The 60,948-nt window shown below is 40.1% G+C and overlaps 6 protein-coding genes and 1 long non-coding RNA gene across 11 annotated transcripts; 5 read left to right on the top strand and 2 right to left on the bottom strand.

The window, feature by feature from the left end:
- The first annotated feature begins 939 nt into the window (after nucleotides 1–939).
- LOC137934438 (adenine phosphoribosyltransferase 4-like) lies at nucleotides 940–5,372 on the top strand. Its single transcript, XM_068778764.1, has 6 exons — nucleotides 940–1,281; nucleotides 1,710–1,820; nucleotides 3,025–3,117; nucleotides 3,391–3,540; nucleotides 4,351–4,409; nucleotides 5,107–5,372. Exons 1-6 carry the CDS (start codon nucleotides 1,200–1,202, stop codon nucleotides 5,158–5,160), a joined length of 549 nt encoding a protein of 182 aa, XP_068634865.1. The 5' UTR covers nucleotides 940–1,199; the 3' UTR covers nucleotides 5,161–5,372.
- Nucleotides 5,373–11,005: 5,633 nt separating this feature from the next.
- Nucleotides 11,006–13,442, top strand: LOC137934776 (uncharacterized). Its single transcript, XR_011109208.1, has 2 exons — nucleotides 11,006–11,152; nucleotides 12,440–13,442. It is a non-coding gene; the product is annotated as an uncharacterized lncRNA (long non-coding RNA).
- Nucleotides 13,443–21,401: 7,959 nt separating this feature from the next.
- On the top strand, nucleotides 21,402–22,169 carry LOC137935049 (probable lipid phosphate phosphatase beta). Its single transcript, XM_068779688.1, has one exon. The coding sequence runs from the start codon at nucleotides 21,463–21,465 to the stop codon at nucleotides 22,120–22,122; it is 660 nt and encodes a 219-aa protein (XP_068635789.1). The 5' UTR covers nucleotides 21,402–21,462; the 3' UTR covers nucleotides 22,123–22,169.
- Nucleotides 22,170–29,684: 7,515 nt separating this feature from the next.
- On the top strand, nucleotides 29,685–38,345 carry LOC137933879 (oxysterol-binding protein-related protein 2A). Of its 4 annotated transcripts, none has more exons than XM_068777960.1 (11): nucleotides 29,689–30,544; nucleotides 32,274–32,633; nucleotides 32,850–32,946; nucleotides 34,309–34,745; nucleotides 35,739–35,894; nucleotides 36,528–36,695; nucleotides 36,797–36,937; nucleotides 37,243–37,473; nucleotides 37,605–37,699; nucleotides 37,809–37,999; nucleotides 38,108–38,345. In XM_068777960.1, the coding sequence occupies exons 1-11, from the start codon at nucleotides 30,155–30,157 to the stop codon at nucleotides 38,128–38,130; spliced, it is 2,289 nt and encodes a 762-aa protein (XP_068634061.1). In that variant the 5' UTR covers nucleotides 29,689–30,154; the 3' UTR covers nucleotides 38,131–38,345. The 4 variants fall into 4 exon arrangements, with proteins under 4 accessions (XP_068634064.1, XP_068634061.1, XP_068634063.1 ...); XM_068777962.1 differs by having other exon boundaries at nucleotides 29,692–30,544; nucleotides 37,586–37,699; XM_068777961.1 differs by lacking the exon at nucleotides 38,108–38,345 and having other exon boundaries at nucleotides 29,693–30,544; nucleotides 37,586–37,699; nucleotides 37,809–38,077.
- Nucleotides 38,346–39,642: 1,297 nt separating this feature from the next.
- On the top strand, nucleotides 39,643–46,699 carry LOC137935060 (vesicle-associated protein 1-3-like). Its single transcript, XM_068779701.1, has 8 exons — nucleotides 39,643–40,048; nucleotides 40,365–40,435; nucleotides 40,525–40,606; nucleotides 40,757–40,872; nucleotides 40,957–41,118; nucleotides 41,217–41,258; nucleotides 45,017–45,094; nucleotides 46,207–46,699. The coding sequence occupies exons 1-8, from the start codon at nucleotides 39,997–39,999 to the stop codon at nucleotides 46,318–46,320; spliced, it is 717 nt and encodes a 238-aa protein (XP_068635802.1). The 5' UTR covers nucleotides 39,643–39,996; the 3' UTR covers nucleotides 46,321–46,699.
- Nucleotides 46,700–49,169: 2,470 nt separating this feature from the next.
- On the bottom strand, nucleotides 49,170–52,472 carry LOC137933962 (protein NRT1/ PTR FAMILY 6.3-like). The gene is made up of 6 exons (XM_068778108.1): nucleotides 52,396–52,472; nucleotides 52,113–52,321; nucleotides 51,800–51,977; nucleotides 51,644–51,683; nucleotides 50,990–51,555; nucleotides 49,170–50,162 (listed from the first exon to the last, which is right to left on the bottom strand). The coding sequence occupies exons 2-6, from the start codon at nucleotides 52,225–52,227 to the stop codon at nucleotides 49,274–49,276; spliced, it is 1,788 nt and encodes a 595-aa protein (XP_068634209.1). The 5' UTR covers nucleotides 52,228–52,321; nucleotides 52,396–52,472; the 3' UTR covers nucleotides 49,170–49,273.
- Nucleotides 52,473–56,562: 4,090 nt separating this feature from the next.
- LOC137967210 (flavin-containing monooxygenase FMO GS-OX-like 7) lies at nucleotides 56,563–60,378 on the bottom strand. 2 transcript variants are annotated; one of them, XM_068813698.1, is made up of 7 exons: nucleotides 59,644–60,378; nucleotides 59,027–59,097; nucleotides 58,155–58,304; nucleotides 57,942–58,024; nucleotides 57,715–57,850; nucleotides 57,223–57,396; nucleotides 56,563–57,142 (listed from the first exon to the last, which is right to left on the bottom strand). In XM_068813698.1, the coding sequence occupies exons 1-7, from the start codon at nucleotides 60,191–60,193 to the stop codon at nucleotides 56,975–56,977; spliced, it is 1,332 nt and encodes a 443-aa protein (XP_068669799.1). In that variant the 5' UTR covers nucleotides 60,194–60,378; the 3' UTR covers nucleotides 56,563–56,974. The 2 variants fall into 2 exon arrangements, with proteins under 2 accessions (XP_068669799.1, XP_068669801.1); XM_068813700.1 differs by lacking the exon at nucleotides 56,563–57,142 and having other exon boundaries at nucleotides 57,255–57,374.
- Nucleotides 60,379–60,948: the final 570 nt, after the last annotated feature.

Consider the following 60,948-nt stretch of genomic DNA (forward strand, 5'->3'; position numbering starts at 1 on the left):
TTAAAAAACCAGAGTCAGCATTACCAGTATTATTAAGAAATCGGGTTAGATGACGTGTTTGATATGTGGACCCCCAGGGATTGGACACGTGCTGACATCGGCCCGGTTTCGTTTTATGTGGTGGGTTTTGACGTTAATTCAGAAATATAAGCTGATGTTAACGACTAACGAATTATAGCGACGGGGATAATGATGGACGCATCGGTGAAAGCTTAGCGTACACATCACTCTAGGCCCATAGTTGTTGGGGCGTTGGGCCCACCTCGCTCTTTCTGTTTTTCGTTGACTCATCCGGGCCGATTTAAAAGACGGGCCCGCATTTTGAGATGATAGGCGGAAAAACAGATCCTGACCGTGGATCTGGCAGAAATCATCCTGATGCCTGGTACCACGTTCGGATAAAAACTCGAAAGTACTGCCACGTGTCGATCTTCATTGTACGGTGTCGCGATCACGTCAAATGTCAAGTGGAAGAGTCAACAGCTCGAAATGTTGGTCTTCCTTCTTCGTCCGTGACTCGTGTTACATGTAATGGTAAAACCGTTAATTCGCTTAAATCGACACTGTGGAATTGACGAAATTACCCTTATGTCAGCTTTTCCCCTCCGGCTAGCGCCAGCCGGCTAACCGTAGCCAGTCGTAGGATATGACATTAATTCCATCTAATAAGAGAGAGAAGCGATGTCCTCTCTAAATACGGCAAAATCTCCCGTGCGGTTTCCGAAAGATTTCATTTTCACGTATCAAAATACGACACGCTCCCGCGAGGTTCTCGGCGACAAATTCTTCGAACCGGGTTATACTTATAGTGGCAATTTCGTAGATAGCAGCTACGTTGCCGCGGGTAATCGGGTCTGGTGATCCGATTAAGTTTTTACTAATTTTTTCAACTTAAAAGCTGCTCGCGTGCAGGACGATCTTGTTACGGAATCGAGGAGATCTCCTCGCGAAATCGTCCGCGCTCGAGGCCTCGCGCAGAGAGCTCACCGAATACGCACTATAAATATCGACTCTCTGCTGCTGCTGCTCTGCTTCCCTTCTTAATTGCGCTTCTTCTTTATTTGCCCGATTCTCTGTTGCACTGAGAGCAGAGGTTTTGGAACAGAGGGCGAGGTAGCGAGGTGCGGGAAACTCGGTGATTGTTAACTAAGAAGAAGAGAGAGAGTGAGTGAGGGAGAGAGTTATCTGTTGCTCCCACAATGTCGGCTTGGAAGGACAAGGATCCTCGTATCAACGGCATCGCGTCTTCTATTCGCGTGGTTCCTAATTTTCCCAAGCCAGGTTGGTTTATTCGGTCGAACGGTTTGTGGAAATGACCTTGTGCGGACAACTGCTTCCTTCCTTTGGGTCATCATCGCTATCCTAGTGATTACCTTGGCATTTTTCTTGTGAACTTATATTTGCTTCTTTACTTTCTGGATGGACTAAGATTTGGTGTCTCGAGTGTTCTTTTTCTCTTTTGTTACTTTTTGATGGCTTCATGTGCAAATTTCTTTTCAGTTATTTCATCCTGTAGGATGTGTCGGTTGGCATTTGGAGCTGTCTTCGATTTGTTTTGCATTTTGTTGTTGGAGGATTGCGGCAATGCTCTTACTTTGATGGTCTTTTATTTTTGGATTGGCGATGATGATTTAGTGGATACTTATTTTCACTTAGAAAAGAGCTTTTGTGTGAATAATCATTTGACTATTTCGTGTGGTCGGTGGCAGGGATTATGTTTCAAGACATCACGACGCTGCTTCGTGAACCGAAAGCCTTCAAAAACACGATCGATTTGTTTGTCGAGAGATACAAGGGAAAGAACATATCCGTCGTTGCCGGTAATCGCACTTAACGATTTTGTTTAATGTTCTCAAATTCCATGCTTTCAGTGGTGTTAATATCTTCACGTAAAAGGCAAAAGGCGGCTGCTTTGTACGATGTGTTGTTTGTTGGAAATAGTACTTTAATAATCTTGTTATTTTCTTCTGGAACTGTTTGTAACCGGTGAAATCTTTTGGTGCTAGTTAATCAAGCATGCGTTTGTTAAAATTGGTATTGTAGTCATGATCGGTAGCTGTAAGCGTCAAGTATATACAGTGACTGGTAACATCTTCTCCCTGTTTTGTTCTGGTGCTGGCGTCTTCGGAAGAAGAATGCAGAAGTGCAAAACAGAGGTATATTGGCTGGGCAAAGAATGCCCGCATTTCTACCCCTCTCAGGCGTGAGATTAAGTCGTGGCAAAACAAGTCTTATTCAATATACATTCTTTTTTTTTTTTCCCGTCTTTATAACTTGTTCCTGGAATTTTTAGTCTACCTTTTTACCTTGATTATAAATTATTATCTCGGGATATTTTTAGAAGTCATGCACTGTGGTGCTCTTCACGGGGACTGCACAAAGAATTGTTGTATACCCGTAGCTTTCATCTGCAGTCATTGATTTATCAATTATAGCTTGAGTTTGAAGGTTTAATTCCCAACATTAGAAATCTATCCACAAGCCTGTATTTGGATTTTTTTTCTTGTTGGAAAGGCATAGCTGGGTGTGAATAGAAATTCTTCTTTATTAAACGTTCCATCATCTGGAATCAACAATGCATCCAAGGATTGTCTTCTTCTCATGAACTGCTGTGCGAGAATCTGTTACTTAATTTCATAATCTCACTTTGTCACACATAGTGTTATGAGTAATAAATAGATAGAGTCTGGCTTTTCTTTAAGACAATCTGCCATTTAAGCATGTTTATGATTTATCAGATATATATATGAAAGTTTTTTACTATTTTCTTCTATAGTTCTGTTTTAGTTATGTTATGTAGCGATGGTTGTCTTTGCTTTATCTGTTTTGGTATTTTAATGGCTAGTTGTATTTATTGAATTATTGTTGAGAAATCTTATCCCCTGATTTTTGTCATTTGATTGAATCAAATTGTAATATTTTTGGTTGCATTCTTAATAAATTGGGCATTATTGTTTAATGATTTTCAACAACATGCATTTGGTCCTTCCCATGTGACATATTTTCGTTTTTCTTCAATGACAGGAATTGAGGCAAGGGGGTTTTGGTTTGGTCCAACAATTGCTTGGGCAATTGGAGCTAAATTTGTTCCTTTGAGAAAGCCAAGAAAGTTGCCAGGTATTTTGTTCCTCAGATATAGTGAACTAAATTTATTTATTTATCTTCCTATATGAGAATCCAATGCTGCATTTCCCGGTAGCTAAAGCTACAATACAATGAGAATTACTTCTAAATATGGTAAGGAAGAAAATAATATATGAAACAAAAAGAAAAAAATGGTTTTGGTCGTTTCCCATGAATTTACCCTCTCTGCTTATTCATTAATCTAGTTCTTAAATCAAATAAATTTCTAGTCTACTTCCTAATTGGTTGGCTTTCTCCGTGTGCCAGGAGAGGTTATTTCGGAACAGTATGACTTGGAATATGGTAGTGATTGTCTTGAGATGCATGTTGGAGCAGTTGATCCTGATGATCGGGCTTTGGTTGTTGATGATTTGATAGCTACTGGAGGTACACTTCGTGCAGCAATAAACTTACTTGGTAAGATGAAGTTTCTCATTTGGAGACACTTCTTTTTTTTTTTTTCTTCCAAGTAATCTTATGTGGATAAACATGAGAAACACTTATTTGGGAGCGAAAAATATGATTCATGGCTTAATGATTCAAGCTAGTTTGATTGTTAGTTTACAAATGAAATTCAATGAATCAATGCTCATTAAATTGGCTACATTCAACAGTTCTATTTTGGCAAAGAATTTTTACATGGCCACTATCAATAGGCTGTGGTGTGAAACAGTTTGCTAAGCTTAAAAAACTGATTGGAAAAGTTAAGTTATTGGTTATGTACTTTCAGGAAAACTTTCTTATTGAGTGCAAGTGGTGGTATGTATGCCACATGAAGTTTGTATAATAGTGTAATAGGTTCAACCGTCAAGAGTTGTGTGTTTTTCTTGATTTAGCTTCATATGCAAACTAAAAATTACAGCATTAATGGGAAAACGATTACAGGCAAAAATAAATCAATAATCAAATGGCATATTCAAATGGGGAGATTCATAGATTCTTCACAGAGTCAAGCTTATGATTTTTTTGTAGCTATACTTTAACCTGCACATGAAGTTTCAATCATCTGCTTAAATGCTGGTATAATTTCTCATAGGTTACTAGGGATTTATGTGTGCTTGAAACTTGTATGCTTATGGAAGATTATGATCATTGGTACAGTTTGCCACCATAGTTTGTTTTTTATTTTTATGTTGCTCATCTCCATTTTTTTGATATCTGTTGAGTTCTGCCATGAGTTATGTCAATTGCAAACAACACTAATCTGGCTTGATATTTTCCATTCAGAACGTGTAGGAGCTGAAGTGGTTGAATGTGCCTGTGTAATTGAACTACCTGAACTCAAGGTACTTTTCTTTGTCCTCTTTTATAGATTGGGGTTAATTTTTTTTAGTAGAAGTTTTCATAGGTGTTGTTTCATTGTCTCTGTTACCCTCGGCAAAGTTTGTAGTTGTACTTACTATTTTATATTACCAGCAAAGTGATAGGAATTAAGTTCATCATGGTTCTATGATCTCTTAATTTAAATCAACTTAATAGTTTTATATTGCTAAACCAATCTTTGGTATTGAAATGGTAAACCAATCAGTGTGGTTTAACACCAAAACACTGGCTGGTAGTTGTGTATGAAATAGTAGCTGATGATACTCACTGAGCTTTCATCTATTTTGATTTCACGGAAGCTAAACTTAAAATAAGGAGGGAGTTCATTTATGTCATCGGTGCATAAATTTAGGCAAGTCAGTACCGTTACTAGCCTCAACTCCAGATGGTTACAAGAGTTGTATTTGTTGTTTGTTCTTGTCATTGTGAAAGTTATTTGTAGAAAATGTTGTGGTAAAGGATACAATTGTTTTTATAGATTCTCAATGCGGATTTAGGTTAGTAGGTACTAGCAAGACAATGAAACACAAAGATCATGGCATGCTACGTGATATTTTTTTCATTTTTAATATTCTGATACTTTGCCTAAATGTTTTTACCCTAGAATACGAGTTTATGCTATGTAGGGTTGATGGCGTATCTGTTGTCATCCTTTGGCAGGGTCGTGAGAGGTTGAAGGGCAAACCTTTATACATACTCGTTGAATCTCACTAGGTGGATGGCGGATTGGTCTGTATACAAGAGGTTTTTGAATATCTGTTTCTATCTGGGTTTGTGGTGATGGGAGTGAATTTTCTCTTTGTTAGTTGACGAATTGTCAATTTTTAAGTATCAAAGCATCCTGAGGCTGTGATGTTTCCCATGCCAGAGGAAGTCTCATATGTGACCTACAGTTTTATCGTGTCAAGTTGCAATAACTCACCTGATACTAAGCTTGTCAACAGGAATGCTGATCATATAGCAGGTGTTTAACCTGGTACTCCAACCCGGAGAACTAGTAAGAAACATCAGGTGATTGTTAGCATTTAAATATCACTTGACAGTAAGTATTTGGGAAACTTAAAATCCATAGAATTGATTGGTAGGGAGGGCAGGTTGCATTTTCGTCTAGTAAAGAAAATTCTTGGATGCAAAGAAACCCAGAGGTTATTTTTCATGTTTAGTTCGAGAGAAGGCAAAGATTTTGTCAAGCCGTTTTGGCTTCTCACTGAGAAAATTTATTAGCATCTCTATTTTACGTGGTGAAAAACTATTATGTCCCACTCTAGGAAGCTTGAATGAGGCTGAACGATGAAGCTAGAAAAGGGTAGAATTTGAATGAGGTTTGCCAAATGAAGCTAGAAAAAAGGTGGAAGCTCGACCCACGTTTGCCAAATGAAGCTAGGAGGAAGCTTTACGAGGTATGACGAATGGTTTATTTGATGAAGCTAGGAGGAAGCTTAACGAGGTTTGACAAATAGTTCATTTAAGTTAAATTTGATGAAGTTTCACTAACTTAAATTTAAATGAATTGTTTCAACTTTAACTCATATTTGGGTGTTAGTGTAGATAAGTTAAGTGTACTAGAAAACAGATTCTAGTGTTAGTGTCTCCAAATGATATAAAGAAGAGAATGAGTAATATTTTATAATATATTTAAATAAAACATATACCTAAATATATAATTAGCCAAAATAAACACGGTTACTACACTTATAAGTAAGTTAATGTGTAATATTAGAATATATTAATATCTTAATTAATGAAAAAATATATTATATTATTTAATGATTATAGTTTATTATAAATTAAAACAATAATTACGTGTGACTAGAATAAATTATTAAAATTTAATAAAAAATTAAAAAATAACATAAGAGAATATAATAAATAAACCTAATGGTTTAATTAATTATAGCAATTGAATAATTAAACCAATTAATGATTACAATTTATTATAAATTAATATACTAATTACGTGTGACTAGAATAAATTATTTAAAATAAATTAAAAATTAAAAATGATATAACTATCACTTCTATCACTATTACTTCATCTTCTCATTTTTTATTTTTTTTCTCTTTTCACAATCATGAATTCGAGAGTCCCACTAAGAGCTACAACAAGCACAACTACTTATTCCTAATTCAAAAGATGGTTGTTATAATAACTGCATGGCAAAAAATGTGTCTTTGCAAGCTAGTAGTTAACAAATGATTATTGTATTTATATATCAAACTATCCATTTTACAGTGGTGCTTCGTACATGTTAGCTGCTCACACTGCATAAGGACTTATATATTGAAGATAACAACATGTTTCATCAAATCCACTCTATTTTAATTTGCATTTGTAAATCACAGCAATACAAGTTCCATGTAACCCCCATAATAATCTAAACAAGACATCAATATCGTCCTTTCACCCGTAGAGTCATCATAGAGCAAACAAAATAATCTCATTCTATTTATGCATTATAGTTACATAAACATAGTTAATTAAACATGATTATTTATTTATTCCAATGAAACTATCTAGACCACTACAACACAAGTGAGGACAACTAGACACTACAGTAGGGCACAAAGAAAGTTACATTATATGAAGAAGAAAGAAAAAATCAACCCAAATATGAATTTTATCATGGATATCAAAACGAATAAAAGAACAAGACGGAGAAGATGAAACAGAATATTCACAAATATGTAGATTTACTTGATTAATAATGGCCTTTGTCATGCGACAAAATTCCTTCTTCATTACAGGTTTGTGGAAAAAGTTTGTAGGCCAGTTTTGCTTCTTTGTCTTGGTAGTTGCATGCACAATAGAAAGGTCCTTTCCATCTGGCCGAATAGAAACGGTCTTCTTGTTTGCCAAGCCTAATTTTTCTTTTTTGGCAAAGAAAAGATATTACCATTACTTTAGAAAAACAAGAACAAAAATTGAAAAAACACAACATTTCCAAGGACATACCAGAATGCTGGTAGGAATTCAAGTTGTAGAGATTGTTCTTCTCCTTGCTAAACTGTACCATCTGCCATTCCCGAATTCCTTCACAAGGAAGGAATTGTTTTTCTTGACAATCTCCCAAATAAGATCACCAAGGACAAAAGCCATTGTACTTTTTGGAAGTAAATGTAGATTCAAAAAAACAAAAAAGTATAACAACGGCTAAGACAAATGCGACCAAAATCTTATGATCCTGATAAAAAACTAAAAAAGAATCACGAGCCATTACAATTCAAAGAGAACTCTACTTAGAGTACTATTACGTATAATTGGGATGCTAATAAGAACCTGAGTTTCTTGTGTTGATCAAATAAATATCAAACTTGAAAAAGTTACAAAGCTGAAGAAACACCAAAAAGCACTAATGACATGGATTTGTCTTTAAGAAAGAAATGACAAGTCGAGTTCACTGGATGAAACTAGAGCATGTAGCAAACCGAACAATAGACAACACTTACCAAAGAGAATTGCTACCTAAACCTTCGAATGTCCTCTTGGCTAGAGTAAAATACCTTTTGGTGAGATGTGAGAGGTTTTTGAATTTCGAGTTATAGAAATTGAGAGAAATTTTGGGTGGGAATGATAGATTTTTTAAGTGTGGATCATTGGTCCCACTTAATCGGTTAACTTGTTGAGCGCGGATGGTTTGGTATTCTGCATTTGGCACGCCATCCTGCGTTCGAATCCCCGTGAGCTCGTTTGCATTTGGCTTAGTTCGGGGACTTTGTATTTGGTGGGGCGGGTGTAAGTGTGGGTCCTTGGTCCCACTTAATCTATTAACCTTTTCGGGTTAAATTGGCTAACTGTCTTACAAAAGAAATGCAAATGAACTCACAGGGATTCAAACGCAGCATGGCGTGCCAAATGCAGAGTACCAAACCATCCGCACCCAACAGGTTAACCGTTTAAGGTGCAGAAGACCAGGTCATAACACAGATCACCAACATATTCCAACACTCCCTCGCAAACCAAACCCCTGGGTTAACCCTAGGACAAATTTCAAATACAAATGCAAATGCAAAGTCCCCGTACCAAACATGTGAATGTGCGGGGATTCGAAGGCGGGACGGGCGAAACCTGTTCTGATACCATATAAGACAGTTAGCCAATGCGATCCAAAAAGGTTAACCGATTAAGTGGGACCAAGGACCCACACTTACAAGATTTAGGATTTAGGTTAGAGAAATTGAGAGAAATTTAGGGTTGAGGGTTCAAAATAGGGAGTGGCTAGGATGAGATGAGACAAATTAGGGTTAGAGAGAGAGGGGCAGTGAGGTTGAGATGATAGAAATTTAGGGTTAATTTTTGAGAGAGGAGTGGCAGGAGAAAGAGATGATGAAAGAAACCGAGAGGGACAATGGTTGGGAAAAGAAGTCGATTGAAGCAGAGAAGAAGAAAGATGATTTCAGAGAGGAAGAGAAGTCAAGGAGGGCTGAGGATGCAGAGGAGAACTAGATCGAGGGTTAGCAAGAAGATGAGAGGGACCGACAACGGGCAGATTGATGGATAAGGAGCGTAGGTAGAGGAGAGCAGAGAGCAAAAGCCAAAAGAGAGAAACTTTTGAGCGTTGATTAAAACAACGAGTGAAAGTGAATTCAGTGGTTTCATGGAGTGAATTCACTTTTACTCTTCACTTACACAACGAAGACGCTTTTGGGGTCACTTTCCCCAGTGAAAGTGAACTCTACACAGTACACTAACAGGCCCAAAATACTTTTCTTTGAACTATTTCTCCAAATGCACCCTGCAAATTGTGCACCACCAAATCGATGGTGTTTGATTTTGGGACTTCAATGAAATCTTCTAATCTTTGTTTATTATAATAATACGGTGGCTCATTTGTCTCACCAAAATCAAGAATTACTGGGGCATTTCATACATGAATTAGAGACAAAGCAACCCAACATTTCTTTTTAAGCTTACATCAAGCTTAGGTGCCTCCACAATATTATAACAGATAAATGCTCTTGAAATCAGAAACCCAGTAAGTTGCAGATCCTAGAACCAGGTATTTGAATCATCTTGAGTTGGTGATAAAAACAGAAAGTAGCCACAAGCTGGGCACCAGGATTTTAGGGTCCCTCATGAGTAAGTTGCCAGTATAAATTGTTATCTACTGTAGCTACTTGAAAAATTTGTCGAAGTTGCCAGTTTGTTGTAGTTACAATCACATTTCTTTCCTTGCTTAAACTTTTGAATATATTCTATCTTCTGCAAGCTTAAAATTGAAGCTATTGGATACTACAAACACATCGTCATTGATGTGATAAGAGAGAGCTCTCTGTTATAAGCTACGAGCAAATGAAATAATAGAAACACAGAAATTTGCAATTTACTCAAGTTTCTGATAGTGGTTTTGTAAACTCAGCAAAGATTGATATCCATCAAGTCTTTCAATCATAGAAACTCTCCACCGCAATCTGCACACCACTGTGTAGGTTTCAGTTGCTGTTCTCAATTCCCAAAGTGCAATAACGCAACCATCTTCCTGACGATTTATCTCAACTTCCAACCATGAATCAAACTTAACGAACAGTTGGAAAAGACAGCCTTCGCATCGGCATGAATGCAGCAACCAGACCCAGAGTCTGAGTTTTTCATCTTCTTCTCTCCTGTCCGTTGAATCTAGAGTCAAGAGGGTAAGTTTGTTTTTCCGATACTTGTTTAAGGGAGAGGAGAAGCTGCTGTCCAGCTCCAATTGCAGATCTTTAACCTACCTATGAATCCCCCAACTACATTCATTAAAGTCTTAACAGTTCAGAAACCTCAAGCGGCAGCCATGGCTGCCACAGTCTAGAGACCACGTGCATGGCCTTTACTGCTTCCATATATCAGCAGTAAAACCCAACCCATTCCTATTGATCTGATCTTTTATCTACTTTTCCAGGTGAGCAACTAACCCATCTCGAACTCGGTTGATCCCTAATGAACCACCCTTCTTGTGCAAGCCTTTTAAGTCGATTTAAAAACAAAAAGGTCACACCTGGGGGAGGACCACCCATGGGCATGAGGCCCTGAACTCATTTTTCAGTCCCCTTGTCTCTCTTTTAACTAGTTATTCTAATTGTCAAACATAAACATGGTAGGAAACATTAAATGCCATGTCTTAAGGTCTAAGAGTCATATTTCATAAATAAAGAAAGACTTAACCCATAAAATACTGGGAAAATGAGGCAGAAAATTAATGGCCCTACTTCTATTTGAGGCGCCTAATGTGGCACAGACCCAACAGTGTTGACTACTTAAGACTGATCATAACAATAGTTTAGTTAAGTCAACAAAGAAAACCCATCTTTTAGACTAAAGCTTTGGCAGTCTTAATCACTTCTCTCCAGTTTTTTCTTCTAATCAGTCTTTTCCTTTGACCTTGTGTGCTCCAAAGTAGAAACCTGGTTCCATCACTTTTGCAAATTAGACCAGAAAAACAGGTGACAAATGCAGGTAACTGGAACAATAAAGATGCAGCTGACTTGAGGAGAGTCTGCATTGAACAACATCTTCAGTGGCATTGAAATGGGGAATATCTTCTGGGAAAGAAATCTGGAAAGGTTCCGATGAAGAAGTCTATAAGGGGTCATAAACAGGAGATTTAAGCAGCGAAGGAGAGAAATAAAATAAGGTTCCATTCACAAGCTTTGAAGGAGAGGGAGAGCACGCTCCGATACGACCCGATTCCCGGGGCTCAAGAGATTCTTCAGGCGTGAGTGCCAAAGACTGGTAAGGGACGACCCCCTTTTCTTTTCAACATTTCGAATTCCTCGAAACGATTCAAATGGTGTAAGCCTGTAGCACTCTTGCACTCTTTTCTGGGTTTTTTTTTTTTTTTTTTTCTTTTCTGCTCCCCAAGTCCTCTTCATTTCTGTTATCTTTTTGGGTTTCGAACGATAATCTTCTTCTACTTTTATAAAACTATGAATCTCGTAGCTTTTGTTTTCTACTGCTGGTCCTTTTTCTGCTCGAAAATAACTTCTCTGGTGCTAGAAACAACGGAAAGACTACAAAAAATACCCTTTGAGTTTAAATTTCAGTGACAGTTTTCATTCCTTTCTATTCTTCTATTCTCTTTGTTGCTTCAAACTCCCAAACCAGTCTCATGCTTCCCAGTTTTGTATGCATACGAGAGAAGCCAGTTTCCCTTTCTTTTTCTAAACAAAACTTTGAAATGACAAACCTACCTACCCAGTAAAGGGTTTTCTCAGTTTTCTGACAGAAATTCAAATAGCTAACCTCTATCTGCTACAGAAGCAATGCTTAGTTTTCAAGGAAGGAGAAATAGAGTTGCAGGGGGGAGAGGTGGGTGGGGAATGTCTTAGTGACCCACCAACCGTGCATGTCTCTCTGATTTAATTTTCTTTCGGAAACTGGATTAGAAGCAATCCTTCTCCATTCCAGATGGGAGTTCTAACACGAAATGATGTGTCCTAAAAGGTACTCCAATCCGAGTAAGTTAAGATGTCTGTTTTCCCTTCACTTCTTTGGTCCCATTCATCTCCATGGACAATATCAAATCTGAACCAGAGTACCAGACGCCAGACACCTCTGCCTGCATCAATAAATATATTCTACCACATTAAATGTTGATAACATATTTGATCATTTCCTCTCTTATTTGAGCCACTTAAGATTTCTGAAATGGTGACAAGATTGGGTTTTTTTTCTAAGATGGTTGCTAATTAGATTATCAGTGTCTTAATGTATTTTTGCATGGATTAGTAGGCGTATACACCCATCATTATCATTTCCATTAACAAGATTTTGAATAAGGGTTGGAGAGATCTCTACAGGTTGATGACTGTAACTGGTCAAATGATGGTTCCCATCAGTTGATGAAGGAGAGTTTTAAATGGGATAATCTTTTTTTTTTTTTTTAATTATGTAGAGAGAGAAAATGAAGGGCAGTTTGGTCAAAGAAGATGAGAGTGAGAGACATGGGAAAGGCCCATGTGAGTTTTTATTATAAGACACATTTTCGTCTCCATTTCCCCTTTTCTTATGATGTTGCAGACGGACGGCAGGAAAAAAGCTGCTTATAACGACGGACAGCGGAGGCAGGGAAGCTCAGGTCGTTGTTAATGGCGACTGGGTGGGTTAAGTCGCTACAGTGTAAATCAAGAGCTTTCGAGGACGTGTTTCAGCCGAACCCAAAAGCCCTAAATCTTCTCGCCAACTCTGGCTGCACCAGGAGCGCCAAATCCCTCAAGGACGTCGTTCAGAATAAGCCCAAAAAGAGGCAGCATCCTCCGCCGTCGGCTTCGCCGTCGCTGTCTAGGCCGAATCCGTCTCTCAAATCCCGACTTCACACTAGCCCCTCAACGCGAAGCTCGGACTCGTACTTCCCGACTCTGACGGAGCTGCCCGAAGGCCATTCGTCGCGCAACGTGGTGGAGATAATCTTCCAGACGAGCTGGTCGGTGAAGGCGTCGCCGGGGAGGATAGAGATGATGTTCAAAGTGCAGAGCCTGCCGGGGACCGTGGCTCGGTTCGAACAGTACCGCGAGATGGTGAAATCCCGGGCGAGCGCCGGGGTTCCCGGAAGCCGGAAGGAGAACTCGCGGTGCGTGGCGGACGGGAACGAAGTAATGAGATTTCACTGTGTGGGTCCCGCTCTGGGGGGCGTCTGCGACGCAAGCGGGTTGTGTATGTTCTCCGGCAAAGGCACCGCGATTCGGACTTTCGCCGGCAGCGGCGGCGCCCACGAGAGCGTGGGCGGGGGCAGGGGGAGGCGCGCGATGCTGGTTTGTCGAGTCATCGCCGGACGCGTATGTAAAGGCGTAGAATCGTTTTTCGAAGGCGCTGCTTGTGGCGGGTTCGACTCAGTGACCAGCGAAGACGAGTCGCTTATCGTCTTCGACTCCCGGGCCCTCCTGCCATGTTTTCTCATCATCTACAAGGTCTAATCGCAAATTCATCAATTCCCCATTTTTTCTCTTCTTCTGTTTGATCTTTCTCTCTTGTATTTCTTTTCTTCTTCTGTTTCGTCTACGGAAAATTGAGAGATGTTTTCGCATTTTTGTACTCTTTTGCCTATACATAAAAAAACGAGTTGAAAAATGCTTGAACATTTGTGCGAACAGAGAACTGTTCGATCTCAAATCCAGTAATGGGGACGACACTGTATTTTGTGGTTTTTTGTATGTATTATTTGTTATCACTTCCTCTTTAACACGACCCTATCAACTGTTGTTTTCCTTGTTGGGCGCCATGGATTTTACTTCTCTGATGGGTATGTCTGTTTGGCTGTCTCTTGCATGGAAGGTGCATGTGAAATTGACATTTACAGTCAGTCCATGGAGAGCAAAGAAAAAATAATAGAAAAATGGTCTGTAGCTTTCAGTTGAAGATATGGAGAGTTGGGTACTCGAAGTTGATGTTTCATCTGTTGTTGAGACCTTGTCTCGCGGAGAAATTCATGGGAGTTCAGTCCCCATTTCCATGACCTTTCCGACCGATCCCTACTGCACTTTTTCTCAGGGTCGATCATTAAGGAAAGAAACCTTAACACTGGCTGCTAATATTCGATCTTCAGAGACGTCTCAACCCACTGAGTCTATCGTCTATCGTAATTGGATGATCCTAATTCGGTTCAAGAGCGTTCTAATGGGATTAAAGCGAGTGTAGAGATTCAAAAAACAAAACAACAAAAAAAATCTGGCAAATCAAAGTGTATGATTATGTTTCAACAGTGGGGTGGCTGGAACAACTTTAGCCGGAAAATCAACCATTGTGTTCCCTATTTAAATCTTTTGAATGTATAAGCAATCATGGGGTTTTATGATGATCATGATTTTGAAGTCAAATATGGCCATAGCTGAAGATCCATCGAAGAACAACAAGTTAATACTAGATGGAGTCTTAAAAACTACTTCATCATTATATTGAGTTATTTCAACTTTAAAAAATACATTGTAATCTCACCATAGCAAACCTGTATAAATCTTTGTCTTCTCGTATTTAATTATTTCTTATTCTATGATTATTTTTGCTCTCGTTAATATTAAATTAAGGCGTCTTATTGATTCATCAGTTTTAATAACACTGGACTGCTGGGCACTAAGTTGATTCATCAGTGTGAGCTACCTCACCTACTCCAGAAATTTAAGACGATGGAAGGAGCAGGGTTGCCCATGAGGCGTCTCGCTGGGAGACGACACTCGACAGGCCGTGCTCTACTCCCCAAGCGTCTTAATGCTGCTAGCTTCTTTTACATTATTCAGAGGCAACTGCCGCAGGGTCCCTTCTGGTCATCTTCGATGCAGATAAAGCTGCTCATGCGTAATTTTCTGGGTGGAGTGTAGAACCCAATAAAGCCTGAAATACCCATCATTTTTCCTTGGTTCATCTGAACTTCAAAAATCAAAAAGAGTCCAACATGAAAACTTCCAGGCTTCCAACTACCCGATAGGTCGCCCTCACTCCATTAATGAAACAGAAAACTAGAAAACCCGAGTCGATCACGAAGAAGAAGAGGAAGAGTAACTTGAGAGTCGTGTTGTCTGCTGGGGAAGGCTGCACCTTGGAGTTTTTAATCAGGAGTTGAGTCCAAAGGGAAGAAGGGCTTGGGGTCTGCTAATCCCATTAATAGTCGAGTAAATGGTGAAGTGGCCGGTCAAAGGTTGAAGAAGAGAGTCGAGGCCTGAATCATAAATGAGACGGAGCCCGTAGCTCAATTATCGACTCGGACTGCTCCAGAAACGATGCTGATGGCTGTCTTTCTGTTCAGGGAAATGTAATTTATGGAGTCGTAAGCCATTAATGGAAGGAACTGATGCGGGTAGCACATTGAGAAACGAAAGAGTGGGTTTCTATTGTCAGCTCGTGGACAGATGCATAATATTTGGATAACAATCGTCTCTTTCATTGAGATTCAAAGCTATGAAAGCTGTTGTTGAATTTAGATTTATCGATAAAATAATCAAATAATATTTAAATTTACTAGTTCATCGGAAAATCGACCCCTGCCTACCCCACTCGCGATTAGATGAAGTTTCAATCTCCAATTTTTATCTCCGCTTTCCTTTCATCTATCAAAGTATACCATGGCTGATGAGCAAAGCGTCGTGCAAGAACAACTTAGAAATTAAAATAGAGGAGCTTGGCCTGTAAACTCAAGCAACCAACGAAGAATGATGTTCAGTAACACAGAAAAGACAACTTGAGACATACTGGTCCGAAATGATTCCACAAAGTAACGGAATGATGAAGAATTCAATTGTAAGCACTGTGAATGTCATCATAGTGATTCAGTCCCACTCGGCGCTGCCACTACGATAAGGAGAAGGATGAATAACTTCATACTAATTTCAATGGCAGTGAGAGGAACAATTCCCTCAACTGAGGTTTCTGAGCGACAGAAACTGTGAGTAAATCAAACAGGACGAAACAATCAGAAGACGTTCGTGGGTTAGGAAAGCAATCTACACAGGGATTGCGACATAGAAGCAATTTTTTGTCGAAAGGAAAACTTTACCTTTGCAGAACATGGCAGCAGGTCGGAGATTAAGCCATGCGGGAGCTTCTATGGATGTCATGAGGCCAGAGACTATGCCGGAGCTGGACTTGATTCTGGTTATGGGTGAAACAGATTCAAATGAACACCACAAAGCCCTGTCGGTGAATTATACTTGTGCTCGGAGTCAGCAAAACCAGGAAAGAGAACTTCTGAACTTCTTAGTGTGTTCCCGCCAGTCATTCGAGGCGTCGTGGCTGAGTCATTGAGTTATTATTTCAATTTACTTTTCAATTTAAGTGTTGTGGGAGCGTATATGTAGTTTTGTTCTCTTGAACCATTGTAATCGTAAACCCTACTTAGGGGTGAAGGGAATGGAAGAGGAGAAGTCTTGATTTCTCTAAACAAGGGTCGGTGTTCCCCTCTAACAAACCATAGGATTGGAGTTCTCCTTGAAAGAAACCTAGGTATAGTTTCCCTTACGAATCCGCTTCAATCTTCCCTCTATTTCTAAATCTTTGGGACAGAGAAGAACTCATCCCTCAACCCTGGATCCCTCCCCTCAGCGTCGTGTTACAAGATCCATAACTCGGGACCATAATAACTTGGTATCAGAGCAGATGAACATGGGTGATTCGTCCAACAGTGGCGAGTTGAGAACTATTGTCAAAGAGATGCATGCAGAAAATGAGGTGTGAATGGCCGTATGGGAGACCAGATTCAGCAATTCGACTAGCAGTTGGAACATATCACGAGTAGGGTTTCAGATATAGTGGTTGGAAGAAATTCGCCCCCAAATCGAAGGGTGGAAGACAACTCGCTCAGCAGACGGGGAGTGCAGTTTGCTAGGCGCACATGCTTCCCTGCACAAGGAGGAGGTATAGTACCCAGGGACACGAAATTAGATTTTCCCATTTTCACTGGGTCTGACGACCCTTAATTTGGTTACATCGATGTGAGAAATTTTTTTCCAATCAAGGAATAGCTGAATTTGATAAAGTGGGATTGGTTGTCTTCCACATGCTCAATGAAGTACAGTTGTGGTTTCATCAAGTAGAATTGGAAAGACTGATATTAGATTGGGAGGAATTTAAAGAGTTATGCACTATAAGATTTGGGCCGCCGGCATACAATAATTCGTTAGGGGATTTGGTCCTGTTGAGACAGACTGGATCCGTGGAAAATTATCAGAAACAATTTCAAGAAAAATTGGCACGAGCAAGCAGGATGGTTAGAGTCGACCAACAAGTAAGTTTGTTTACAACAAGCCTTAATGAATCTTTGAGGTTAGAGGTGGAGCTCAACACACCTACTAATTTGGGCCGACCAATGAATTTAGCTCGAGCACTGGAAGCAAGGCAGAAAGTTCAAACTCGGAGGACTGGTTGGAAGGGGGAAGGAACAATTCGGCTCAGGTGCTATTTCCAACAGTGTAGCAGCCCAAAAATACTCCGATTAATAGTTTGGCAGTAGATTCAGAGTCTAACAACCCAACACCCCAATACATACGAAAATTAACCAGACTAGAGATGACTGATCGAAGGGCAAGGAACCTATGTTATAACTGTGATGACCCCTACACGGTAGGACACCAATGTAAAAAAGTTGTTATGGTTAGAGTTAAATACATTGGAAGAAGATGAATCAAATGAAAAACCTCAAGAGGTGGACGAACCCGCAATTTCTTTGCATGTAATTACTGGACAAAAGTCAGCCAAAACAATGCAAGTGTGGGCAATGGTTCAAGAACATACACTAGTGGGGTTAGTGGACTCCGAAAGTACCCACAATTTTTTAAGCATCACTGCTCAACATCTTCAACTTCAGGTAAAGCCACACCTAGTCGCCTCAGTTTCAGTGGCTAATGGGGAGAAAGTGCCGAGTTATGGGGTCAAAAAATTGGTAATGTTTTTTATTGGACCTACTAACTTTATTGTTGAATTTTTGTCATTCCCTTAGTTGGTTTTGATATGGTGCTTGGAGAGAAGTGGTTGCAAACTTTGGGTCCTATATTATGAGATTTTGCCGCCTTGACAATGAGTTTTGTATCGGAGGGTCGCCAAGTTATATTGTATGGCTTCAAATAATATGACATATCACATTCATTTATTGCAAGACCAATCGTCCCCAGATCGACTTTTAGAAGAGTTATTAAATGAATTTGCGAATTTGTTTTAAGAACCTTCGGTCTTACCAGCATGGAGTTGTGGCCATAAAATATATTTGAAACCAGGTTCAAAAGTGGTGGTTGTTAGACCTTACCGGTATCCATGTCAGAGTGGTTTCGTCCACTCTTATAGGCGGTAGCTTTCTGCACGTAACAAGTCAGTCTATTGAGTTGTATTGGCTAGCCGCTGTCATGGTATCAGAGCTGGGCACTCCACGTCCCAAGTTTGAATCTTGTGAGAGGCGGTCAAGAATGGGCGGGGTGGGTGTCAGAGTGGTTCTGTCCAATCTTGGAGGCGGTAGCTTTTCGCACCTAACAGATCGGTCTTTTGGGTGTATTGGCTAGCCGTTGTCATGGTATCAGAGTTGGGCACGCCATGTCCCACGTTCGAATCCCGTGAGAGGCGGTCAAGAATGGGCGGGGTGGGTATCAGAGTGGTTCTGTCTACTCTTATAGGCGGTAACTTTTTGCACCTAATATATCGGTCTTTTTGGTGTATTGGTTAGCCGTTGTCAATCCGCACCTCCAAAAAGATGAAATTGAGCGGCAGTGTCGAGTGATGATGGAAAAATACCTTATCTGGAGCAATCGTTCCCCATTCTCTTCACCAGTCTTTCTAGTTAAGAAACATGATAGCATATGGAGATTTTGTTTGGACTACAGAGAATTAAATGAAAAAATAGTAAAGGATAAGTTCCCTATACTCGTGGTGGATGAGCTCCTGCATAAATTGCAAGACTCACGGGTTTTCACAAAATTAGACTTGCGATCAGGGTACCACCAAATTAGAATGCATGCTCCTGACATCGATAAAACAACCTTCTACACTCATCACACACATATTGAGTTTGTGATGATGTCCTTTGGGTTGTCCAACGCCCCCTCCACCTTGCAGACCTTAATGAACGAGGTATTCTGAGACTATCTCTGAAAATGTGTGCTAGTATTCTTTGATGATATATTTATGTGTAACAAGTTATGGGACCAATATTTAGAAGATGACGGATTGTATTTCAATTACTTTGGGCACACCAGCTTTATTTAAAATAATCTAAATGCTCTTTTGCCAAGTTCCAAGTGGCCTATCTCGGCCATGTTATTTCAGATGCAGGAGTTACCATGGACTCCGAAAAGATTCAGGCCATCTCCGAGTAGCCACAACCTTTGACTATCTCAACTTTGAGAAGATTTTGGGGGTTAGCAAGATACTACAGAAAATTCATCAAGACTTACGAGCAGTTAGCATCACCATTGACCAGTCTCCTAAAGAAAAATTCTTTCAATTGGAGTGAAGCAGCATCACATTTCTTTCAAGCTCTTAAAAATGTATTTGCGTCCGCCCAAGTTTTGCAACTACCTAATTTCAATGAATTATATGATGTGGAGTGTGACGCATCCGGTGGGGGCATTGGGGCCATCCTTCAGCAAAACAACCACCTAATTGTATTTTTCAACAGACAATTGGCAGCCTATGAAAGGAAATTGATCGGTTTGGCCAACGTGGTTCAACACTGGCGGCCTTACATATGGGGGCGTTCATTTCTCATACATACAGACCATTATAGTCTCAATTTTTTTTTGCTAAAACAATGCCTCACTACTTTTTCTTAACAACATTGGATCAATAAGTTGATGGGATTTGACTTTTCGGTGTAGTATCGAACCAGTAAGTTAAACAAGGTGGCAGATGCTTTGTCCAGGCGAATGGAGGATCAATAGCTTGTCTATGCAGTGAGCTAGCCTCATTTTCTTTTGTTAGATTTGGTTAAGGAGGAAATTCAAATAACTCTGCCCTCCAGGAGCTGTACAAACAAATTACAGAAGGCGCAATGGACTCTCAGTGGTCCATCCAGGACCATTTCATTTTCTAAAAAAATCATATCACCTCACACTTCCTTATTGATTACAACAATTCTATCTGCCTACCATGACAATGCCCACGAACGTGTCCAGAAAATATTGCATCGCATCTGGGATGACTTTTATTGGAAGGCCACAAAGGCAACCATTGCTGAATACGTGACAACATGTCAAGTATGTCAGTGCAACAAGGCAAACCCCTTGAGTCCAACAGGAGTCCTCTAACCTCTCGCCTTCCGTACACAAGTTTGGGTTGATATATTTATGAATTTTGTTGAGGGTCTTCCCAAGACTTCCGAAAAATCAGTGTTATTTGTGGTGGTTGATTGATTTTCCATGTATGCTCACTTTATTCCAATGGCACACCCCTATACGGCCTCAAGAGTGGTGCAAGTCTTCCTCGAGAATATTGTACATTTACACGGGATTTCAGAATCAATTGTTAGTGATCGACCTAAACGATGGGTGGAATGGCTACCATGGGCAGAATATTGATATAACATGTTATTCCACATAGCCTTGCAGGCCACTCCATTCCGAGTTCTGCATTGAAGAGACCCCCCCTCATATACTCCGGGCTCTCCACCAAAGTTGAAGCAATTGATCAGGCCCTCATTGACCGTGACCTAATGTTACAGGATCTTACTGTTCGTCTCAATAGGGTCCAAGCACATATGAAGGAGTTCTATGACAAAGGTCATAGGGACGTCTCATACAATGTAGAGGACTACGTATGGCTACGGTTGCAAGCTCACTGACAACACTCCATTGCTGGCTCGTAATGCTATAAACTCTCCCCCAAGTACTTTGGCCCATTCTCTATTCTCAAGCGAATTAGGCAACTCCGAGCCAATGCCAAGCTGCAATCACCTTACACTATTATAATCAAGTGGTTAGTTGTCATTCCATTTCCTTACTTGCACCATTAAAATCATAAAAACTTATACAACAAGTGTCCTATTATAAGTTTTTTCAACTAATGGTCTAGAAGCATATGTCACACAATTTATTTTTTCTTTTCTCTCTCTTCTATATTATTTTCTATACAACTAATCCGGTTTGATAATCAGAATGAAAGACTTAAAAAAGATTTTATTCGAATAGAATTTGAAGTAGAGATCAAACATTTGTGTAGAAAATATTATACTTAGCTCACTTAACTATATGATTTTATAAGAATTATAGTTAGATCAAAACTGACAATCCTATCGATATAATGATCAGTTTAGTTTTAATAACATGGGTAAATCACCCATAAGAAGGGAACTAAATAGGAGGAATCAATAGGATGGTCGATTTTCTTCCTCTTTTTTCTTTATTTTTAGTAAAATATTTACTCAATATATTTTTAGGAAAAATATTTACTCAATATATTTTTAGGAAAAATATTTACTCAGACGTAACGTACGGCGTCAAAACAAGAAAAGAATATGCGAAGATGGACTCTTCCGGTGGCGCATTCCAAGTAGGGATTCCAAATCCAAAAGATTGGTATATCAGGCTTCGATCTCCGCAGACGGAATTTTGTGTGGCCAGCCCAACACGCCCAGGGCCATGGGGGAAGCGCAGCAGCCAGTCGTCGTTGTGCCTTCTGCATCGAAATCTCCCTCCCTTCTCAACCATCTCGTCTCCCTAGACGCGAAGCTCTCCCTTCACTTCTACAATGCCTTCCAGTTCTGCCCCCGCTACCTCCTCAAAGCCTTAGAAGTATCCGGCGACGGGCGTTTGTGGTTTCCCATCCCGGTGGCCCTTTCCCTCTCCTCCAAATCCCCTTACTTGCGATTCGTTCTCCTCTTCATCTTTCTTGGCTGTCTCTTCGATCTCCTCCTCGTTGGCTCTATCAAAGTCTTGGTCCGCCGGCCTCGCCCAGTCTACAACAAAGGGATGCATCTCGTATTCGCTGCTGATCACTGGTCTTTCCCTAGCGGCCACTCCTCTAGGGTCTTCCTCATCGCCAATTGTTTGTATCTTTCCTCTGACCCGCTGGTTGAAGCTGTGAAAGAATTCAAGTATTCAGGTTGGGACGTTCCTGATGGTGAGGTCGTCTGGTATTCCTTCTTGGTCGTGTTCATTTGGTCGATCTTGACCTCGGCGTCCAGAATTTTGTTGGGTAGACATTACGTGTTTGATGTGGTTGCGGGTTCTTGTCTGGGTGTGGTAGAGGCTCTGCTTGTGTCTTATTTTTTGAATGCATTTCCTATCTATTCTGTGTAAAGACGATTTTTATTCTGTTAATTGGAGAAAACTGTAATCGAGGGCTACTTCCGAATTTCGAGCTATGTTATATGGCTTGCTGAAGAGCATTCTTCATTCTTAGGATCAACTAGCCAATTAGAGAAACTTAATAAGTTGAAATTTCTAACTAGAAAATTACATGGCCATAATCTCCGCTGGCATACAAGTGAATTTGGCTGTCAAGCTGATTTCCTGCTTCGTCCCTGCTCTGTGCCAAGATGATAGCTCAAATATAGATTAGTTTTTTAATTTTTTAGGAGAAATTGGTTTATGTAAGTTTGCTCCGAGATGACAGGTAATGTGTATTATCGATGAAACTAACAGTAATTGCTACTTGAGCTGCTTATTGTTGATTAGGAAATGATGGTAACGTTATGGAAAATATTTGCACATGTAACTGTAATAATCATTTCTATTAGCAGAGGTAACATTCACACTTTCTCTGCAACTCTGCATTGATACTCTATTCATGCTGCATGTAGGCTTTTTATGGCTTTAGAATGATTTGAAGCTCTTATCGAACTCTGATGCATGATGTAGCTGGCAGATGAGGATAAATAGGGAAACTTAAATTGCACCGACATTGCATTTCATGTTTCTCTTATTACTACATTCCTTGCTTCTAATTTGTAAGGAGGAATTCTTTCCATTGCCTTACTGGTGCAAAGATGTGTCATGCTATTCCATTGCAATTCTGAACTTGAGTACATTATTAAGAGGTTGGTTGACTCCAATGATTACAGCTGAGAGTACGTTTTATACACTGAGAACACAATTTTTTTTCCTTATCTTTCAATAAACTCGGGACAATGTTGGAGAGCAATCAATTGCTACACACTTTAGAGCCTCCTGTATGAGTTTCACTCTTTAACATGTCAAAGGAGAGAAAACACCTTAAAATAATTGTGTATGGGCCTAGAAAAGAGGAGGTTTTCCTAAAATTGTGATCATTCTGGAGGATGTAAGGAATTCAGAAACAATGACAGGAGGGAGCCACTGGAAATTGAAGGAGACTCCAACTCAATCACTAGTTGGTGCAAGAAACCCTAGCCCCCTTGGAGGCATTGGAGATCCTATTTTGAATTTTATAATGTAGCTAGGGGTTGTGTTTGTGCCTGGTCTCATGTAAATACATCTTGCCAATAGGCTAGCAGACACCTTTCCCAAAGTGGTAGTCGATCACCAATCGCTTGTTGTTGTGATCGACCCCCTCAAGATCCCTGTTTCTTGCCTTTGTTTTTACCTGATGAAATTGTCTGTAAAAAAAGAAAAAGACGGGAATTGTGAGATCTTCCTCTCAAATCTCATTATTCCCTAGATTACTCTCTGCAAACAAGTGCTGTTCTTGTTAACATGTTGCCAAATGTGCATGCAATTGAACCATGAAAAGATGTCACCTTGTAATGTCTTTAGACTGAATCATGTGAGTGTTGTTTGTTGGTGCATGGGCATTATCCACCAACTTTATTGTTAGCACTTTGTCATATTCTTTTCTACAAGTTCCTTGTACAGTCTTGGTCAAGCCAATGCCTGTCCATCCATCAACTAGTTGATCGAGATCTCCCTTATCCCCAATTCATGATGATGGTTGCAATGCTAGTGGATTTTGGTGGGTTATCCCGTTTTCTGTAGATGCTTGGATTTGCTGTGCTGCTTCCCCAGAAGCTTTGGAGCAAGTTTTGTTTTTCTGATGGTCCTCTTTTTTAAAAAAAAGCTAGAGCTTAAGTAATGAGCTAAAGGCTTTGTTTCAACATAGGCATGGCCAGTATTTTTTTAGTTGGGCCTTACAGGTAACCTCCTTGGAAGAATTGTGGTTTCATGTTTGTCTTGAGAAGTAACTCAGAACTTTACTTGAGGGTATATTTCTTATTCAATGCAGAACCTTCATGGAGATCTCCGAATTCCTTTTTCCAGTCTGCTGGGTGTTACAGATAAATTAGAGGCTCAAGCCTGAGGATTATCAAACTTGGTTTTTCTGAAATCCATAACAGCATCACATTCAAAAGTATTTGACCATATGGTACACCCAGTTGGCAATTTACACCCATTTGGTAGATTTTTTGCCTAATTGTCTTCTTTACCCTTTTTTCCTTGTAATATCCTTTTCTGTATGAACTGCGGTGAGCTGAGTTACTAAATGATCTAAAGGCCTTCAGCTGCTTCTGTTCTGTTTTATGTATTGAAAAAATGAATCTCAATTAACAGTTGTCTGGGAAGTGTTTGTATTGCCTTGTCAGCGTGGATCTGTGCAAGAGTTCTGGGTCCATTTTGTAAGTGGTTTAAGTTGGTACTCCATCCTCCAAGATTTTATCATCCCTTATATTTCATATTTGTTGAAAAAATGAATCTCACTGTTACCAGTTGTCTGGGAAGAGTTTGTATTGCTTTGTCAACATGGATCTGTGCAAGACTTCCGGGTTCATTTCGTAAGCGGTTTAATGTGGTACTACGCCCTCCAAGATTTTATCATCTCTTATATTTCATAATTATCTTATCTTGGCAATCTTTCTTTTATTTTTATGTTTGAATGGTAAGTTTTTTTTATTTCAGGAATTAGTCGATGAACCTAGAAAATAACAGAAAGGCCCTCTCAAAATTTTGACAACTTTGGCTTCTGAATCTGACATAGTATTCATCAATGGTTGCATTGGACCTGCGTACCAGTTATTGCATGCCACAGACATGCATATCAAGTCTGGTCTTCCAGATTTACATTCTCTTGAATTTTGACTGTACTTGTCTTGGAGAAGTTTTTTTTTTTTTTTTTTAAAGATCTCCATGCATGAAATGAATATGAGCAAGATGTAATGATGAACAAAAGTCTAAGTCACTGAGGCTTTCCATGCATGAGATTTTAGCAAAAAAAATAATTTCAATTAGCTCAGATTCGTTTGAACCATGTTGAGTCATAGCATTCCAGTTATTGAAACAGAAATCAAGTTGATGATCTTTCAAGTCATTTGGGCCTTCCATGCCTGAGGCCTTAGCAAAGGACTTCAATTTGCTCAGAATTTCTTGAACCATGTTGTGAGGTATGGAATTCCTATTATTCAACAAAAGTTTACCGTTATAATGAGCTTACATCATTAGGGGTTTCCATGCATGAGATCATAGAAAATAAGAAACTGCAATTTGCTCAAATTTGTTGGAGCTATGATGAGGTATTTCATTCAATTATTGAACTGCAGAATCCTCTATTTTGCAGGAAAAAAAAAAACTCTTTTTACTCCTAATACTTGTCAAAACAAGATATTTGAAACACACATCAGCTTGAAATTTGATGATTTTGCTGCTCTGCTCTCCCCTTCTTATATCTTCAAATCCAAGAGTTTTGGTCGCGTACTTGCATCTCATATTCCTGCACTGGACATCTATTTAACTGTTTCACTGCGGAGCCTGTTTAATGACTGGAGCCTGAAAGTTGAGGCATCTCAGAACTGTGCCAGCTTGATACATCTGTTCTATTTTCTCTTTGAGAGCTGGAAGGGTAACAGGTTCGCCTCCAGGGTAAAAAATCTTTATGTCAAGGAATACTGGAAACTCTTTTGACGAGAAAGTTGACAAGAAAGTAAAGAACCTCGTCTTCTTTATTGAATATGTCATAGCAACCTTTCTGATATGACCTTTCTGTAAACTGAATCCCTGGTTTGATTTGCCTCATTATGGCTTAAACCCCTTATCAGATTTACCTCATTACTCCGATGGGAAAGTTTCCCAAAGTCCCTATTTGTTTCAACGCAACTGCAACTGTGAGATTGAAAAAGCTTTCTAGTACATAATTGCTACTTTGTCAGTACTGTCAACAGTCCCTGTAATCTTCTTTTAACTTATCTTAGTGCAGGTTTTTGCACGCCATCACCCTCCAAAGCTGTCCATCTGTCCATGTTTGCTTCCACTGACCATCCCAAGAAGTTGAAAATCGAAAGAGTTTTGCAATCTCATCATGTCTGGCCATGGCAAGTTGAAGAAAGTGGAAAGATTCCACTCACTAACTGCGCAAAATTCTTCCGAGACCCGTCGCTTTAACTCGACATTACTTGTACCGATTCCATCATCAACATTGTTACTCTGAGTTCACGTTAGGATCTCTTTTCTGAGCGGTGCTAGGTTACAGTTCCGCAGTCCACTCAAATTCGTAAGAACCTGGTCAAGTTTGATGCTCTATTTGACGCCGATTAGACCCTTGAGGCCCCCCTCCCCTGACATTCTGTCTTTGGGGTCACTATGCCCAGCTGGGTCTCGACAAGGATTTTCTTTGGTTGGCTTCCATCCATCTCCCACTAAAAGGCCGAAGCAATTATTTTTTAGCTTCTGGATTGGACACTCCCAACTCAGACTGTTGCGAAGTTCAACACAAACCAACTGTAGCACTAGTGCAGAACAATTTTCCACGGAAGCTTTCACTAGGGATCGAGAAGATAAGCTGAATCAGCCGATGCCAAATAGAAACGTATTTGTTCTTGATTCCGAGTTGTTCCTTCATGGTTCGGAACAGATTTACATTACTTTCAGTGACCTCATCTCTGCTTGCTCAAAGTGCTCAAAGTGAAGAGTCTTTTTCTAGATGCTGTGCGTTGTGGTTGGCAATAATTGCACTCTGTCATGCGATCCTTTAATTAATTGTCTTCAACCTCCGGCAGGCGTTTGTTTATGAACTGAAGAGCCAGACCCACCAACCACAGCACGCTTCCTTCCCCTCTTTTAATCTAATCAACTTCTTTTCAATCTTCCTTAAACATATTTGTGAGTAAACAGTTCCCTCTTCCTCATCATCACAAGAATCCACAATGGATATCATCAAACTGACAAGCTCACCAGCTTAAATTGACTGAGAGTTGGTGAGAATATTTCCTCTCCCGTATCTTCAAAGTCTAAAAGCTCTATCTACCAAAGTTCAACCCACCAATAATTTCTTACCCCAAGATAGATTGATCGATTTGAAATTATTGATAACCATTGTCAATCCTTGGTTAAAACGAAAGAATGAAAATTGGGTTTGCAGTTAAATCTGCTCTTCCTCCATTTCTTCGCTGTTCTCCCAGGTAGGACATTTTCATGAAAAGCTTCTGTTTCCGTCTGGTTAGAAAGCTGCGGAGCTGTGCAGATGAAATGTAAGCAGTTGAGGAAACCTCAAATAAAAAAAAAAAAAAACTCTCCGGCCACTACCAGTCACATGACGACAGGTACCTGGTACCTGCTTTCTAATCTTCTCACCATGGAAGAGAAATCCTTTCGCTGTCTACTCCTTTTTCTATGCATCGTTGGCACCCCTCGGGGGGTTGTGGAGAAGGGTCGAGGGGACATCCGTGCCTGGGGACCCCTCAACAGAGAGGCACTCGTGTCAGTACCACGTGCCACCCTAGCTGCAAAATGTGCTTTTGTTCGGAAAAATGAGAAATAATGGACGTGTCTTCTTCTCTGCCTTTCAAGACGCTTAACCTCATCTTCTTCGACTGAGTAGGTCGAGGTCCCTCTTAAGGACCACTCACCCGTCTCTCCAGTTTCTTTCCTACTACCAGTCTGCCACTCACGTCCTTCAATCAAATCTGCCTGCATCCTTTGTTGATCGTACCCCTTGTACGCTCTGCTCCTGCTTATCTTTGTCTGTTTATATTTCTTCTTCCTCTTCTTTTCCCAACAAAAACTGGTATCAGTCACTTGTCACCCACCCAGAAAAGCTGAATTACTTGATTAACGACCAAGCATCCTTACTTTACAGTTCAAATTATGAAAAGAGAAAAACTATGAAAACAAGTACTCTTAAAAATTAACTTGTTAAACTTTTTCAAATTTCGATGCCCTTGGATACCAAGAAACAGCACAACTGTCACCAAAATTGAAAACTCTTCAGAAATTTATTCCCGGATATGAGTATCTTCTCCTCAGACGACGCTGCTGCTGCTGCCGCCTTTGTCATCTCTGATTTTGTAGCGTTTTTGGCTAAACCTAAGTCACTTCCGAATTTTTTTAAACCCCAAATCTGTTCTTCTCCGACGCACCCCCACTCTTCCCGATTCACCCACCTGGACCTCCGGCTTCCCTGAATGACGACAGCTTCCCAAGTTGCGGATTGAAAAATAAGCCCGATGCATGTGGCTTTCGGTACCCACGTGTGGCACACGACACAAAGTATGCCTCACTTGATGCCCACCAAGGGTAATGCTGCCTCTGCACTCTCCCATCCCATAAATTAAATTGAAATAAAATAATAAAATAATATAAATTAAATTAAAATTAAAATAATACCCCTTAAAGTTTTTTAATGATTTTCTAGTGACTAATCTTTTCGATTAGATACTCACAAAGTTAGGATATGTTACGAATGGGATGTGACATCATGTCATATTGTGTGAAACAACGGTTTCCTCTCTAGACACATGGGGTCATCGTGCATGGTCATTTCAGAAGAACAAACTCGTAGACACAAAGGCCAAACAAAAAATACATTGAGGTTTAGCTTCATTGGGTCCTCTTAATGTCTAAGAAGCGGAGATGGTAGGGTTTGCTATCTTTTGAAGCTCCATAGCATGAAAACAAACCATGGGGGAGAGTGAATGTTGCTTCAATGTCTCAAAAAAGGGTGACACTGTGATCTCCAAACTGTGCCACCACTAGGATTTGATTGCCCAAGATAACATTTTCTGGTGTTATTATCAAATGGAATTTTGGAAGGAATCCAAGTTGCTATTGCTTAATGTTTCGGTTTTTGGAACCTCAGCTCGTCCTCTTCTCTGATGCTTTAATCATTGCACAATCTTAAAGGGGGATGGTTCCCTCTTTCTAGAATTAGAATTCCTAGAATTCAGTTACACGCCAACTAATAGCAAACTTAAAGTGAAAGGGAAAAAGGAAAAATAATCTTACTATAAGAGAAAACTACCAACGGCTGGGATTACTCCTCGAGGCCATCTGAGCCCACTCTTGTGGCCCTTGCCTCTGAAGCGGATCCTTTATTCCTCGGCGCTCTGAAGCCTGAGCGCGTACGAATTCGTGCTGAACGCGTGAATGCTACTTGAAGAGCTCTGCGCTCGCAGTCACGTGCGTCTAGCCCGACGCTTCAAATCACAGCATTTGACGGCTCGTACAAGTGGGACCCAGAAGGCCCACGGGAAGCGGAAATAGAAACCGCTGCAGCTGAACTGAACCAAGTCAGACAACGAGTTAATGCACTCGGTGTCTGAGTTTTGACTGAATTAAACTGCTAACCACCTTACCGTAACGTTTTAATATTTTTCATTATCTCGCGATAAAAAAATAATAAAGAAAAGTGTAGCCTGTCGACTCGTAAGTTATGATGACTACTGTATCCAACAACTCGATGGGCGACCCACAACTGCAAGTCAATTGCCAGTTGCCATCCAATTGGAAATCATAGCTTCAACCCGGCCAACTCAGTAATCATATCATCTCATCTCGTAGGCTTCTCGTTAATATCGATCGATATATGAGAATTTGGAAAGATTGACACGTAACGTCTGGTAAATATATCTGAGATGATAAAAATTTCTTTGATACGCGGAAGAGGAGAGAGTTTTGGGTGTCGCCGGGAAGTGGCCGGTCTTCGTATTTTAGATTTATATTATTTTATCCATCCATGAACCATCTGTCTATCTTTTCATCATCATCACATCAACTCAATATATGCGGCTTATTTAATGGCTGAACGGGGAGAAAAGCGGAAGGGGGAAGGTGCCGGCTTCGAATCTTCTCTTGTATGGTTATGTAAAACGGTTCTGTCAACTGCTTCCCCTCCCGTTCCTGCCCCTTCGACCGCCGGTGTGTATTATTAAGTCGTTTGTGTCTCGGAGCTACCTTTCTTGATGAGGTCACAATCGGGTCTATTCTAGCCTCGTCTCGCTCGAGCTCTGGTGTTAGAGAGATCTTTGTTTGTCTTTCTCTGTCTCGCGAGCTGTGATTCGATCGCGGTGCAGCTGCCAATGCAGGAGGTGCGGTTGGACGCCCGAATGCGGAATAGGGGACGTTTTGGAGGTGTGTCGGATTTGTATTCGTAATGCCCATCCGGGAGATGCATCCACTGTGTTGCATTTCACTGGAGAGTCCGGCAATAGGCGACAGGTCGCCGCTGAATTCTGCGGTGAGGGTGGAGTATGGGATGGATCTGGCGCCGGTGACGTCCGGATCTGACTGCCGGGTTGCCGGAACGGATGGGAGATCTAATGTCAGTGTCGCGGGGGTTCTCTTCAAGTGGACGAACTACGGCAAGGGATGGAGATCGCGGTGGTTTTTGCTGAGGAATGGCATTCTTTCCTACTCCAAGACTCGCCGATCGGACAGCCTCGCCTCGACCGAGGAGGTTCGGATGATCGGGAATGCATCACGCCTCGACCGCTGCGGGAGCAAGTGGAAGCAACAGAAAACGGTCGGTGTCGTCCACCTCAAGGTACGGATATACAGTGCTGTTTCAACCTACGGATACATTTCCTTTTCCTCTTCTCAACCTGGCAATTTGCACCTTCCTCGCGTCCTACCCCCTTCCCCACCCCTTTGACGCTGCCGGGGCGTTCATGATTTTCTTTCTACTGTAACACGGGAATTCTGTGTTTTTACGCTTGATCTCTTTCCAACTTCCCCGGCAGCAGCTGGAAAAAAAAAAGTTTGGTTAAGGCGTGTCGGTCTGAGGCTCCGAGCTCGTTGCGTTCTACTCGTCGTTCTTGACGAAAAGCTGTGTGTTTTGGCCGGTAGAAACAGGCTTCCTCTTTTGGATGCCCTTCTCAGTTCCTCTGATGCAAACGCTTAAAATTCTTAACCTCTGTTATCTTTTTTGCTCTTAATTTGGTTATTTCACCTTTATATCCATGACCCTTTTACAGTTTCACTCGGAGAGACTCTGGAAGTGGGTCACATCAAAAAGCTTTTACTAGGTGACAATAAATTCATAGGCTGTGTGGGTCACATCATATATTCCACGCTTCTAAGATATCCTTTCTTCATTGTTCTCCGTTTCTTGACCTCCTCGTTTCCCTCACTTGCTGGCTGGGTGCTTGTTTTCTGTCTTTCGAACTGGGGGTTTGGAGATTTGGGACCGGTTCTCTCTCTCTCTCACCCTCTATCCGTCCCGCTTGAAACGGTGAGAGACAGTGCGTCTTTTACTTTTTCCATTTACTTGGCTTTTTGTTTCTTGCTCAAAAAGCAAATAGAGTGCGATCCGTTGAAGGAAGGAAGGGTCACTTTCCCGCATCAATGGCCCGTATGCTTTCCCGTCTTCTTCCCGCGTTAATTTGTCCTGTATAGATAGGGTTTCAGACGTTTGTCAAGGTTTTACCTGGTCTGACCGAAATATTCGGTTGGCATGTGGAGGAGAACATTTTTGGCATTTGTTTAAGAAAAATATAAGAAAAACCAATATCTGGACGGTGTTTTCGGGATCTGAACTTCTATTGCATTTTTTCGATTTTTTTTTTGTTTGCAAAATGTTCATGGGGGTAGAGGTTCTCCGAAGAGTCATTGCGATCGTCTTTTCGAGGGACTTCTCCTTCTTCGGGCTTTACAGGTTTGGTGTTTTTGGGCTTAGCTCCAACTCCCATAAACAGTGTGGACATGTAAGTACATACTTCCACCAACAATTGTGGTTGCGTGTCATTGAACTTTGCGCTTGATGCGTCTAGAATCTGGAGCCATCCTCTTTCTCGATAATATTTTTCTTACGTAAAAAGGAATGTTATTTTGCGGCGTTAAACACTTTTCATATATTTAAATTCAGCAGCTAAATTGTCTTTGTGGCTTTGGCATCCTAATTGGTGATATTTCAATCCTTCTGGTTCCTCGTGGTCATTTTTTTTCTTCTATTTGTAGGTAATTTATTCTTCATACATCTGTACCCTTCTGGTCTTAAAACTCATGATTTGGTGTGCGGATGGTATCATTAGTTCTTTCTAAACATATAGCTTCTGAATGGAGTAGATAGAAGCAAGCTTTTAGCAGATGAAAAGTGTAATTAAATTTAAATTTCTATTACATTTTATTATGGTCCATTAAGCTTAGTGACATTATTCATTTTGTTAAATGTGTGACATTCATGTTCAATGGGGTCTGTTTCTCATTTTTGTTTTCTGATTTATACATGGTTCTCTGCACTGATTACTAATTTTCTTGTTCCCGTCTCTCCCTAGGTTTCAACATTTCGTGTGAGCAAGTCTGATGACAAACGATTTTATATTTTTACTGGCACGAAAACTCTTCATCTACGAACTGATTCAAGAAATGATCGCGTGGCTTGGATAGAGGCGTTGGTATTAACAAGAACTTTGTTTCCTAAGAGGCCAGTGAATGACAGTGTGTTGCTTATGCAAAATTGTATATCAATATCAACAGAGAAGCTTAGAGATCGTTTACTTGAAGAGGGACTTGGTGAGGCACTTATCAAAGACTGCGAGCAAATCATGCTATCAGAATTTTCTGAATTAAAAGGACAATTGAAACTTCTCTATGAAGAAAGATTGAGTTTGATCGACACATTGAGGCAGTTGGAGGTATTTTTCTTGGTAACATGTATTGCTCATTAGTTTCTGGTGGTAGACTCACACCTGAACCTACTATGTGAGGTTTAGGGGAGGAATCCTTGATTCCATGCTACATGTGCAGTCTTCTGAAAATTATTGTGCTTAATATGTTTCTCTGACTTTTCCATTTTTTGGACTTTGAGTTACTTTCTCAACATTGAGAAACTATCGATTTTGCTTATGCAGGCAACCAGTGTTGAGGCCGAAGCTACTGAGATTCATGAGGGCCAATTCCAGTTGATGAAGCGTGAAATATCTAGCCCTGGTCATGGGAAATATAGTGGTATATAACAGGCTTTGGTGTTTTGTTAACTTATTTTTCATGCAGGATGACCAACTTCTGCAATTTTATTTTATTTATTTTTAAAAGAGTGCTCTGTGTTATTGATATTTCAAAGTTAGATTTTTTTTCCTTGCAACTGCATTTGTGGATGTTTATCATATCAGCTATTCGAAGCCTAATAAATATGAAAAACAAATGTGCACTTGACAAAACCCATAAGAACATCTAATTCCATTTTCTTGTGAAAGCACAGTTTCCTGCCCTTGCACCAATCAGGAAATTTTCTTACCAGGGCTAAGTATGACACACTTGTTCATAACTCGACTTGAGACCTGTCCAATGAATTGCAGTGGCATTTTACATTGTGCTATTTACTCTTCCTGACATTGGTAATATATCTACCTACATGGTTCATATTGTTATCTATTAGCATGCTTTTTTTAACACACTGTATAGATTTTGCACAGGTTACTCATAGTGTTAGGCTGCTTTTAGTTGTCAGTTTGCCTGCATTCTATCTTGCCCAAACCTAAGAAGCCCAAATTTTTTTGCCCTTACATTAGTGGTAAGACTGTTTCCTAACTGGTTTGAACAACTTTGCTTTCAGTTAAAAATGATAATAAACGTCAGGCATTCCTATTATAGAAATAAAAATGGATGAGTGGAGATAGGAGCCAGGATAGAAGCTCAAAGAAATCAGCCACTTATCTGTTTTATGCTGATAACATCTTGAAGACTTCAGCTAACTGAGAAAATCTCTTTGTTTTAATCAAGAATCATCATTATAAGATTCTGTCGGTGAAAACTTCCAGTATGTTTTTAGGCATGTTAGAATGGGAGTAAAACAGAAGATAGTCTGCTGGAGTATTGACAAAAATGATCACCTCTGTCCAATGGACATTTCTATTGCCAGCGGCATTTAAAATATTGTATCACTATACTTGTCTAGTGAGATAGTTGATGAAAACGCTAATCTATAAGAAGAATGATGTATTTGACGGTCAGGTTAAACTAGTAAACTTTCCTAAATTAAGCTAGTGTATTTTTTGGCTCCTTTTATAATAGCATTAAGTTCTCGTTTGGTGAAATAATTTTTTATAATATTTATTTGACCTCTACAAGCTGAAATTTTTGGTTTCAGTAACAACAGGCATGCATCTTTCTATCTTTCATGGAACTTTTTTAAAGTCTGTATTAATCAATTTGTGTATTTATGTGTTGCTTGTTGTGATCACTTCTACATCTTTTGATAGCTTTCACTAGTTAAACCCATTGCATTGTGACTGACAGTTGGATACCTATCTCATTTTGGAGCATGCTATTATCAAGTGTTCCTAATCCCTTTTTCTCTTACGATTGTAGAATGCAGCACAACTGAGTCATCTGATGATATTGAAAAGCAAGAGCTTGAAGTGTTATCTGATGAAGATGAGACCTCCTTTTTTGATACAAAAGAGTACTTCAGTGAATCTAAAAAAAACAATGGGATAGTCACAAATGGTGGGGATATGAATTTTCAACCTCAGAATCTCTTTGATAAGGTAGAAAAGATGCATGTTAGAACAGAAGTACATGATTGTAAATATTCACACATTGAAAGGCGGAAGAAGCTGCCAGAGCCTATTGAGAAGGAGAAAGGCGTTAGCTTATGGTCAATGATTAAAGATAATGTTGGTAAAGATCTGACTCGAGTATGCCTTCCTGTTTACTTCAATGAACCAATATCATCCCTTCAGAAATGTTTTGAAGATATGGAATATTCTTATCTCCTGGATCGAGCATATGAATATGGAAAAACGGTGAGATTCTCATTTCATGTTGCAAATAGCTTGTTTTGTCTCTATTTGAAATTAGATCCTTGTTGTATGCTTTCTTTGTGCATTTAATGTTATCTGTCTTTTCGAGAGATCTGCTGATTTGGAAAGAGTTCTTTAAGCTTTGGAGTGATATTTCCAGACCCAGACCTGACCTGCTGGTGGACGAATAATGTCCTATTCATATTTACTATAGCATCTTAGTTGAGTAACCAGTTTAACTGGGTTGAACTGAACCAGGCCTCTTTTCTGGGCTGATGGCTGGTCCAGTTCTAGCTACATTGATATGAATTTCTTACTTTACTCCCGTGTTCTTTATTACAGGACTTTTTTGTTTTGGATTAAATAGTGTCTAAAAGGAGTTTCAGTGACTTTAAGGAGCCCTAATCTATTTTTAGTTGAATATTTCAGCAACTCAAAATGCAGTTACGGGTTTGTTTCTAAAAAAACATTCTGTTGGAGGATGCTGTAAAAAGTCCTCTTGTGGCCAGCTCAAGAGATGTTATTTGGCTTAAAGTTGATTAAAGCTTTGAATTTTTTATTTTCTTCGTTGCCAGTTATCTTGTACATGATTTTACAAACCCTTTCTAGAGTCAAGTTATATGTCTGGTGTAAACAAATTTGTAGTTTGTTCGCAATGGTTCCAAGTGCAAACTTAGCTTTGTTCTTCCTATTGCTACATCACTCTTGCTTGTGCTTCTCTTTTTTAATTAAATCAATAGGTTTTTTGCATCAAAGTATTATTGCTTTGATAAAAAAGAATAAACTACTGTAAGTTTATAATTTATTAATAATTTAGTCTCTGACAATAAATAAGACAGAAGTGTAACTTTAACTCAGACAAGCATGTTTGGTCCTTGCTGACCCAATAAATTATTGAATGTCCTTTTTTCTGTTTGTTTGAATAGACAATACAGTCTTCTTTTTGACATCTGAAATACAGTATCTTTAACTTGAATTGTAAATTTATGGATGCAGGGGAACACTCTCATGAGAATTTTGAATGTGGCTGCATTTGCAGTCTCTGGATATGCCTCCTCAGAAGGCCGACATTGCAAACCCTTCAATCCTTTACTTGGTGAAACTTATGAAGCTGAATTTCCTGAAATGGGGATTCGCTTTTTTTCTGAGAAGGTCAGTATGAAAGCATTTATTTTGTGTGGCTATTTTTTTCCTTTTTTTCAATTGGTGTTCCAAGTGGCTTTTAAATGCTTTCTTGCCATCAAAGCATTGTTTTGAATGGCTTTAAATGGTTAAAGGAACTAGATTCTCTCATTCGATTCATTTTAAGGTTAGTGTCAAACAGAGTAAAGAGTAACCAAAGCAAGGATTCAAAAAATGATTTTTTCCTATGATTTATTCTTCTCCTAACTGAGGCTATTTAACATACATTACATCCTAAAGTTAGATCTAATTTTAGATCCTAAAATCAGGAAAAGAATCACGGAAACAAATCGTTTCCTACAATCACGCTACAAATTTACAGACAGCTCATTACAACTTTGCACACAGTTAGCCATGTTTATTTTATTTCTTGCCTGAACTGGCAGGAGAGAGATGAGATGTTGATGATAACATTATTAGCTATGTTATTACTGATAACTTATCCTGTAAATCCTGGTGATCATTCTTGGGCATGTTTGTGAAACCTTGCTTCTTGACTGTTGTAATGGCCAAGCGTCAGATTGGGTTTCTGTTTATGAATATGTGGTAGTCGTTATTTCTTGTATCTTAAAATGAGTTCATCTGTCTTCTCATTTAATATAGGTTAGCCACCATCCAATGCTCATTGCCTGTCATTGTGAAGGCAGAGGATGGAAATTTTGGGGGGAAAGTAATATTAAATCCAAATTCTGGGGGCGTTCCATTCAGCTTGACCCTGTTGGCATTTTAACTCTTGAGTTTGATGATGGAGAAATCTTCCAGTGGAGTAAGGTATGTTGTATCTCCAGGTTTTGGTGGTCTTTAACACAACTATATGACTATCTTCTTGTCATTTTTGCAAAAGATTTGAGCATGTTCACTCGAAATATCAGGTTACAACAACTATATACAATGTCATACTTGGGAAGATATACTGTGAACACCATGGCACTATGCATATACGGGGTAACCATCAGTACTCTTGCAAGCTGAAGTTTAAAGAACAAACCCTCCTTGACCGCAATCCACACCAGGTAACTGATATTAAATATGGCATATTCACCTTCAGGACACCATTCCTGGGAAGTCCTTTTTATTTTTTTCTTTATGCCATGGTTTACAACATTTATGGAACAGTTTTTATTTTGTGCTAGAAGTGAAAAAAGTACCTGATGCTGGGTTATGTCATCCTTTTTCTTTTTTGGTGGATTAATCAAGTGATTTGTGAGAGGCATGTATTAGGTGGTTATTGTTGTGCTTAAAACATGGTGAACTCGATTTGCATACCCATAACTTTAATTATGATCAACCTAGTGAACCAAGTTATGGTGGCAAGCAGGTACAAGGTTTTGTTGAAGACACAATGGGAAATAAAGTTGCAACCTTGATAGGAAAGTGGGATGACAGCATGTATTATATAAATGGTGATGGGAGCGGCAGGCCCAAGTTCTCTGACCCATCATCAGATGCTGAATTGTTGTGGAAAAGGAGTAAACCTCCTGCTAATCTCACACGCTACAACTTAACATCATTTGCTATAACGCTTAATGAGCTAAACTCAAGACTGAAGGTAGAGGCGATGGATTAAATCTGTTCCCCTTGAAGTTTACTTTCTTTTTTTCTTATTTATCTTCAATTTTCTGTTCTAGCCTCTGATCACAAGTGTTTGATCACGGATTAAGGACAAACTTCCACCGACAGATTCAAGACTTAGGCCTGATCAGCGTCATCTGGAGAATGGGGAGTTCGAAAAAGCAGATGCAGAGAAGCAACGATTGGAGAGAAGACAACGGATGGTCTCTCTCTCTCTCTCTCTCTCTCTCTCTCTTGTACATACACATGACTATTCTGGATGTTTGTAAGAAAAAGACATGGTAGTGAAATCCGGAATAATTTTTTTTGCAGTCAAGGAAACTACAGGAGAGTGGGTGGAGGCCAAGATGGTTCCAAAAAGACGGGGAAGATGGACCTTACAGTTATGTGGGTGGATACTGGGAAGCTAGAGAACAGAAGAAATGGGATGGTTGTCCACATATCTTCCACGATTTTCAGGGTGATTCTAGTCATGCTGAGCAATAGATCAGTAAATATTGCAGGTGAAAACACCCCAATTCGTTTGTTATCTTTCATTTCTCTTTCAAGGAAAGGTATTTTGGTATCTCTGTGTGCATATCGTCTAATAAAATGTGTTTTGCCATATGTAGACGATTTGTTGCAATTCTATTGATAGCCAGGTCTTTCCCTGGTTGCTTTAACCAATCATTCTTTAGTTTTGATAGCTTTACATAAACATATTTAATACCTCAGCCAAGCTGTCACAATGTTGTAGGGCTTTGCTTCATGAGAATCTGATAAATCCTTATGTAATTGATTGAATAATTTGTCTTGACATTGCTCCATTGAGTCTTGGGAGACATATGTAGTCTTGATCCCAGCTCTTCAGTGACTGTCTATACATCTTCAGTATTTTCTTTCATTGGCGTTAATGCTAGCAGACCAACATTTTTTCATGGCCTTGTTCTGACTGCTTCCGTGAATTGCAAATTCATGATGAATATAATACTGATTTTCATTATGCTCTTGCTGAAGCAATATGAAAATTTGCTTTCATTTTTTCCTATATTGTTCTGTAACAGTGTCAATTCATGACGTACAAGTAGTTAATCTCCCTTTTTTCTCTTGGTGAAGCAAAGTATGTGTCTATTTTTCATTGTTCTAATCACGCACACTTATATGACTTGTTCGCTACCCAAATGCCTTTCTGTGACTGAATTAACGATGCCTGGTCCTCTTAGTCGAATATTATGCCCATTTGGGAGTTCTTATAAGGAGTGATGAAAATGCTCCCTCATTAATATCTTCTTCTTCTTCTTCATGTAGCCAAATTTCTCTCAAACTAGCCAGTTGCTTAAAACTTGTCTATTTACTAGTTTTATGAGAGATTTTCTAAATTGAGATCTTTGGCTTCAGTCCAGAGAAGCATTTTGAAAACGTTACCTAAATAAGTAAACAGACCCAAAAGCCCTATATCGTGCAAAAAAGCTGAAGTGTGGCCAGCAGAGTTCGGTTAAGAGCGACTGCAATAGCTCGTGCCACACGGTTCACTGCACGGCTTGGAACGGGCGTGCCACATATAACTGTGGGCGCGGTCTACACTCTGTCAAACCAAACTAGCCGTTCACACCACCTTGTTGCCCCCGCTCGGATTACAAATTCGCGCAACTGAACTCGGCGAGAAAGTTAAGTCGGTCCGTATTATTTAAAGCGGTAAATACTTTTAAATTTTGACCATGTGGGACTAAACTCGTGGCCGATACTTGACGATTGTAACTAGTAAGAATAATAAAGGAAATCCTCTCTTATAAACCGTCACGTAACGTGTAACATTAGATACATCTAAATAAGAAGAAAAATCAAATTTTGGGCAATCCCAAAATTGTAATTTTAATATATCTCCGTTTTCCTAAGTTGGATGAGATGCATTTCAACGGCTATATCCTAAACCAACGTGGACGCCATAAAAGCACACTTTTAGGTAGCCGATAAGTTTGGTCGAGGCGAAATTTTATTGGTGGGCCCAGATATCTACCTTCCGAATTTCTACGCGCATTAACCCTCTGCCGACCTTTAAATTACCGACATACCCTCATCTGCTAAATTAATTAATGCACAAATTTTTAGTTAGCCTTAAACACATTTATACCCAAGGCTAATCGAATCAATTCTTTTGTGTAAAAAAAAAAAAAAAAAAAAAAAGTCTCTGCCCTAGAGAGAGAGAGAGAGTGAGAGAGGTTCACCGTCTTCCTCTCGATCGCGGCGATCATCTCGTAGATCTCTGCTACCGTGAAAGCTTCACGACTCTGAAGGGAGATAATATATAATACAGAGAGATAAATAGAGAGAACAACGAGAAAAACAGCAGTGCCGAACAAAACAGAGATTGGGAATCAATTCTCATTTTTTCGCCTTTTCCTGTCGCGTCTTTTCTCCGGATCTTTTCCAAGTAGCGTTGATCCGTCTCTGGTTTTTTCTTCCAGTCAAAACAAGAGAATAAAAGCTGGTGTTTGTTCGCGTGAGGTTCGGGATTTTAGGAATGAGTTGCGGAGATCTGCTTGGTATCCATCCTACGGAACTCAAGTTTCCGTGTGAGTACTCTAGTTTCTCCCTGTTGTTTTCATTTCTTTTTATCTGTTCGGTTGATGCATTTTATTCGGTGCTTTCCTGTGTATGTTGTGAAATCTACGTCATGCATGTGAAATAGTTTGTTATCCTGCGGCGATTTGATTGCCCTAACGTTCTCCCGCAGGATAGATTTTAGCTTGGAAGTTGAGTCTACGTTTTTGGTGTTTGGTTGTTGCAGAGCATTTTTATTTGCTTATTTCTTCAAATATTCTGTTTTGCGATTCATTTTTGTGGTTAAATTGATTTTCTGTTGAAATCTCTGCCTTGTGTTTGGAGAAGTCGAATTGAAGAAACAGAGCTCATGTAGTCTGCATTTGACCAACAAGACCGATCAATATGTGGCCTTTAAGGTAATTCCGTTGTCTCTGTTGCAGGAGGAATTTAATTCCTGGGAGACGAGTGTACTTAATGTTACCTTTTCTTTTTCCTCATCTTGCAGGTTAAAACTACCAATCCAAAGAAATACTGTGTTCGTCCTAACACAGGAATCGTTTTGCCTGGCACGACATGTGATGTTACAGGTGAACATTTTTTTGTTAGTTGGTAGTAATGGCTTGTAATCTTATCCCGCTGTTTTTGAAAATGTCAAGTTATTATTTTTACTTTTGTCTGGTGCGAGTTTATTTGTCGCAAGTTTTGATTTTTTGTCCCCAACGTTTTCTCATTGTTAGTTACAATGCAAGCGCAAAAGGAAGCTCCGTCGGACATGCAATGCAAGGATAAGTTTCTCCTCCAGAGTGTCACAGTAAATATTGGTGCAACTACCAAGGACATAACTCCAGACATGGTGGGAGCAAATTCATCTTGACATTTTTAATAACAGTCTTCTGGTTCCTGATAATTAGGCTGAAATGATGAAATTTATTTCCAGTTCAATAAAGATGGTGGAAAGGTTGTTGAGGAGTTTAAATTGAGGGTGATCTACATCCCTGCTAATCCTCCTTCGCCGGTGCCTGAAGATTCAGAAGAAGGATTATCTCCTAGAGCTTCCATGCAAGATTGTGGTCATAATAATGGATCAATGTTTGATACTGTAAGTGCTTTTCAAGATCAAAATCTCACAACTCATGCTGCTTTATGATAGATTATTTTCTTTATTTTGTATTTGTTATCGAAGAGTATTTATTTCAGGTAACCAAATCGCTTGATGAACCCAAAGACAGATCTTCAGAGGTAACTCTTATTTTATTTTGGGTATTTATTTCATAGGAGAAAGAATAGAAGTGCTTGAGTACAACTCATAGTCCCTGAAGCAGTCCTTGCAAAATCCCCCATGGACATGGAAAAAATATTTTGAGTCAATATCCAGCAACTGAGTTGAATTCTTTATCTTTTGTATCTCATCCAGTTTCTCTTACTTCAAAATCATAGTTTGAGGCCTTTCATTACACTAGGCATGATGGATATGTCTTTTATGAGTATCAAAATGAGGAACAGATATCATATCCAGAACATCAAATTTACCTGTCTCCAATTTGAGGTTCAGATCGAGTCACTATATATAATTGATGTCCATTGTCTTAATATCAGTTTTGATGCAAAAAATGTTGAAATAGAGAAATTTATTGCCATGGTTGAGGTAATCTTTGTGTGTTCAGCTTACTCTCAATAAGGGCTTACAACACAAAAAAGACAAAAATAAGTTAAAGAAGTTGATAAGGTAAAAAAGTTGCTAAGAATTTTCCAAATGCATAAATACCCATGTCATTAATTAGACTTCAGTTGACTATATGTAGCTTGGTCTTCCTATGGGGCTGCACGCAAATCTACCTGAGTAGCTTGGTCTTCTTCCTTAGGCGGCAGCAAGTAGATCTATCCAATGATTTTAGTATCTCATGAAAGAGGAGAAACTTCTGCTCTGGATTTAAAGTTGATTTAAACTTTTTAATATTTTATTTAAGAGAAAAATCAGCATACTGATTTTTGAGGAATACTATTTGTCTTTTACTTATCCATGTCTCACTATCTAGTTTAGCAGTACATGTTACGACCTGCAGTAGTGTAGCACCATGTAGAAAGAAATATGATGTCTTGGCTGAGTTGTTTCTGTGCTTTCATGTTAGTAGTTTTTGTTGAACTATATGCATTCATTCTCTGAGATTTGTATTTCATTTCTCCAACACTTGGTGGCTGCGGCCAGTAGGGTTACCTTGACACTTTAATTTTATGTTAAACTTTAATGAGGCAGCAGTAAATTGAAGATATGATGAAAGGATATGCAATATAGTAAAATAAGTTGACTTAAATATTTAAAGAACTGCATGGAAAGTGGTAAAGACAAATGTTCTTACAATAGGGTTGATGAGCAGTCTAAGATACCATAAGACTAGCTATATGTTACTATCTAAGTTTACTTCTGGGCCGTTTGAGGCAATCAATCAAATGTTTGCAGTGCAGATTTCTGTTTCACATATGCTGGTCAAGAGGCCTCGTTCATTGAGAATTGTTTAGCTTTTTCCTCTTAGTTGGTCTCCTTGAAAGTGTGTCTGATTGTTGAACTAGTATAATTTTTCCACATAAATATCTGCTCTTGGTTCTAAAAATGCTTTAAGGGAAAAGAAAGACAGGTTTTTTAAGATGGCGTAACCTTTTATGGTTGCACTTCACCTGGTGAGTAAAGCCTAGGAGGATCTTTCTTTTCAATTAGTTTGTCCATTAGAAATTCAGAGGTTCTCGCTAAGGTTGGTGTTCGGCCATATTTTTTCTCTGTCCATGTGTTTATTAGCTTAAGATTGGTGCTTATTTTCCTAGAAAAACCTTCAGGTTGGTACTTGTGCCTAGCCTGATTTGTTTATTTTATTTTGAATGTTGAATCCCATACCCTGGTGTGACTCAAACCCTATACCTTAGTCTAGAAAATTCCCGATATGGCAATCGAGCCAAAGACCCTATCCATTTGACCTTTGGGGGGGGGGGGGTAGTCAACTTGAAGTTCATGTGATTACGTGCTTCATTCACTTGAACCCGTTAGTGGTGCACCTCCGCCGGCTTCAAGTGAATGAAGCTTATAATTCAGTTGCCGTCGCCCAAGGCTTAAGTGGCTGAATCTGGATTCCGCCCATCCTGATTCATCCGGTTGAAGCCGTCAGGTCGCTGCCTCTCGCGACCAGACCTCCCTTGGTCTTTGCTCTCTATTCTTGCTCTCTCTTCTCCCTCTCGCTCGTTGCTCTACCTTCTCCCTCTCGCACTTCCTACCGCGAAAAAGGAAAAAAAAGCGTTGAGGCCACCTAGCGCTCTATGCCTATACTCCTCCACGCCTCTATCACTGTGTTGTTCTGTGCCGAGCTTCATATTTTGTCCTTCACGGAAATTAACAGTAACACACTAACACTCACAGTGCATGGAGGGAGGGCTTCGATCTTTAGCATCTCTTGCACATCCACATTTACATAGAGAAGCAGAAATCAAGAAATCTGAAATTGAGCTTGTTCAAATAGACTAGGGTTTGGCAGAGTTCTGCATCTGCCATTGATGGTGGCCTTGGAGGCGATAGCATGATGGGTAATGCAGACGAAGACGAGCCCAAGAAGAAGAAGTGCCATTTCAACTCAATTTCATCTGCCATGGGCTAAGAGCTCCATGTCTTCTCCGGAGAATAAAACTGTAGGCTCACTTGTTTTTTTGTTAGTTTTTAATTTGTGATTTATGAACCGTTCCAGATTTAGGAAGAGCAACGATTGTGGTGAATTTCTTAGTTCAGCGTAGTTCATTCATTTGATATTAGTACACCTGTACATCTATCTGTACTCGATGTCTTCTAATGAGGTGGTTGAAGCTTTTACATGGTTATTAATTTTAAACTGGAAACTGGTGGCAATTGGCCATTCGAGCTAATCATTTCTGGATATGGCTGCACTCGAGAAACCATTTTAAGCTCTACTCTCTCTGTTAATCAAATAATTTAAAGGGATGTAGAATGTGCTTCGTTTACATCTTTCAAAATATAAATTCTCCTCCTTTGGATGGAGTTTGTAATCTTATACATATTGGCTGACTTCTGGAATGTGAAAATTGACTCGAGTGTGTGAAAAACTTGGAGAGATTTGTAGAGGTTAATCAAGCATTTTCTATCTTATATTCTGCAAGGGAATGTCAATATATTTTTTCGTGATAAGGAAGCAAGCGTGCTTCCATTTACAGGAGACAGCACAGACAAGGGTTTGTGGTTTCTTGTATGCTCCTATAGGATTTTTCTGGAAGCATGCTCTTCTATATGATATGGGAACAATATACTGATATCATTTATTCCTTGAGATAAGAGAGGTTGATACCTGTACCACTTCTCTGATTGATTGCAAAACTGACGAGGGTGGGAGAATTAGGGATAAATAAAAAGCTGTCCGTGTATATGAACGTGTATAGTGACTATGTTTGTTTTGGTTAATTATCTATTTAGGTATATGTTTTATTTAAGTATATTATAAAAAGTTACTCATTCTCTTTTTTACATCATATTTTTCATTTTGGGGTTCTAACACCGGAAACTGTTTTCCAGTGCACTTGAGATCAACACACTAACACCCAACTTTCACTCGAAGTTGAACCAAATCCGTACTAACCCCCCCCCCCCCCCCCCCCCCCCCCCCCTCCTTTATTGAGGAGATGGTTGCCCAGTTTTCTTATAGAAGGAATTATCCAACTCTACTCATTTAGTGTCTGCTCAACCTGGATGTTTGTTGTCTGCGGATTGGTCGGAAGTGCAGCCGACCATGTTTCAGGATACCTAGCATCATGCATACATACACACAGTCATATTCTTGATCAGCTTTAACCAGGAAATTTAATGAGAAGATTAGAAAGGAGAAGATAGGAAAAGAAAACTACTGCCTTGTCAGCATGCGTGTTGTGGTTATCATTGCCAGTGGACTTGTCACAAATAGTTAATATCCTCTGTGTTAAAAATAGTTAACATTTCTATGTTTACTATTCAGGCTCTCTCCTTGATTTCCAAGTTAACTGAGGAGAAAACATCTGCCATACAACAAAGTCAGAAGCTTCGAAATGAGCTGGTATGGCTCAAATCTTCCCTTTTTTTTCTGTATTGCTTTAGGTTATAGATATTTCTATATATTTGCATGTCAACACTTTGTGCAGAGCATGCAAGCAACATTTAAAAGGTCGATAGATAACTTGTGGATATATATATATATTTAAAATTTTTCAGTCTTTTCAACAGGAACATTGATATAAGTCTAACAATTGGTTTCACCACATTGGCTTTCGATGACCTGATTTAAAATTTTCTGCCGTCTTATTTTCTAACTAATACTGCTCTATTCTTTTACCCTGAAAATTTTCCCTAAAACTTCTTGAAAAAACTAACAATCTTTAACCCTTCTAACGTTTTTAATGGGACCAGTTTAGTTGTGTCTTATGTGTTAACCTGGAATTACATTTTCTGAACTCATAATTAAATTACATTGGCTCAAAGTTTGAAATAATCCAATCTAACCTGAAAACTATGATTGAGTTAATTTTTATAGCTCAAAAATCACATCGATAGGAGAAGTTCCAGAGTTGTCTAAGACAGCTTAGTACCGTTCTGAATGTCCATTCTAATGCCTAGCATTGAGAGAAAAATGAAGGCCTAAAATTCAATTTTAAATTGGATACTTGATTTTAGTGTCAATTGCAAAGCAGGATTGTGCTCGACAAAATAATTATTATAAAAAAATGCTTAAAATATTGTTTTGTGAAATTAGTTCTCCTTATAATTCCTTCAAGACATGATGGTTGCACTGATTAATATGATATGAAGAGGTGGTCATTATCTTGATAGGATTGCAATAATATAGAGAAGGCTAACATGCTGTTGAAGGAAATTAGCTGTTATAGTATGTTTGAATACCTACACAAACATTAAAAGGCTTACCACCTTTATCCCTCTGCATAATCATTTTTATGTTTCAAAGTGATAGGTGCCGTTCTTCTTTATGCTGCAATGCAAAGGGTGTCTATGACCTAGTGGCTTTCTCTTCTAAAATACCTGCTATGCCGTGCACTTGCTATTGCACTCCTTTCTGATTCTGTATATACTAATTTTTTGCCTACTGTGTTGTTAGCTTTTGGCTAGATCTTAATGGTGGATTACCCGACTCATGTTATTGTTGAATATTAACAGGAGCTGCTTAGAAAGGAAGTCAGCAGAAGCCGTGCTAGCGGTTTCTCAGTCATGTTTGTGGTGTTAGTTGGTCTTCTTGGACTTGTGCTTGGATATTTCATTCAAAAAATGTAAAAATGGAAGTGGAGGGAGGATGGCCTGCACGCAAAAATGGGTCTGCCATTCTGATATTCTCTTCGTCTTGTCCAGGAGTAAATTGATTTGACCAGGGATCAATGCTAAGGAACGACTACTGGTCAATATAATTGTCTTCGTATATGTACATCTTGTCTTATTTTGTCAATGTCTCTGGTGCTTGAGTATTGGCTTCACTCGTATGAACAATGAGTCACAAGTGTCTGTCCATTATTTGTTCGGGGCTTATAACAGGGTTGACCTAAAGCCTGGTCTGCTTTACGGAATGCATTGAAATTACAGATCATATTCAGATGGTGCACAAGTAAAAGATCTTAAACAATTTCAATGGAATATTAAAGTGAGGTTTCCTTTTTTCCATTTTCCTTCTCACAAATGACATAAACAGAAGTAACGACACAGAGAGAGAAAGGTTTAGAGCTTTCATCAGTATCAGTAACATGGAGAATAACATTCATTGCACTGCCGATACCTCTCTAAGTGGGTGCGAGAAATTCACTCTCCTCGTAATAACCAGAGATGGAAAAGCTTGCAGTTGCTGCTATCCATGCCGCGAAAGCAGTCACAACTACAGCCATTACGCAACTCTTCTTCCCAAACAAAACCTTCTTTTTCTGGCCTTCGTTCGCTCCCTCTCCGACTGCAATCGCCGGTAAAGTGTCCAGTTGTACCGGTAAACTGGGTTCCGCCCGTTCACCGTCTTCATTGAAGTAAGATTTACTGCACGAACACAAGGAGTACGTATCGATGTCAGGATCGGGTGGGAAGTGCGTATCGATAGCTGAATCGGGCACGGAGTGCGCATCGAAATCTAGATCGGGTGTTTTAGTGAGTTCCACCCAGTCCAGGAAGGTCCTCTCTAGGAGTGTCATTCTCAAGGCAATGTCGTGCAACTGCTCGGGATTACTGGGGCGGGTTTCCATCTCTGCGGAGAGAAGGTTCTTCAGAAAGATAAATCTGCGTTCAATGGCTTCGAAGAGGAAGTGTAGCGTTGTCTCCATGGGGTGATGGATCAATTTACCGAGATCGGATTCTAGTTCTTCGAGTTTCTTTAGCAGTCTTTGAGCCATTGATCTCCTTTTCTGTTCTCTCCCCTTGAAAGAAAAGAGAAACTCTTCTCCGTGACTGGTTTATTTTAAGTATTCTCGTAACTGGAAGGTACCCGCTCGACTTCTGGGGGCGATTTGAAATGAGTCGCTTCGTTTGGTAAACCGAGTAGATTGAAGAAGCTAACGGCAAAAAGTACAAAACCGTTAAAAGAACGACTCCTCAGAGAACGTTTCTGGAAAGCTTTAATGGAAGCCTGTGTGGCCGTGTAGCCATCTGGTTGTAGCTATTTGATTAGAAGACTGAAGATTGCATCATCTACAGACGTTAACACAAGTTTATCGACTACTATTGTTCTTATCTATTGACAAAAAAAAAATTTACTTTCTTTTTATCTCTTCTTTAGTACCATGCTTTCTTTTTCTATTTCTATGAATCCATTTGGAAGCTGCATGAAAAGCCAACTCACATGAATCAAACCTCTGTTGTTCCTGAAAACAAAGATGTTGACTCTTCATCCCACCTGGCCACCAAAACTCTCACAAAAGGGGATTATGATGTGCTTCAAAAACTGAAGCAAGTGCAGGCCTCTTAAATCTTCCTCCTACTTTCTTTTTTATGTTCCGGCTCTTCACACTGGGTTATTGATTCAGGTGCCTCAGAACATCTTACTTGGTTTGTTTCAATTGTTGATGGCTCTAAGATCAAGGTTCAAGATATGTTTGGGGACCTGCTCAATTTTCTGCTATTAACTAGAAAGAGAAATTTAACAAAAAGGGACCACTTTCATCTGTTTAAGAGTTAGCTCAAACATAAGCATCACTTCTCTCTCACCTTCGTTAGGCCATTTTCCGTTTAATACATCACAGACACTCGAGCATGGCCAGAAGCCATGACCCGTGGTGCCTCATTAATCTTATCTTCTCCTTAACGTGGCCAGCTAGAAGCCATTGAAGGGGAGGGAGATCCCTGGGGGGAGCTGTATATATCCGTGGCCAGGGCCGTGCAGCTGACCTGCCATATCCCTTCATCAATCACTAATTTACTGCAATTATTGAGGAGACATGAGAGCCACATAACAGTGAGGGCGAGAGCAACGCATCGTTTCGTTCATATTCATGCATAGAATCAAACACCTCGTCTTCACTCTTCTCTGGTTCTCAAATGGAGGCATGCACGTGGGGAGATGTTTCTTTCATGTGATGCGAGTACCTCCATTATTCCAGCCATCACTTCTGCAACTTGTTCAAGCATGAAAGTTGTCCTTACACCTAATCCTCCAGTCCCCCCCGTCGTGGCAGAGTTTTAAATTACTTGTCGCCTTTGAAAGAGGTTATTTGAAAGTGAAGGCAGGCATCTGTTCAACTGTTGCTTGTCCACTATCTACCAGCCACAGGTGACAGTGGTGGTCAGACAGACTGGGTATTTAAATAGTTATTCCCAGTTACCAGGTAATAATGCTAGAGAAATCTTAAACAATATTGGTTCATCCCATTATTTTGATATCATCATAAGTTGTGCTAATGGAGTAGTAAAGGATCTTACTTACAGAATGATTCAAGCATTAAACTGGTCCCTGCAATTACATGAAGAGGGTGAATAAAACAGAATTATCTTTTCAGAGGGGCAGTTCGTTCTCGTTCTCTAGTTTGATGTAAGAAAACTACATCTTCAACGAAGTCTACCCCACTGTGACGACAGATTTGGCGTTTCTCCTAGTGTGGGAGATTCATTTTGTAATCGGAGAGGGAGACAGAGAACTGAGTAAAAAGAAGCAGACAAGGGGGAAAGGCTTTCTTAGCTTTCTTTTTCACTGCTCTTTGATACATACAAAAGCGAGTCAATGGAGGCCAGTTACAAAAAAACATCGATTTTCTCAGCCAGTTCATGCCTGGCAAGTCGCCTCGGCGATCTTCAACTCCTCTCCAAGCTCCTCCTCGTCTTCCTCAACCATCCTGTTGTCCTTGTACACGTACCACTTCGCTGCAACTGTAAATAGCACGAGATTCACCAAGCTCAGCACTGCTAACAGCCAGTAAAAATTGTAAAGCCTCCCTTTATTCAAATTATCCGCGAGCCATGGCTTCATGGTACCGGTGACATGGTGCACTATCGACACCAATGTGGAGCTAAAGAAGAAGCCCAGCGACAACGTGCTTAAGAACAACCCTGTGCTCATCGTCTTCATGCCTTTGGGGCACTCCCTTAGAAAGAAATCGAGTTGTCCGGTATACGTGAACGCCTCGCCAGAACCCACCAAGAGAAACTGCGGAATCAGCCAGAACACTGTCAGGGGAATTTCTGCCTCTGGGTCATTTGTCAAGCCGTTCGATTCCGCAGCTCGGAGGCGCTTGATCTCGGTGAGCGCGGCGGCCACCATGGCGAGTATGGAGAGAAGCAGACCGACCCAGATGCGCTGGAGAGGGCTGAGGCCTTGTGGGTTGTTGGTAAACTTGCGGCAGATGGGTGCGATAAGTCGGTCATAGATGGGGACCGTGAGGAGTATTGCACCGACGAAGAAGACGGTCAGAGAGGCCGGAGGGATTTTGAAGGATTTTCCAATATGGACGTCCATGGTGCTTGCCTGTGAGACTGAGAAGGTCGTCATTTGGGCATAAACAGTCCAGAACATTATGGTGGTGGCCCAAATCGGCAGCATTCGGATTACCATTTTCACTTCCTCTACGTCGGTGAGCGTGGAAATTCTCCATTTGCTCGCCGGGTATGGCCCGCGCTCGATGTCAGGGTCTCTGATCGCTGCTTTGTCTAGATATCTTGAGAAAAAGAAATCCATCAGTACTCATCAACCACTCGGATTAGAACCTCTATATAATAAGCAAATATTAAAGAAGAACTTAAATCTGCGGACAGATTAGAGATCCATGACTTGTAAAAGAAGACAGGAGAAGCAGGGATGGACTGCTTGTGACCATATCGATTCCAACTGATCTGTGCTTATTTGTCGGTTATCTCTTTCCTTGCAAGAAGCCAATTCCCATTGGGTCCTATAAGACTGTATCGGATACATTGTAGCGTCTGCGACGAGGCCACCTATGGAGTAGAAAATTTGAAGAATCTCTGGGTGGCAGACCTGTTTTCCTTGTTGTCAAACTGGAAAATATCCAAAGAAGGGATCTGCTGCTGCCGTGGAGTAGCAATTCATCTGGCATGGAATTTAGATTAGATACAGATTCTCCCTAGCAGTTTCAAATTTCGTTCAGAATCGTTGGACCGAGGAACTTTTTGGACGATGGTAGGGGTGACGACTGTCCACTGCTATTGCTGTCACTGTCCTCTGCTAGGTTTCAAACTCGAACATGTGGCACGCAAAAGGAAGGCGAGAGCAGAAAGCAAACAGATGCGTGCAGGATTCCGTCACGAGATTCACTTTCGGGATGACGGAACTTTGAGCGAGACCCAGAACTCTCAAAGGTATCGTTCGGAGTCTCTGTGGTCCAGATTCTCCGGAATCCTCATCGTTTCGACCATTTGTCGTTAGTTTATTTGAATCCATTTTGCCGGATCATGACCAAGGAAAGCCTGAGACTCTAATCATGGTCAATTCGAGAGAATTAATCTAAGAAAAATGTAAGAAACTAACCGGAACTGCTTGCTGTGCGGCAGCCTCTGCTTCTTCTGCTTCTTGCCCGAGCTGGAGAGATCATGCACGTCGTAAAGGAGGGAAGGATCTGACGGCAGTTCCAATCTCCTATTCTTCCATGCTGCCACGGTCACCGTCGCCACCTGCGTTAACGGGCTGCCGGCCAGCTTCTTAAATCTGTACCTCCGGGTCCCGGAGAGCAAAACCACAATACCCAGAACGATTCCGGAGGCGCAGATACCGTACCCCCATTTCCGGCCTAAGTTGTCCTGAATGTAGACAAGGACTGTAACGGCACCCAAAGAACCGATGCTGATGAAGAAGAAGAACCAGTTGAAGAAGTTGGTCATTTGGCTCTTCTCCTTTCGGTCCGACTCGTCGAACTGGTCGGACCCAAAACCCGACACGCTGGATTTGAGGCCACCGGTGCCGAGGGCTGTGAGGTAGAGAGCAAGGAAGAGCAGGGTCAGCTGTAAGCCGCTGGCGGCGATGCAGGGTGACCCTCCGCCGCAGGGGGGAGGTCTTAGGCTGGGGACAACTGTAGATATAGTCAGGACCGTCACTCCCTGAACAAGAGAAATCAGTAATTTAAATAAGACAAGCAGAAGAACTCGATAATAACGCTAAGAAACGAAGGAGAAGGTGTTCTCTTACAGTGGCTTGAACGGTGGCAAAAATAGCGATAGTGAGGTACCTGGTAAAGCAAAAGACGTGTTATTTAGCGAACGAAGACGGAAAAAACAACACAGAGACACAAGGAAAGTGGTTTTTCTTTCTGGGTCAGGATTAACAAAAGGAAATAACAACAACCTTCCCAAGAAGGTGTCGGCCACGAAACCGCCAAGCAAGCAGAGCATGAAAGATGTTCCCAGAAAATTTGTGACAGTATTGGCCGAAGAGGCGTTACCAAGGTGCATGGTGCCGGTGAGGTAAGTCACCAGATTCACCGCAATTCCCAGAGTCGTCAGCCGCTCGAACACCTCCACCCCTACCCAGTTCAACAAACAGAGAATTCGATCAGCACAGATGCATATGGCTCACGAATGACCTGAAATCATAGCATATAGAAAAAAAAGAAGAAGAAAGAAACAGAAAGAAAACCAGAAGCTGGTTCAATAAAGACCTAAAATCATTGCAGCAGCCGTCCATCCTCCTGTTTTCGACCTCTCTGCAGGTCGACCCTTGTAATCCCAAGCATCCGAGAGGATTTTTCCTTCATTCATTTCTGGTAGACTCATCTCTCTCACACTCTCACACTCTCTCCCTCTCTGTGACGTTGTTATAATCTGAGAATCCGCCACAAGTAGCCGCAGTACAGCGCCCAGTTGCCGCCTTATATAGAGATTCAGATCTCATGAGCTTGCATTAACTATTCATAAATTAAGAGAGAAGGATTAAATAAACACCTATCTCAGGCCAGCAATTTTTACTCCAATTCGCTTCTGGAGATTGCCTGGTGACCACATCATCCGTGTCCAAGCAGGATTGTTTGCCATTGATAGTCTCCAAACCCAGTCGACAAAGGAGATTTTGACTCAAATAATTGAATTATTGAATTGACGAAATGATTGGAGAGAGAAAATTGAGAGAGTAGCAGGGGCTATCTACACGTAGGAGTCGACGTGAGACAAACAAGAGAAAATGAGTAAAATAGGTGAGGTTGCAGGAATGTGGTCGAGCTCTGATTATCACCTCCGATGGACAGATCCCTAGGGCGATTGAGGGGATCTTTAAGATTCATTCATCCCTGTGATTGCCCCCCCCCCCCCCCCCCCCCCCCACATCACATTCCTGAGAAAAGTGGTCCCTGAAAAAGTTCTCCTTTTACCAACTCTTTCCTACTTATCTGACTTTCTTTCCCTCTCCCTCACTTTTGGAGCTCCGAGATTCAAACTGCACAAGATTAAACTTTAACCTCCCAACATTTCTGTATCAGATACCAGGGAAAAGAAAAAGAAAAAAAAAAAAAAACTGAGAGACATCAGCATGGGTTTTCTCTCAATTGAAGACATTCAAGTTTTCTAAAAGGAACAAGTTTCAGCTATATTTTAATGGTGAAAATTAGGGTTATGAATGATTTGAAATTTTATCTTACACGTTGAAGTTCTTATTAGGAAAATAACACCATCTCTATATGTTCTTACATTTTTTCCTTTTCCCCCCTTTATGTGGAGTTAGGAAACTTAGAACAGTACCAGTTGGAAACTTCTCAATAACATTTTCATTTGTTCTCTAACTATCCCCAATCCCATCTTCAAAAGAAAGAAAAAACACTTCCAGAGAAGGAAAACCAAACCCTTCTCTCTATTCCTCGTGAGGTTTAGTTAGTGAGAGCAAATATAATACAGCATCCTCAGTATAAGTCGTCGCTGAGGGAAACGAACAATTAAGATCACAAGACTGTCTTGGAATCAGGTTTAGTTGTCCAGGAATTGCATGTGAAATATTCTTTCTCTTTTTAAAACTAAAACCTGCTACTAAATTTTACATGGGGAGCTTCAATAGATCGAAACGATAACAGAGGCCGTTGTCTCAGAAAGCAAGAACATGGGAACAGTTGCCACGGCCTGGCTGGTCCCATGTCAAGCAGGGACCTAACACTGCATATGGCTCCAATGGAGATAAAGATATACTCTCATTTATGAACCCAGAAAGTCATCAAAGGGGCTTCTGCAAGCTTGGTGGTAGTGAACACTTATTCCGTCATGAAGAGATTGTATGGAACTCGTGAGATCTGCCATTAGAGGAGGAGGTGATAACTGGCTAGCTTTCATTGCTAGAGACAATTTTTTGAGTCAATTCAAGTTTAATTAATACTGAGTTGCAGCAGTCGCGTTTAACCTCAGAAAACTGTTGCAGATTACAAACACGCAGTTAAAGAATTTACAGCCTTTAGTTCAAAGCATGGATGGCGAGTGCAATTTCAAATGAGATGTCTGATACAGCGCCTTGGCTTCCATATCTGGAGATTCTAAATTTCAGAATTTCTCTGTGACTATCCAACTGTATCATATGTTCTTGATCCTGCCGTCACAGAGAGATTCGCACGTTTGCTTGCGTGCTGTGGCCATAAAGTTTATTTTCGACCATAAAGTAGGACCGATCAACCTCCCTGGGAAGAACCTTCCCTTTAAGCTTCAAATGAATTGCAGGTGCATTACCTTTATTGACAAGAAAATCGACTCGAAAACGTGGAAGTAATCTATAAGGATGAGATTTCTTTGAAAAAAACCTCTCGATTGATGAGACATTTCAATGATGAAACCCACAGTGAAGGACATTTTTCACGTGGGTGGCTGTGTTAACGGCCTGACCCGCTTCGGATCCGCGCCGGGATCCGATTAAGAGATTTTAATCGGAAATCTCTCTCTCGGGAGATTTTGAGGTTCAGACAATGAGAATTTGGGGTTTATAGAGGGAAGATAAGAGTTTGATTTTGTACGCTCGAAGCCCCACAACTTTTCCTCCTTCTTGTTTTCTTGCTTCGAGATGGACAAATGAGTTGCAGGGACGTGGCTTGCTCAATGAAAGCAAAGTTTTTGTCATCTTTTACCTCTTAGAAATACCAGTAACGAGCTTCCTGTTCTCCACACAAGCGACTTCCTACATGATTTCCTACATTGATCTCTTCGATAAAACCAATTATAAGTACTGGGTCTGCATTATCAGGGAGTTGTGTTAGTTATTTAAAAACTTGTTTAAGAACAATTGAGGGATATTTCTTCAGCTGGCACCTCAGTCGTTATTCAGTGGCCGTCGCCATGGACGACTTCTGTAATTGGCCACCGATATGCGAATTGTTGGGGTTGACGATGGGATCGCGATGTCACGAGATGATTCGTTCTGGGTGATAACAATCAGGATTGATACTGGAAAAGGATGCTACTGCGTTTTCTATTAAATAGAGTAGAATCTTGAAATGGAAAAACTAAGACGAGGAGAATCAGGGGTGCATCCAGATTCCATCCACCGATTAACAAAAAAAAAACGGGGGGCGAGGACGGCTGTCTAGGAGATGAAAGTGTCCACGTCTTGACCTGAGGAGGGGCGCGAACTTTTGGCTCTGCGTCTCCTGTGTTAACTTAAGTAAAATCTTAGTTCATTTCATATAAATAGATACGTATTTATATACAAAGATTACAGGTAATTTTAACCCGTCTTTAGGTTCATCTCCGAAGCCATTGTTACTTACGGATCTGGAAAACCGCTCCAGAGGAAATAGAGGAACTCACGCTAACATCCAGTATGTCCTCAGTCGCTCAGAAGAAACAAGGGGAGCTCTGAAAATGATCGGTTTTGATCTCCAGAGGCCAAGGGGGTGTTTGGGAAGGGCTCACAATTTGAAAGGACCCACAGAGCACCGCCGTGATTACTTTTCAACAATAAAATAAAGAGAAGAAGAAGCGTGTACTTACAGGTGTCTTTAAATGTTCTTTATCCTGACCATGAATGATTGTCTTTTCTGCTGCTGCAAAGTGGTTCATGCTCTGCAAATTATGATGAAGAAGAAAGAAGAATCCAGCCCTGCAAATAATATTTGGCCAGAGTTAAATAATCCAATTTTAACACGATTAAGTGGAGAGTAAGGTCCACGTCCAAGGGAGACGGCAACATAGACAGGCTTGCGCGCTGGTCTGGGTTTTCTTTGTGCTAATAATGGAGGAAATTGTATTGCTTATTAGTGGAATCTCACACACAGAGGAATCTTGGAAAAAGAGTAGAGAAAGCTTGAGAGGTTCTCGGAGCTACTCCCATGTCTCCTTTTAATATCAAAATAGGTTGAAACTCAGGTAAGCCTCATTATGAGACCCATATGAATGAACGGTTCTACTGCTTGGAAAACACTGGTAGAAGGGACCAGGTAGTGAAGAAAGTCTAAGCAAGATGTGGATCTTATACTAAACTCTTTTTGGTTGAGCAAGCTAATTGACCCAAGTTCTTTTTCATTTCCGTGAAACGTTGTCTCTCCTGTTGCTGCAATAATTTCCTGGGAATGCTTAGCAGTAACGAATAAACCAGAGGAAAGACTGAAAAAGGTAGATTCCGAAGTGAGAAATTCATTGCGTTGAGTTTGCTAAACAAGCAATACATATACTGCCATTAATCTTTAGATTCTTTACGGATCCAGCGACCTGAATTAAGAGATTTAGCAATTCCGACGGGTTTTCAAAAGTGGAACGGAATCTTTTAATTGAAATAGTTAGAAAAACGGAGCGTGGGGCGGCTCCCTGTTTGTTAGTGGTATGAGCCATGAAAACCAGCGAGCGTGCTGTTTCAGAGATGGGATTGAAGCCATGGGCATACATATCTCTCGAACAGATGAGTGTGAAATCTTATAAAAGAGAAAAGAAATGGATGAAATGTTTTCAGCCTAAGAGTTATGCTAGTCACTTTTATGAAGAATTTAAGTGTCTTTTTAAGTTAATTACTCTGTAAAATGAGTTGTTCGCTGTAAGGTGCTAGCCATGCTAACAATTTCACAGTTACTGCTCACCTAGGGAGATAGAATTTGTAAACTGTTCTAATAGTTAGGTCGCTACAGATTTTGGATACCAAATTGGCAAGAAAAAGAATTAAGACAGAAATGACAAGGGAATTGCAATTAGGATAGAATTCCACCGGAGCTTTTAGTGAACAAACTTATTCAGACAAAGCTGTATCAGTGTTTGACAAAGAACTTCCCCAACCCAACATGAATCATTTCAGATTTCTCAGATTATTCCAAAAAAATTTCCAAATCCTTTTTGTCAATCACCGGTGCCAAAAGATCTCTGCTTCTTTACAGATGCCTCGTCAGGATAAATCTCCTTGGTTTCAGTAACTTCTCCAAAGAATGTTCTTTTTATCATTGCTCAACAGTCTACTTGCTCAAGAGAAGAAACTGGTCACCAAATCAATGTTAAGATTGGCATTGCTGTTTGCTTTATCTCATAACCAATGGATTCATTGGAGTCATCATACTTCACATTGAGCAAACTAACCCATTCATACTGAGCTATTACTCGTTTGCTGATTCAAATCATCTTCATCATGAAATCCATCATCAAGAGAAAGAAGACGCGTAAGAGTTGCCACATAGGTTTCCCATATCCATGACTCAATCGGAGGCAAACCGACCTGAGCTCTAAGCCAGTTCTTGTACTCCAGGTGCAGCTGAATGAGAAAAAACTGTCAAGCACTAAAAAATCATGAACAGGTGAAAAGAAATATCAAATGGAAGAAGTATCAAGAACCTCAAATGGCTGAAGTACATGAGTGTAGTCTTTTGGCATCCCCATCTTCTCCATATCCGAATAATATTCATTAACCGATGCCATCATCTCTTCTTCTGTAGGTAAAGTCACCTTGCTAGATAGAACTTGAGCTACCCACTTGGCCTGTAGCTCTGCATTGAGAAAAGGAAGAGACTGCCAGAAGAATCAACCCATTTCAGTCATATATCCAGGGCTAAAGCAGTACATGATTAGGGGCATGGTATAAAGTTAACTTGAATTAGATATAGAAACTTTTAAGCAAAACTGAACAAGAAATCATCTCAATATGAATTGCCTTTTCAATTATGATTCAACTGATCCAGTGGTGGCTATTAGTTTCAGACACCAACATATAGAAACAAATAATTTTGCAAGAAGACCCAAAAAAACCTTTTCTTTTGCTTTTCTTTAAAAATATTTCAGGATAGAAGGTGACATGGTGACTTCACATGCTAATTTAAATATACCAACCTTGCTTGGAAGTCCAACAAAAGAGAGGCAGGGTGCTAAAGATGGAGGAAAAACATGCTTATATAGGGGGCCCACACGATTGTCATCCACAGTCACAATTCTATTAATGTCCAGAAAAGGGAAGTAGTATTTGTACCTAGAAGGAAATATGAAGTGAGCAAAAATGGTTTTCATTGTTGTACAAACAATGTCAGTAACACAGCAATACAAGGGGGCAGTAGACTTACCCTGTGCAGTGTAAAATGGTGTCCACAAAAGTAGACGTGCCATCTTCAAAGATGACTAAACCATCTTCATTGACACACTCTATCTGCACAAGGAAGTCCAAGTTAACAAATTTCTTAGTGAAATTTAACTGTATAAAGTCATAATTTAAACTCATTTATTCAAAAAATTCTTCAAAGGAGCTGTTATGCAATTGGAGCCAAAGAAATTTTTACCATCAAATTCTGCCAAACGTTATCAAGGCCATCGACTTTTCCAACTTCAACATCAGGTGACCTTGATGCTAGATGTACTTTTTTGGCTACTTTTGCAATATCCCTAGAAATATCAAGAGCACTTGGTCCACTTCCAATTATTACAACAATCTATGCCAAGAAGGATAAAGCAAATAACGTGATATATTCATAAACAAATGGTCAAATTAACGCAACCAAACAAAAACCAGCAGTATTCAAGTCAATATAGGACTTCAAAATTTTAAAAATTAGTGTAAGAACCCCTGTTATCTTACTTTCCTGCTTCAGAACTTTGTTACTCTGAAGGAACCTCAGAACTGACACTCCTATGCTTAATAATGTATCATTTTACGCACTCTTTACTCATCAGAGACTGGCAACAAGGAAACTAGGCATCATCCAAGCCTATCATGGAGATAATATATACAATCTAGTTACTTGAATGCTTGTTGTAACTAACAAAGCGTCTCATCGAAAGACAACAACACAACATGAAATTAAAGTAATTAACTCTTTGTGGGCCATATCATGCTTGAGCTGAAACATGTTTGTTCATATACTAGACTATAGGAGTCCTGAAACATATGCTTTGCCATTGTGTCACAACAATGAATACTCCAGGAGTATTTCGTATTATAGGAAGAAAGCATGCACATAGTACAACACAAAAAATATAAATAATAAATATAACAGCCTTAATGGGTCATGATTCGGATACTTGACTAGGGCTATCTGCATTAAGATCTGATAACCTCAAGAAGCATAGGCTGAGCAGCCATCACAGGGAAAGTCCAAATGTTTTAAGACATCAAGGCAGAGGATACAAACAACAAACAGAAACAGGGTACTACCTGGTCCTCAAATGGCTCAGGTATTCTATAGTTGTGGCTGTGTATTTGCTTCCCAGGCCACTTTTCAATGCCTGTAACGCAATTAACCAATGGATGTGAATTTAAACATCTGGCACACGAAACAAGCAAATTTTTTAAGAAAAATACAGATAACAAACACCATTAAATGTGTGATTAGCGGCGAAGAGCCAAGCAAATGGGTTCTGTAGAACGGGTTGACAGCATGACCTAAAAGCTTCCTAAATTATCCTCCACTTCCCGTTGGTAGTCAAGAGTCAAAACCATTTCAGCATATTTACAACTCAAAGAGAAACATGGTAACAGAGCAGCTACTTTGGAGTAAGCAATGCTCCTTTCATTTCTGAAGAACCAATGTTGATCCAGGTAAGAGAGCTGACGAGGAATCCACCCCAAGTAGGAACGTTGCAGCCCTCAGATTTGGGATAAAAATCTATCGTTATATCCTGTCTAAGGGAGGGTTGATTTGGCAGGTAAACCTACAGGGGTTACCAGGCTGCCAAGTCAAATGAAGGGGAAAAAGGACGGACGAATCAGATCCCAAACATCTCGACAAAGCAGTATAGCTGGTTATGATTTATGAAAGTGATTTTACAGACCTGGAATGACGGCGATCTTGGGCTCAACAAAGTGGCCGTTACACACCACAACTGCTTCAAAAATCTCCGTCTCGACTTCCGATTCTGATTCGAACTCCGAACACGTTTTCAGCCTTCGCGATTCGACAAGCCATTCATCTTTCCTCGATCCCATTCTAACACGTGTCACCTCCGTTTTGAACCGAGTGAATTCAGTCAACTGAAAGTCTGTAGCGAAATCTTCCAGATACCAAAGCACCTCCTCGTGGCCCGGGAATTCCCTCGAATCTCCTCTCTTTTCTCTGACTTTGAAAGGGTAGTCTGAAAATCCCATTATCCGTCGAGGGAGATTGGTCCGCAGAGAGCGGTAGAGACTGCTATGAATGATTTCGCGATCTGGGTTTAGTCCTAGGGGGTCGGTCTCTGTTCGGGGATCATATACCCAGGTTCCCCCGACTCTATCTCCCTTTTCGAAGATCACTGCTTGGTGACCCTCCCGCACAAGCTCGCGGGCAGCGACAAGACCGGCGGCACCGGCTCCGATCACTGCCACTTTACACGACCGCCCCATTGAGATTTGTGGGCTGGCACTTTGAGTTCACTTCGTTTTGTATCAAGTACTTGCAGGGTGGAAGTGGTTGAGGATGGCATAAATTTACAGAGCATGTAATCGAGCACACTTGTCATTAAATTAAATGAAATTCTCAACGAAATCAAACGGAAAACGTGATTCAAAACCTTTATCTTTCTTAGTGTTTTTTTTCTGGAGATCGAACTTTGTCCCGCAGAGAGGCGAAAGCTCTATTTTATTTAAGATTTTCTCTTGTTGACCGGTGATGGCGGGTTGTCTCTTCTTATATAATAATAAAATAAATATCATAGAAATAGATATTAAATTTTCCATAATTCTCTTATCACGAGAGTAATACATATATCATAGAATTGAAATAAGAAGAATAAAGAGAGCTCACTTTTCATCTTGAAGAATATAAATAAAATTTGAAGTGCACAAGATAACCTTTAATAATTTGTTTACAAGTGTTAAGTTTGCTCCTGTTTAGCCAAACTAGGTGTGCAAATAGCATTAGCTTCACTTGTAAGACCATGGAGGAATTTATAGATTTCCAAATGGTGTGACACTAATGATTATTCATAAGGATACATCATTTTAGGAGAGATACATCCTCTAAGGAGAGATACATCTCCTCAAGAGAGATAAGTCTCCTTATTCCCAAGGGATATGTCCACTAAGTCAATGCACCCAATTATTCCACTTTTACAGGGGAATGTGTTGGCCATTATTCCCTGTACTGAACATCCAATGAC

Source organism: Aristolochia californica, unplaced genomic scaffold (assembly GCF_029961685.1).
Source record: "Aristolochia californica isolate CCGP_79_NKW_82.1479 unplaced genomic scaffold, dmAriCali1.0.hap1 SCAF_6, whole genome shotgun sequence".
NCBI classification, from domain to species: domain Eukaryota; kingdom Viridiplantae; phylum Streptophyta; class Magnoliopsida; order Piperales; family Aristolochiaceae; genus Aristolochia; species Aristolochia californica.

Excerpts from the sequence above, each read along its gene's own strand:
- LOC137934438 (XM_068778764.1), top strand. The coding sequence starts at position 1,200 with ATGTCGGCTTGGAAGGACAAGGATCCTCGTATCAACGGCATCGCGTCT. Across the intron at positions 1,282-1,709 it reads TCCTAATTTTCCCAAGCCAG|GGATTATGTTTCAAGACATC; the intron begins GTTGGTTTATTC and ends GGTCGGTGGCAG. Across the intron at positions 3,118-3,390 it reads AAAGCCAAGAAAGTTGCCAG|GAGAGGTTATTTCGGAACAG; the intron begins GTATTTTGTTCC and ends TCCGTGTGCCAG.
- LOC137935049 (XM_068779688.1), top strand. The coding sequence starts at position 21,463 with ATGGGGGAAGCGCAGCAGCCAGTCGTCGTTGTGCCTTCTGCATCGAAA.
- LOC137933879 (XM_068777960.1), top strand. The coding sequence starts at position 30,155 with ATGCCCATCCGGGAGATGCATCCACTGTGTTGCATTTCACTGGAGAGT. Across the intron at positions 32,634-32,849 it reads ACACATTGAGGCAGTTGGAG|GCAACCAGTGTTGAGGCCGA; the intron begins GTATTTTTCTTG and ends TTGCTTATGCAG. Across the intron at positions 35,895-36,527 it reads TTCGCTTTTTTTCTGAGAAG|GTTAGCCACCATCCAATGCT; the intron begins GTCAGTATGAAA and ends CATTTAATATAG.
- LOC137935060 (XM_068779701.1), top strand. The coding sequence starts at position 39,997 with ATGAGTTGCGGAGATCTGCTTGGTATCCATCCTACGGAACTCAAGTTT. Across the intron at positions 40,607-40,756 it reads CACGACATGTGATGTTACAG|TTACAATGCAAGCGCAAAAG; the intron begins GTGAACATTTTT and ends TCTCATTGTTAG. Across the intron at positions 40,873-40,956 it reads AGGACATAACTCCAGACATG|TTCAATAAAGATGGTGGAAA; the intron begins GTGGGAGCAAAT and ends ATTTATTTCCAG.
- LOC137933962 (XM_068778108.1), bottom strand. The coding sequence starts at position 52,227 with ATGAGTCTACCAGAAATGAATGAAGGAAAAATCCTCTCGGATGCTTGG. Across the intron at positions 51,684-51,799 it reads GCCGACACCTTCTTGGGAAG|GTACCTCACTATCGCTATTT; the intron begins GTTGTTGTTATT and ends TTGCTTTACCAG. Across the intron at positions 51,556-51,643 it reads TTGCCACCGTTCAAGCCACT|GGAGTGACGGTCCTGACTAT; the intron begins GTAAGAGAACAC and ends TCTCTTGTTCAG.
- LOC137967210 (XM_068813698.1), bottom strand. The coding sequence starts at position 60,193 with ATGGGGCGGTCGTGTAAAGTGGCAGTGATCGGAGCCGGTGCCGCCGGT. Across the intron at positions 58,025-58,154 it reads ACGTTTGGCAGAATTTGATG|ATAGAGTGTGTCAATGAAGA; the intron begins GTAAAAATTTCT and ends TTCCTTGTGCAG. Across the intron at positions 57,143-57,222 it reads ATGTACTTCAGCCATTTGAG|CTGCACCTGGAGTACAAGAA; the intron begins GTTCTTGATACT and ends TTTCTCATTCAG.